This window comes from Pseudorca crassidens, chromosome 2, assembly GCF_039906515.1.
Source record: "Pseudorca crassidens isolate mPseCra1 chromosome 2, mPseCra1.hap1, whole genome shotgun sequence".
NCBI classification, from domain to species: Eukaryota; Metazoa; Chordata; class Mammalia; order Artiodactyla; family Delphinidae; genus Pseudorca; species Pseudorca crassidens.
In genome coordinates this window covers 126873629-126928159 of record NC_090297.1, presented here as the reverse complement: position 1 = coordinate 126928159, position 54531 = coordinate 126873629, and the positions used below count along the sequence as shown (strand labels likewise).

The 54531-nt window shown below is 39.8% G+C and overlaps 1 protein-coding gene across 1 annotated transcript; it reads right to left on the bottom strand.

Annotated features, from left to right (window-relative positions):
* Positions 1 to 12173: 12173 nt before the first annotated feature.
* On the bottom strand, positions 12174 to 42070 carry FMO1 (flavin containing dimethylaniline monoxygenase 1). The gene is given in 8 exon segments (XM_067728622.1): positions 12174 to 12927; positions 14508 to 14580; positions 15097 to 15452; positions 21930 to 22124; positions 25079 to 25235; positions 28474 to 28636; positions 31455 to 31643; positions 41936 to 42070. Coding segments are annotated over 8 exon segments (1608 nt in total). The 5' UTR covers positions 42068 to 42070; the 3' UTR covers positions 12174 to 12584.
* Between the last annotated feature and the right edge of the window lie 12461 nt (positions 42071 to 54531).

Genomic DNA, 54531 nt, shown 5'->3' with positions numbered 1-54531 from the left:
ACACACACACACACACACACACCTGTACACACACATCTGAAAGTAGTTTTCAAACATCAGGATGCCATCAGGATATTTCAGCACATATTTCACAAGAGTAAGGGCATTCTCCCTTTCTATACTAAGAAAGTCAGTATAAATTCAATAACATCATCCAACATACAGTCCAAATTTCTCCAATTGTCCCCAAAATGTTCTTATCTAGTGGTGTACTGGAGCTGGCTTGCAGAGTGAGAATATGCATCTCTTCCAAGTTCAGTGATAGCTTGGCATTACACACAGTAATGCTCTACACAATAGCTTGACATTGTTCATGGTGGGGGTATTTACATCATGGAAACAGGCAAACACTACAAATCTGTGATCTCCCCACACCCCCAGCCATTTTTTTTTTTTTTTTTTGTGGTACGCGGGCCTCTCACTGTTGTGGCCTCTCCCATTGCAGAGCACAGGCTCCGGACGCGCAGGCTCAGCGGCCATGGCTCACGGGCCCAGCCGCTCTGCAGCATGTGGGATCTTCCCGGACTGGGGCACGAACCCGTGTCCCCTGCACCGGCAGGCGGACTCTCAACCACTGTGCCACCAGGGAAGCCCTCCCCACCCATTTTTAAAACATTTATCTGTATACCAGTCATTTTAGGTTCAATGGCTTTATTGAGGTATAATTGATATACAAAAAATCTGCATATATTTAATGTATATAATCTAATGAGCTAGGACATATTCATACATCTGTGAAACCATCACCCCTCAAGGTAATAGACACATTCATTACCTCCAAAAGTTTCCTCATGCCCCTTTGTTTTTGGTAAGAATACTTGACATGAGATATACCCTCTTAATAAATTTTTAAAATGCACAAGATATTGTTAACTACTGGTACTACGTTGAACCGCAGATCTCTAGAATTTATTCATCTTGAATAACTGAAACTTTATATCCATTGAACAAGGACTCTCCCTTTCCCTCTCCCCCCAGTCTCTGGCAACCACCATTCTACTGTCTGCTTCTATGAGTTTAACAATTTTGAATACCTCATATAAATAGAATAATACAGATTTGTATTTTTGTGACTGTCTTATTTCACTTACAGTAATGTCTCTAGGTTCATCAATGTTGTCACCCATGGCAGGATTTCCTTTTTTTTTAAGGCTGAATGATATTTCATTGTATGTATATAACACATTTTCTTTATTCATTCATCATGGACATTTAGGTTGTTTCCATATCTTGGCTATTGTCAATAATGCTGTGATGAACCTGGTAGTGCAAATATCTTCTTGAGATCCTGATTCAATTCTTTTGTACAAATACCCAGAATTAGGATTGCTGGATGATATGGTAGTTCTAGTTTTAATTGAAAAAAAAATTTTATTTGCAGTATAGTTGATTTACAATGTTGTGTTAGTTTCAGGTGTACAGCAAAGTCAATCAGTTATATATATACATATATCCACTCTTTTTTTTAAAAGTTTCTTTTCCATATAGGCCATTACAGAGTATTGAGTAGAGTTCTCTGTGCTATATACAGCAGGTTCTTATTATATATATAGTAGTGTGTATATGTCAGTCCCAATCTCCCAATTTATCACTCCCCCCCATCCCCTGGTAACCATAGGTTTATTTTCTACATCCGTGACTCTACTTCTGTTTTGTAAGTAAGTTCATTTGTACCCTTTTTTTAGATTCCACATATAAGCGATATCATATTAGTTTTAATTTTTTGAGGAACCTCCATACTATTTTCTACAGCAGCTGTACTATTTTACATTCCCACCAACAGAGTAGAAGGGTTCTAATTTCTTCATATCCTCTCTAATATCTTTTATTTTGCTTTTGATAATAGCCATCTTAATAGGTGTGAGGTGATAATCTCATTGTGGTCTTGATTCACATTTCCTTCATAATTAGTGAAACTGAGTACTTTTTAGTATACCTGTTGGCCATTTGTATGTCTTCTTTAGAGAAATGTCCATTCAAGTTCTTTGCGCATTTTTAAATTGGGTTATTTGTTTTTTGCTATTGAGTTGTAGGAGTCCCTTTTGTATTTTGGTTGTTAACCCCTAATCAGATGTATGGTTTGCAAACATTTTCCCTTTCTGTAGGTTGCCTTTTCATTCTGTTGTTTCCTTTGCTGTGCAGAAGCCTTTTAGTTTGATGAAATCCCACTTGTCTATTTTTGTTTATGTTGCCTGTGCCTTTGGTGTCATATTCAAGAAATCATTGCTAAGAACAATGTCAAGGAACCTCCATACTGTTCTCCATAGTGGCTGTATCAATTTACATTCCCACCAACAGTGCAAGAGGGTTCCCTTTTCTCCACACCCTCTCCAGCATTTATTGTTTGTAGATTTTTTGATGATGACCATTCAGACTGGTGTGAGGTGATATCTCATTGTAGTTTTGATTTGCATTTCTCTAATGATAAGTGATGTTGAGCATCCTTTCATGTGTTTGTTGGCAATCTGTATATCTTCTTTGGAGAAATGTCTATTTAGGTCTTCTGCCCATTTTTGGATTGGGTTGTTTGTTTTTTTGATATTGAGCTGCATGAGCTGCTTAAAAAACTAAAAATAGAACTACCATACGACCCAGCAATCCCACGACTGGGCATATACTCTGAGAAAACCATAATTCAAAAAGAGTCATGTACCACAATGTTCATTACAGCTCTATTTACAATAGCCAGGACATGGAAGCAACCTAAGTGTCCATCAACAGATGAATGGATAAAGAAGATGTGGCACATATATACAATGGAATATTACTCAGCCATAGAAAGAAATGAAATTGAGTTATTTGTAGTGAGGTGGATGAACCTAGAGTCTGTCATACAGAGAGAAGTAAGTCAGAAAGAGAAAAACAAATACCTTATGCTAACACAAATATATGGAATCTAAAAAAAAAAAAAAAGGTTCTGAAGAACCTAGGGGCAGGACAGGAATAAAGACACAGACATAGAGAATGGACTTGAGGACACAGGGAGGGGGAAGGGTAAGGTGGGACGAAGTGAGAGAGTGGCATGGACATATATACACTACCAAATGTAAAATAGATAGCTAGTAGGAAGCAGCCGCATAGCACAGGGAGATCAGCTTGGTGCTTTGTGACCACCTAGAAGGGTGGGATAGGGAGGGTGGGAGGGAGGGAGGTGTAATAGGGAAGAGATATGGGGACATATGTATAGGTACAGGTGATTCACTTTGTTATAAAGCAGAAACTAACACACCATTGTAAAGCAATTATACTCTAATAAAGATGTTAAAAAAAATTAAGCTGATTTTAAGGAACCGATTTCAAGTTGCATTCTCCTAACAGGGCATTTTAAACATTATTTTCTTCCCTAATTTAACAAGGTTAGCATTAAAAGCAGGTGAAAAAAAAAAAGAACAATGTCAAAAAGCTTCTCCAATATGTTATTTCTTGGGAGTTTTATAGTTGCAGTTCTTAAATTTAAGACTTTAATATATTTTGAGTTGATTTTTTGGCATGGTATAAGAAAAGGGTCCAGTTTTATTACTTTGCATGTGGATATCTGATTTTCCCAACACCATTTGTTGAAGAGACTCTCTTTACCCTCTTGTGTGATCTTGGCAGTTTTGTCAAATATCAACTGACTGTATATGTGTGCGTTTATTTCTGGGCTGTCTATTCTGTTACATTGGTCTCTATGTCTGTCTTTATGCCAGTACCATACTGTTCTAAACACCATAGCTGTTTATTCGTTCTAACTTCGTTTTGTGTGTGGCGTCTTTAAGGTTTTCTATATGTAATTCATGTCATTTGCAAACAGATAATTTTACTTCTTCCTTTCTGATTTTAATACTTTCATTTCTTTTTGTAGCCTAATTACTCTGGCTAGAACTTTTAGTACTATATTGAATATAAGTAGCAAGAGTGAACATTCTTGTCTTCTTCCTCATCCTAGAGGAAAAACTTTCAGTTTTTCACAATTGAGTATGATGTTAGCTGTGGGCTTGCCATATATAACCTTTATTATGTTGAAGTAAATTCCATCTACATCTAGTTTGTTGAGAGTTTTAATCATGAAACTGTTGAATTTTGTCAGATGATTTTTCTGCATCTATTGAGATGATCATGTGATTTTTATCCTTTATTTTGTTAGTGTGGTGTATCACATTAATTGATTTGCATACATTGAACCACACGCCACTTTTTATGGTTATATTTCTCCTGATTAAAGAGCCAATTGAGGGACTTCCCTGGTGGTGCAGTGGTTAAGACTCTGCGCTTCCAATGCAGGGGGTCTGAGTTCGATCCCTGGTCAGGGAACTAGATCCCACATGAATGCTGCAACTAAAAGTTCGCATGCCTCAACTAAGGAGCCAGTGGACCACAACTAAGAAGCCCACATGTCACAACTAAGGAGCCCTCATGCTGCAACTAAGGAGCTGGTGAACCACAACTAAGGAGCCTGCAAGCCTCAACCTAGGAGCCCGCCTGCTGCAACTAAGACCCAGAGCAACTAACTAACTAACTAACTAACTAAATAAATAAACATTAAAAAAATAGCCAATCAAAGTTTATAAATTGCATTTAGCTGTTAGGTCTCTTTAGCTTGTCCTATTCTGTGATAGTTTTCCAGCCTCCAAAGGGTCCTGTTTTAAGAATGATCAACACTATTGAGTTTACTACTGCTGGAACTAGTGTCCTGAAATAGCCTTTTAATTAGGTTTCTTACTTGCATTTTCTCCCCTATAATCCATTCTCCAGAACTATCTTTCTAAATCATAAATCAGATCATGTTACTCTGATGTATAAAAGCGTTTGCTGAAAGAGATGTGTGGTTTGGGAGGGTTTTTAAAAAACAGGAATAGTAAGGCATTTTTATGTACTGTGGAGAATGACCCAGTAGAAAGGGAAAACTCAACAATTTGGGAGAGAAGTTGGTGGAAATCTGTCAAAGTTATCTGCTAATTGCTACTATTTTCTCATCTGAGAGAGAGGTGAGAAGGAAATGGTAGAGGTTTGTAGTGAGAAGGGATGATATAGAATAGTCATCTTGGAGATGAGATTGAGGTGTGAAGGAAGTAGAAAAATCTAGCAGGATTTGGGGGGCAGTAGGGTAAGCATGAGTTGAAGAGTGATCAGTTAGGGTGCTGAGCATTTTTCCTCTACTTAAGGTTAAGTGCTCAGGTGGAGTTTGAAGTAGGTGGAGAGTTGGATTTTGGCTAGAGTTGGAGTCCTGCCTTCCAAGTGTGAATGAATGGAGTTGAGAGTGTATGCAAATGTGATGTTATAAGATCATGAACTCTAAGCTGGGCAATGAGGGAGATGAGAAATAAAGGAAGGTGGGACAGTGAAAGATGATAGAGTGTTTGGATTGCAAGTCCCAGGAGTTTGAAGAGAATATTGCATTGGAAGAGTTATCTGGAAGAATATGATGATGTTGGTGGAGAGTAGGATGTTTGTAATTCAGATCGTGGAGAATTACACTTGTTGAGAATAACACAGTCAAGATCTGCACTGTCTAATGCAATAGCCACTAGCCATATGTAGCTTTTTAAAATTAGATTTAAATTACTTAATGTTAAATAAAGTTAAAAATTCATTTCTTCTTTGGCACTAGTCACATTTCAAGTGCTTGACAGCCACACGTGGCTAGTGACTACTGCATTGGAGACTGAAGATCGGATGTTTCCATGATGGCAGAAGGTTCTATGGGGCAGCACTGGTCTAGCATATGAACGTAGTAGTAGGTGGATGAGACAGGTGGAGGATAAGATTGTGTGAGAGAGAGAGGGCTAAGGAGCTGAGAGGACATGGCATGGAAGGATTGTATTGTTGATTTTGAAATCACTGAGAATTGGGTTTCCCTGGTGACGCAGTGGTTAAGAATCTGCCTGCCAATGCAGCGGACACAGGTTCGAGCCCTGGTCCGGGAAGATCCCACATGCTGTGGAGCAACTAAACCCTGCGCCGCCACTACTGAGAGCCTGCGAGCCACAACTACTGAAGCCTGCATACCTAGAGCCTGTGCTCCACAACAAGAGAAGCCACCACAATGAGAAGCCAGTGCACCGCAACAAAGAGTAGCCCCTGCTCGCCTCAACTAGAGAAAGCCTGTGTGCAGCAACGAAGACCCAATGCAGCCAAAAATAAATAAATAAAATTAAAAAATAAATAAAATCTATCTTAAAAAAAAAAGAAACCACTGAGAATTATGACAGGAGTAATGGGGAAGAGAGAGAAATTGAGTTAGAGGTCGATTCATGCCTTCTCCATGCAGCTCTGAGCCTCTCAGAGACAGCTGACCCCAACCCCAGCTCCATGTGTGGGTCTTTTGGTCAAAGGAGAATCCCAACCCCCTAGCACATGATTGCCTTAGAAGCAGGCTTTGATTCAATTTATATATGAGGACTTGAGACACGAGGGGAGATTCACTGGAGATTTTAAGATATTTCTATTAGCGTAAAAGGGAAGCTGATGTGACAGAGATGCCTAAATACAGTGGAATAAATAAGACAAAATTTTATTTCTCTGTCGTGCAACAATTTGACCACTCTAGGCTGGTAAGGAAGCTTTCTTGCCTGGGTCACTCATAGAACCTTGTTGCTTCTATCTTGTTACTCTGTTATCTCTGAGGACTTTGTCCTTTGCATGGTTGAAGCTGGGTTGCTGCCATGAACACGATACAACTTGCAGAAAGGAGAAAGTGAGGAAATCCAGAGTAAGCAATTTCCTTTTAAGTAAATGAAGGAGGAATTACACATATTATTTCCATTCACTTTCCATTCGCAAGAAAGTGATCACGTGGCCACACCAGCTGCAGGAAAGACTGGGAAAGGTTGTCCCTAGCTAGGTGGCCATGTGACCAGGAAGAAGGGGTAAACAGACTTTTTAAATACAGGTTGCTGTCTGCCATGATCTGCTTCTGGAAGAATTCTGGAAGTGATTCTTTGTCTACACGTTGTAGCCTAGAATTGCAACAACTATTCTCTTCACAAGCTGAGGATGATGTTGGTCCCAGCAGAAGGGCAAATCCAAGGGAACTGTGGAGAAATGGCACTGAAGCCACTGGATTAGGCAACCCCGAAGCCCATCTTACCACTGGACTCCCAGTTATATGAGCCACAATGTTTCCTTGTTATGCCAGTTAGTTGAGTCTCTGTTTCTTAAAGTTAGGATGTTTCACAAATTATTTAACCATTCCACTGCTAACACTATTTCCCTTTGTTGTTGTTGTAAGCAGTGCAATAAACAACTTTGTACACATAACTATGTCTATAGGATAGAGTCTAAGATGTATCCCTGCTGTGCCAGAGGATATGTGCATTTAACATTTTGGTGAACACCACCAAATTGCCCCAATCTGCGTTTAGTAACATTTTCCTTCTACAATCACCACCCTCCTTCTCTAATGTTCTGGAATGTCTCCCTTTGACTCCTTTTATGTCTTGATTTTGTAGAATAGCGTGTTGGTGACATGTGTTCTCCTCTGCTGACGTTGAGGCTTAGTTTCTTTCTCCATCCACATGTTGCCCTTGCTCCTTCTCTGTTTACTAACCTGGCCATAACTAATCACAGTCACACTCTTTATAAAGGCTGCTGGCACTTCCATGAAAACAGATGTCAGAAATAAAAACGTTGCATAGTTAAATAGTATAACTTTTACTCCGTAGGAAAATGTGCTCAATAGTCTTAGCCTATTGATACAAGCTAATTGTCTCATTATATTTTTCCTTTTGGCTTAGAGTTTTTAGGTCTATTTTAAAATCACTAATCAAATTTTTCTTAAGAGAACAAACTAAGTGTAGACTTAAAATAAAATCAAAATGTTCTGAAGTTAGAGACTGTTTGAAAATAATAATGTATCTTATCAAGGACAGGACAACCGTAAAGGGTGTTGTTTTTCTCGGTTGTCTACAGCTTACATGTGAAACTTTCTAAACTGGGAAGCAGTGATTGGGAGTGAGCCCTAGGACTGGGAGAATATAGAAGCTCTTAAGCTTATCTCCTCTTACAATGACCACTACAGGGAATGGGAAGACCCTCACATTATTCTGTGGGGGAGGATGGAGAAGTGAGGGGAGATGGGGCCAGGGGGACAAGTGGAACAGGAATCAGTGACCTAGACAGGAAATGAAATGGGCCTGAACTAGCCAGTGAGGAAGGGGGGAGGGTAAGAGACAGACAAGTCTGTGAGATTTAATAATAGTTACCTTTAGGTGAGTATTTACTGTACACTAGGTACTGGGCTAAATGCTTTACAGGCAGTTCCCCGTGATCCCTTCTCTGAACTAGAAACACACTTGATCGAATTGTTGACTGTTAGATGTGGGGTGTGAGGGTCAGAGCGTCAAGGTGACTTTTGTGTTTCAGTGGAAGACTGTGGATGAATAGTATTGTTATTCCTTGAGAGAGGTATTAAAAGATAATTTTCAAAGGAGGCAAAATCATGCCTCTTATACAAATATAAAGTGAACACAGTTTAAAGATTTTATTTAACTTGCTGTTAAAGAGGGAATTGGTAAGATGTTACCACTAGTTCAAAAGAAGCTCACATTTACAGATCAGGAATATTAAAATGAACATGGGAATGAAGGCAAAACTAATGTTTTTCACAGTGGGGAATGCCACTTAAACCTCTATTGGATATAATTTACATGTCTATAGACAAGAATTATTTTGCATTGCTATTAATTGTCTATAATTTACAGTTTCAAAATAGCTCTCAGAATCAAAATAAGATAACCCCGAAAGGAGTGCTCTCAACAATGCTTGTTTATTTATTTGACTGTGAAAGAAGGAAACAAATATTTATTAAGTACCATTTATTTTTAAACTGTGCAATGTTACATAATTACTTACTGAAACACAATTTTTCCCTGCAGAGGATAAGGAGGATGATATCAGGGACTGAGTAAGGGAGCTTTTGGGGAAGATAATGAGGTTAACTTTGTACATATTGCATTTGAGAAGCTCATGGCATATTCTGTTTGAAATGTCCATTGAGGCACTAGGTCTGTGGCTCAGAAAAAATAAGGCAAGCAATAAAATGTGCATCCTGCTTAGGTAATGATAGTAATAATAGCTGTCAGTTATTAAATACTTACTAGGAATTACGCTAAGTACTTTACGTGGATTACACTATTTAATCCTTATAACACCCTACGAGGTAGGATGTGTTATAATTTCTCTGCAGTAGAAAAGAAAACTGTAGCTTTGCAAAAGTACATAACGTGCTGAAGTTCACACAGCTAGTAAGTGGCAGAACTTCTGCACTGGTTTCAGTTCTCTATGCAACCCCCCCCAGGGGGGCATGTTGAAAGACCTGGAGTGTTGGACTGTAAAAAAAGTTAGGCCCAGTAGGTGGTACTATTTGTATACACTAAAAAGAATTTCTGAAAATGTAAAATTACTCTTAAGTTGAAATGCCTTAGAAGTCCTTCTGATTTAAAGGATGAGCAAATCGGCTCGGTGCTTTGTGACAGCCTGGAGGGGTGGGATAGGGAGGGTGGGAGGGAGGGAGACGCAAGAGGGAAGAGATATGGGAACATATGTATATGTATAACTGATTCACTTTGTTATAAAGCAGAAACTAACACACCATTGTAAAGCAATTATACCCCAATAAAGATGTTAAAAAAAAAATAAATAAATAAAGGATGAGCAAGAGGCCAAAGTGTGTAATAAGTTTTCTCTTTTGCTAGGTTTCTGGGACATAACTAAATTCATTTATCTTTATGAATGGGATAAAACTGTCTCCCAGTATGATTTATGGAATAATTCCAAGGTGAGGAATGAGAGCCCCTTTTTTCTATTGAATCTGTTCTACACTATGGCCAGAGAGTACATCTGGAATAGTCATGGTCAGAGAAGAGGGAGGGATAAACACGGAAAAAGATGCATGTGGAGATTCAGAAACTAGTGGTCTACATGATGGAAAAGAGTTTCAAAATCCCAGACAAAGCAGGAAAGATGTGTGTGGATAGAGAGGCAGGTCCATACACACTCATAGGGTGAGAAAGGGAGACACACGGATGCTTTCATGGAGCAATATCCTTGCAATATGACTTTCACGATATCACTGTTAAGACTTCTGAAACCATTTATTTGAACATTGGAAACCACAGGCTTAAATGGTGAAGTTAAGAGCCCTGGATGTATGTTCTGCAGATCTATGTCCTGACTCGGCCACTTATGAGCTCTTCTACCTTGGACTAATCAATTGATGTTTCCTTGCCTGTTTCTTATTTGTTAAATTTGTAGTACAGCCTTCCCCATGAAGACACAGCATGCTATAGCAAGAAACTCAGCTACCATCACTAGCATTTGGCAGAGATTTAAAGGCAGGCAGAGGAGTTTTTTTAAGAGTGAAAAAAGGGGAATGATTCACTCTTATTGGAGGTTGTTGGCATGGGGAAGGTGGAGGCGGGCTAATGAGAAGCAAGTCATCACATGTGACTGGTTTGGGGAGTATATTTGATTTTCTTTGTTGGTCCTGGGTTGGAGTGGGGACCACAGTTAGAGAAGCTGGCACTCATTGACCACGTGCTGGTCCTGAGTGTTCTAATCTGATTGCTGCAGAAGTTACGGGTCAGAGTTCTTTTGTTGTAGATGGTTTGGCCATAGTCTGTATATTTAGTCTCTTGGCACAATGTATTCAGTACTTGAGATTAGGTTCAGGCTCCAGCTTGAGTCCTCGTGGTTTGCCCCTGTGGCTGCCTGGGTAGTTTACCTTGCCATGTTTCACCCTGGGCACTGAACCTCCCCAGCCAGCTTCATGAGGAACGCTAAAGTGTCAACTCTGCTTCACGGGAGAGAAAAGCATTTCAAGAAGTCATTCAGATTATATTCAGTGGAGCAGTTTTTCCTTATGAGTTCCTACGTTAAGTGTTCTCCCAATTCCAGCATGTGTGTGGGCTTTCCCCCCACACTGTCGAGCAGTTCTTGGAGACCAGCAGGGTGTCCTACAGTTGAACTCAATTCTGATACTAACTACCCAGAGATGGCATCAGATTCCACAAGTTAAGGGCTCGGTCCTACAAGACTGCCTTCCCTCTCAATTCAGTTGTCAATTGTGAGCCCAGTTTGTCACCTGTGCTTCTGAGAACCAGCTATAGACCAGAAGTTCCAATGTTCCCCCTCCTTGGGTTCAATTAATTTGCTAAAAATAATCAGTAGCTTTGTGAACTAATTTGGCTCACAGAACTCAGAGAAGCATTTTATTTACTAGATTACTAGTTTATTATAAAAGGATGATATCACTCAGGAAGAGCCAGATGGAAGAGAAGCACAGGGCAAGGTAGGTGGGAAGGGAGTGGAGTTTCCATGTCCTTTCCAAGGGCACCATTCTTCCTGAGCCTTTATGTGTTCACCAACTGGGAAGCTCTCTGAACTCCATCCTTTCCTTCTGTTTTTACAGAAGTTTCATTACATAGACATGATTGATTAAATCATTGGCCATTGGTGATTGATTCAACAGACCTGAGTGGATGAGTCGTTACCTGCATCTCTACTTACCTATAGAGCTCACTCTCTCCTGATTCCATAGTTTTTGAATCCCCTCCATTATGCAAATCATGGACCTCTCTGTGAGGTGAAGTTTCCCATCAAAGCCCAGCAGTGAGGTGAAGTGAAGGCAAAACCTTTTCTGGCTGAGTCACATCCTCACATGTGCAACTGTGAGAGAGAATCCAGGGTTGGTGTAGTTTGGTCAAAAACTGCTTCTGACATGATGTTTGCTTTTGCTCTTCATTTTCTGTCTTTTCTTTCTTATTATCTCTCTATTAAAGACTTCTTAGCTGTGTCTTTTCTGTAATGAATTCCAGTTGGATTTCATTGACTCTTAGAAGAGGCAGCTGTTTGCCTCTTTAAGCAAAGTTGTAAAGGTGTATGTGAGCAGGAGGTGTTTTTCCTTTGGGTGCTGGAGGCCGGCTCCAAGAGCAGGTGGAGATGGGTGTTTTCTGTGGAGTAGATCTGACTGTGGTTGTTATTACGCCAGCTGGAGGCCCTGTTTTGTTGCAGAGTGCATTCTAGTGGAATGAGTACTCCCAGGCAAGTACATTCCTTTACAAACACTCCAACGAAGTCATCGAACCCTCCCATCCTTTTATGGCCCTTATTAATAGGCTCCTTATCCCCTTCTCTCTTTCCCCCAATTCTTAAAAAGAGAATAAAAGACCACTTGAAATAATTCTAGGCTGTTTCTTTCTTTTTATTTTTAATCAGCTGATCTCATAAGAGCACCATTTTAGTACAACCAAATCTTTTGTGAAATAGGGAGTTTTAGTTGAGATCTGTGAAACTAGAAAAGAGGTCTAAATGCTCAGAGTGCTGTCTGGGACAACTCTGTCTTCTAAAATGAAACTTGAACCTTCCAGCAGCCTTCAAATGCACAGAAACCTTGGTTATCTTCCTCTAGCATTAGAAGCAGGTGGAGTTGGGAGACACTCAGGAATACCAGCGGTGGCCCTCCAGCCAGCCAGGGAAGGGCAGGGGGTGGCCTTCACTACTCACATATGGTTTATAGCCATGAAGGCAATGCTGTTGCAATGGGGGAACCAAAGCACTGTCCATCTACGCGGTGCATTTGACAATCCATTTAGGTAATCTTTTATTTATAGGAAAATCAGGAAAATGGCCACAAGCAAAGCTAGAAAGCTGAAGAGTTTAAGTAAGCTTGCAAAGGGAGAAGGGGATTCTTGTACAACTCTAGTTTTTGTGACCTGGAATGTTTGGTCCCACAGGGTCATGATAGCATTTCTGGCTCCTTCCCATTTCCCTGGGCGGGTCAAACGGAACTGGTATGGTGTGCATGGGCCGAAGAAGATGGTCAAAGCCAGGCGTGGATCTGTCAGGAGCAGAGAGAACAGGTTGGGCTTTGCATCGATATAGGTCAGGAGTTCATCTATGCATGGGATATAATGGGATTGTAAAGCTTTGCAGTAACACAAGCCAAACCTTTATAAAAGGAAGATTGGGATAAAGGGGAAGACAAAAAGATTAAATAATGATAACCTTAGAGCAAGTAAAAGTGCCAGAAGTAAACAATGATGGTACAAAATTTGGACTGGCTTCTATATTCTTCCCTCCATGCCCATAGCTGTCTAATGGTCTTACAGTATTATTTAAATACAAGGTGGATTCCTTGAAAATATACTCTGTACATATGGTGCTCCAAATGCTGATAATGGATCTCATATTACTTTAGTTCTGTTGTCAAATGATTAGCAATTTCTAGAAAAAAAGATTTTATATGATTTTACTATTCCTAAATCTTTCTAGAACTCAATTATTGCTTGATTTGTATAATGTGAGAACCCACAAAAATCATAGGGTGGAATTCCCTGTAATGCTGGTATTAATCCCTAATATCATTGACTGACCTATGTGACAGAAGCTTTTACATCACATAGTTCTAATTAATGATTTATGTTATACTGGAATTCCATAATGGATATCAGGTCGTATCCCAGGTTGAGGATGAAGAAGAGACCCCTAAAGTGCTTTTGGTATTTAGCACTTTGACAAGGGTAGAACAACACTGAAATTTGGAAATACCTATGAATGAGAAAAGTGATGTTTCTTAAATGCAGTGATTTTAAAACTTTTTTATTCTGCTGCAGAGACGCTTTTTTTTTTTAAGTGAAAATTTATATCAAAGTCTGAAACAGATAAACGGTAAAACAGATAAAACCAGAGATGTTTTAGGATTAGGAGTCGGGAAGGGGCAAGTCTCCCTCTTCGCTGGCCATCTCCCTTCCATTATCCCTGGCCCTTGGTGGTAGCCAAAGAGCAGAGCACAAGTGGAGACCTCTCCTCTAGAGAAGGTGTCAACAAGCTTATTATGCAGAAGGTTCTAGATGGTAAATACTTAAGGCTTTGAGGGCCATATTAGGGTCTCTACCTCAACTATTCAACTCTGCTGTTGTAATGCGAAAGCAGCCTTAGACAATTTGTAAATTAATGAGTGTGGCTGTGTTCTAATAATACTTTACTTATGTCACCGTGATTTGAATTTCATATAATTTCCACATATCAAAAAATCTTATTTCCAATGATTTAAAATTGTAAATGAGAAAAATAGATGGTCGGTAGATTTGGCCTATAGCCCTATTTTGACTCCTGCACTAGAGTAGTCATCTGAATAAAAACAATAGAGCTGAACACAGATTTTTTGAAATGAATGAATGAGCAGAACTTTCTGGTGTCAGAGCGGATAAACACAACAGGTTGCCTGCTGATTATGGATAAAGGTATAGAATAGTATCTGGTAGATGAGGATTAATTATATTTTGGTTTAGAATCTAAACTCCATGTGGTGCTAGATGACCATGGTCTAAAGTGATAGTCTGGGACATTAAAACCTCAATTTCCCTTTCTCTTCTCTCTCCTTAAACAGGCCTAGTTTTTTTTTTTTTTTTTTTTCTTCTCTAAATCTCAGGTGCTTCTCTTTTCTCCAATGTAACTCTCACCTTTCTTTGCTATTGCTTTACCAGTTTTAGTTATGATTCAAAAAGAATGCATAGTACTTAACTTACCCACTGGGCTTGTTTTTTTTTCTTGCATTAACTTCCTCTATCATGACGCTCGATGGTGGTAATTTATTAACACCTGTAAAGCAAAACAAATAAAAAGTGAAATTTAACTTTAGGTTTCAGTGGTCACTTAGCAGGTAAAGATACTTTACCGCGGATCATATTTTATTTTTAGTACCCAGCTAGTCATCTGTTCTTCTGGCAGAAATACTAGCAGCCTAAGTGGATGGCTGTGGTGATAAAGCCATCAGCTGAAGAGATAAGTGTCAGAACATCTCACTACTCATTTGATGTGACAGACCCTCACAACTGGCTTGACTGGATTTTGTCATTCAATTGATTGAACTTTTAAGTTTTAATTGAACCAGTTGATTCAGGCAAAATAACAGGTAGACACAGCTGATACTTTTTGATCCATGATTTATCTTTTGTGCTGGTCACGACACAAATTCACTGTGATAGTGTAATTTGGTGAACAATAGATGACTTTGAGTTGTTTTAGATAGAACCTGGGGAAGGCCTCGAAATTTCCAGTATCCAAAATAATATGGCAAACTGAACATATACGTCCTGCTATTGCTCATGCACTTGCCTTTCAGGACCTGAACAGCCCATCGCGTTTGCATTTCCCCTGTGGTTATCATGGAACCCAAGGGTTTGATGAGGCCAATAACAGCCAGGGTTGGCTTTTGCAGATGTTCAGGGAAGATGTACTTGTACAGTGATGCTTGGCCATCTTCAACTTTCACCACAGTCTCATGGAGGAAGGGGAAAGCAAAGGTGTATCCAGTGGCAAAGACAATGATATCAATGGGCTCTTCCTTTGGGGTGTTGTTAAATACAACAGAGTTTTCCTTCACCTCCTTTACGCTTGGCTTGATGAGCACTTTCCCAGTGATGATACGGCCTGGGAGCTCATTACTTAGCACAGGCTCTCTTAGTTGTGTCCTAGACATAAACACGGATGGGGAAGAGACCTGCCAGGGACTAGTCAGCCAGCCCTCTCTCCTCCTTCCCTTCTTCTCATTCTGGGATTCACCCCTCCATTAGGCAGGAGGTGCCAGTCTTGGGAGAAGTTACCTCTGTGGGATCATGAATGACCAAGAAGGATGATGGGATATGCTTACCATTTACTAGAGTTTAGAAGCCTGAGGAGAAAGCGACCAGAGCTTTCTCTAGCTCCTGCTTCTCTTGTTGAATTTCAGCTTTCAGCTATCACTGTCACTTTAGAGAGAGCTGAATGCTGAAGGACCACAAGGGAGACTGGGGACTTCTATATCTGCTGAGAACTGCCGGAAACTCTCTCCTCCTAGGAAGCAACTATACAAGGGAAACATGCATGTGTTTAAAAGGAATAAGGGCAGAATTATCTTTTTCTGCCTATGCCTTTGGAATCACAAAACAAACACTTAGCAAGATGATTTTAAGTAAGCGAGCCATTTTTGGCTTATGGTGAATGCACAGAAAGAGACAATATGATAAAATGAAGGAGCTTTGGAGCAGGAGGTAGTAAGGGTGGCCTTGTGTCCAAATGTTTATACTTAGAGCTTGGGAAAGTCATTGGGTCCCTGTAGGCTTTCTTTTATGCAACTGTAAGATAGGGACACTAACATTTGCCATCCTTAGTTCATTGGGTGGGACGAAGAACATATGAAATAGTATATATTTAAGAACTTTGGAAATGATAAAGTATTAGCTAAATCTGAGAGAGAAGAGATTACAATTCCTCAGCCTCCTTTTATATATTCTAGGGTTTATGGGATTAAATAAAATTCTTTATAGCTGCCATTCAGGCTGTCATTCTAAAACTTATGGTAGGCGGAGATCACCTTCCTCCCCACAGATACACCAGAAATACATCTACGCGTGGAACAACTCCTACGGAGCACCTACTGAACGCTGGCAGAAGACCTCAGACCTCCCAAAAGGCAAGGAACCCCCCACGTACCTGGTTAGGGCAAAAGAAAAAACTAAACAGAGGCAAAAGGATAGGGACGGGTCCTGCACCAGCGGGAGAGAGCTGTGAAGGAGGAAAAGTGTCCACACACTAGGAAGCCCCTTCGCGGGTGGAGACTTCGGGAGGCGGAGTGGGGGAGCTTGGGAGCCGCGGAGGAGAGCACAGCAACAGGGGTGCGGAGGGCAAAGCGGACAGATTCCAGCGCAGAGGATCGGGCCGACCGGAACTCGCCAGCCGAGAGGCTTGTCTGCTCGCCCGCCGGGGCGGGCGGGACTGGGAGCTGAGGCTCCGGCTTTTGTCGGAGCGCCGGGAGAGGACTGAGGTTGGCGGCGTGAACACAGCCTGCAGGGCGTTAGTGCACCGCGGCTAGCCGGGAGAGAGTCCGGGGAAAAGTCTGGACCTGCCGAAGAGGCAAGAGACTTTTACGTCCCTCTTTGTTTCCTGGTGCACGAGGAGAGGGGATTAAGAACGCTGCTTGAGAGAGCTCCAGGGACGGGCGCGAGCCGCGGCTAAAAGTGCGGAGCCCAGAGACAGACATGAGACGCTAAGGCCGCTGCTGCCGCCACCAGGAGGCCTGTGTGCGAACACAGGTCACTATCCACACCCCCCTTCCGGGGAGCTTGTGCAGCCCGCCACTGCCAGGGTCCCGGGATCCAGGGACAACTCCCCCGGGAGAACGCACGGCGCGCCTCAGGCTGCAACGTCACCCCGGCCTCTGCCGCTGCAGGCCCGCCCCGCACTCCGTGACCCTCCCTACCCCCCGGCCTGAGTGAGCCAGAGCCTCCGAATCAGCGGCTCCTTTAACCCCGTCCTGTCTGAGCAAAGAACAGACGCCCTCCGGCGACCTACACGCACAGGCGGGGCCAAATCCAAAGCTGAGCCCCTGGGAGCTGTGAGAACAAAGAAGAGAAAGGGAAATCTCTCCCAGCAGCCTCAGAAGCAGCGGATTAAAGCTCCACAATCAACTTGATATACCCTGCATCTGTGGAATACATGAATAGACAACCAATCATCCCAAATTAAGGAGCCCTGTGGATGAAAGGCTCTTGGTGCTGCAGCCAGGAGTCAGTGCTGTGCCTCTGAGGTGGGAGATACAACTTCAGGACACTGGTCCACAAGAGGCCTCCCAGCTGCACATAATATCAAACAGCAAAAATCTCCGAGAGATCTCCATCTCAACGCCAGCACCCAGCTTCACTCAACGACCAGCAAGCTACAGTGCTGGACATCCTATGCCAAACAACTAGCAAGACAGGAACACAACCCCACCCATTAGCAGAGAGGCTGCCCAAAATCATAATAAGTCTACAGACACCCCAAAACACACCACCAGACGTGGACCTGCCCACCAGAAAGACAAGATCCAGCCTCATCCACCAGAACACAGGCACTAGTACCCTCCACCAGGAAGCCGACACAACCCACTGAACCAACCTTAGCCACTGGGGACAGACACAAAAAACAACAGGAACTACGAACCTTCAGCCTGCAAAAAAGGAGACCACAAACACAGTAAGATAAGCAAAATGAAAAGACAGAAAAACACACAGCAGATGAAGGAGCAAGATAAAAACCCACCACACCTAACAAATGAAGAGGAAATAGGCAGTCTACCTGAAAAAGAATTCAGAATAATGATAGTAAGGTTGATCCGAAATCTTGAGATAGAATGGACAACAGAATGGACAAAATGCAAGAATCAGTTAACAAGGACCTAGAAGAACTAAAGATGAAACAAGCAACGATGAACAACACAATAAATGAAATTAAAAGTACTCTAGATGGGATCAATAGCAGAATAACTGAGGCAGAAGAACGGATAAGTGACCTGGAAGATAAAATAGTGGAAATAACTACTGCAGAGCAGAATAAAGAAAAAAGAATGAAAAGAACTGAGGACAGTCTCAGAGACCTCTGGGACAACATTAAACGCACCAACATTCGAATTATAGGGGTTCCAGAAGAAGAAGAGAAAAAGAAAGGGACTGAGAAAATATTTGAAGCGATTATAGTTGAAAACTTCCCTAATATGGGAAAGGAAATAGTTAATCAAGTCCAGGAAGCACAGAGAGTCCCATACAGGATAAATCCAAGGAGAAATACGCCAAGACACATATTAATCAAACTGTCAAAAATTAAATACAAAGAAAACGTATTAAAAGCAGCAAGGGAAAAACAACAAATAACACACAAGGGAATCCCCATAAGGTTAACAGCTGATCTTTCAGCAGAAACTCTGCAAGCCAGAAGGGAGTGGCAGGACATATTGAAAGTGTTGAAGGAGAAAAACCTGCAACCAAGATTACTCTACCCAGCAAGGATCTCATTCAGATTTGATGGAGAAATTAAAACCTTTACAGACAAGCAAAAGCTGAGAGAGTTCAGCACCACCAAACCAGCTCTACAACAACTGCTAAAGGAACTTCTCTAGGCAAGAAACACAAAAGAAGGAAAAGACCTACAATAACAAACCCAAAACAATTAAGAAAATGGGAATGGGAACACACATATCGATAATTACCTTAAATGTAAATGGACTAAATGCTCCCACCAAAAGACACAGATTGGCTGAATGGATACAAAAACAAGACCCATATATTTGCTGTCTACAAGAGACCCACTTCAGATCTAGAGACACATACAGACTGAAAGTAAGGGGATGGAAAAAGGTATTTCATGCAAATGGAAACCAAAAGAAAGCTGGAGTAGCAATTCTCATATAAGTTATATATATATATATATATATATATATATGTAGTTTGCTTGAGTGCAGTGTTTTTTGTTTTCTGTACTGAATTCATTAGCATGGGTCGGTATAAAATTTAGCATAGGTCAATATGTAATTTGTAAACTAATAAGGTCTTAAAAGTGAGGAATTAAGTCTTTTAAATTTAATTATTTATTGTAAAGAGCAGAATAGCATACATAAACAGGTGCCTAAGGAAAACTTGTATTCTAATATGGAACTCTCATGAACACCTTTTTTTTTTCTTCTAACGGTATGATAGTAGGCCATTTGATTATTTTTATGGCTTTAACTTTACAACAATGAAATATTCGTAAATTTTAAAAAGTATTTTTCTTTATTTGATGCGGGTGGGATACTGGAGAAATGAAAGGTCAAACACCTATTGAGGAATCCATACTTGTCTATATATTGTGTACTTTTATTTCAAGAACTGATTTAAAATTCCTAAAAGGATGCTATAATAAGTTATTATGCCATTTTACAGACTGAATTAAGTGAATTTCAGGGAGGTATGAAACTTGCCTAAGGCTATCCAGCTACCAAGCGGTAGAAGTGAGAATTAAAACCAGGTATACCTATCGCCAAAAAAAAAAAAAAAAAAAAAAAAAAAAAGTAAAGGCATTAACCCTTTTTTGTCATATTATATCAAATGTCTCAATTTGCATTCGTGTCTGTATTGACTGTGCTTTTGCGTGTGTGGTAGGGGAGGCACTGGTATGAATTTTCTTTGCCATATATAAGTTTTAATATAATTAATATTAATGATATTATTTCATGTAGATACATCTTCCTTTACCTTTAGAATATCAATTTTTGGTGTACTGATAAAAAATTATTTCCCCATCTAAAGATTTTTTAAATATTTTCTATTTCCTATAATACTGGTATTTTTTATTCCAGATTTTAAACAATTAATCCATTATAAAATTATTATTGAGGATAATGCAAGTTTTATAGATTTTTTTTCAAATGGAGATCAGATTTTTCCTGATTTAAAAATATCCTTACGTTTAATACAGAAATAACTAAAGGCTTTACCTTGCATAATCATGGTGCAGTGTCACACTCAAGGAAATGTGGGAGTAAATCCATCCCTCTCTAGAACTGGACAGTGATTGGTGCAGAATGTTCAACTTGCAATCCGGAGTATCACTTCTTGAAAGCCCTTGTTGCTTTTTCCTCTTACTGGCCATCCTCCCAGCTGTACCATCTTTTCATTCTTGGCACAAGTTATAGAGTGATTTGCTAATAATTAATTTAACTATTTGTGTGTATAATCTGTATTATTTCCCATAAAATCATTTTGCTTATACAGCAATATAATACATTTTAAAGTAATGACATAAAACAAATACTAACATAATTCATTAATTTTCCCTTGATTACCACTAGATTAGGTTTCAAAATATTAAGAAATATTCAACATAATTGCCAACTCCTTTAATTATTTATTGGCAATATATTCCTTAATTTATTCAGAAAGGAATGGCCTTGATTATTGTAAGCTACTAATGTTGTTATTTATTATCAAGCAATATTGATTTTTTACTAGAATAAAAAATGTTGCAGAATATTCTTAATCTTAATTTTCTATAGGCGAAGAAAAATTCACCAATCTAATTCAGTTAATATCATTTTAATAAAGTGACAAATACTACCACAGGGATGAATGAATAAATGCTAAGATATGTTTTCTTACTTAAAATTATAATTAATTCTATTTATGTTTATCTTGTTAAATTTGTTATATGTTTAGAATGTGTTTATAATATATTTTGAATATATTTTGAACACTTTTAAAGGACGATCTCATTGTGAATAAAACAATGTAATTCCTTAAAAAAAATAAAAAATAAAAAAAATAAAACTTATGGTAGAAAAAGCTCTGGTGAAAAGAGTTAAACCCCTAAGAGGCCTGGAGTTAAGAAACAGAAGAGGGTAGGAATAAAAAAGGAAGGAAAAAATGCAGGGAGAGAGCAAGGTATATGAGAGAAGGATGAAGAGAACCAGAGGAATGAAGTACATGTAGTAGGAAGGGGGCTGCCTGCATATCACTTGTGGCTTGGGTACCACCTGATCCCTGCTGGTGCAGAGTGGAATCTGGAGGAAGATCAGACAGGATCTCCAGGCTGTGGTGCCACCCTGGTAATGGAATGTCATTGTACAGACGCAATGAATGAGAAAGTAAAACCGTTGGTTCTTGTTAATGGGATAAGTCATGGGTTGTAACTGAAAGGACAAGACTGAAACCAAGGTCATCTTGACAAGGAGAAGGCACTGCCCTTAGAGAGACATGGGGAAGGATTCAATTTTTCCAACACAGTGACACAGGCAAGTGTGTTGCTTTTGTCAGAAGAGTCATAGACAGATTGTTCCCTTTTGATTGCTGCAGCTGAGGTTTATGTAACTTGCCAAGGTCACAGAGCCCACTTAGTACTAGATGAGCTCCGGCAAGTGACTGAACTTCCCTAAGCCTTAGCACACCCACCATGAAAGGGAGATTATACTAGTTACTTTAAAGGGCTGTTGACAATTATGTATTACATAATTTCACTTACCAAGCAGTCAAAAACAGTTAGCTATTATGATTAAGTAATTTGTATGAAATTTTCCTTCACCTTCAGTCATGTTGTCACATTATTGCCTGGTTTGGATACGCCACTGGAAAGATCGAGGCCCCTTTCTCCCTAATAGCTCTCAGCAGACACTCCATATTTACCTGTCTTCTGGTATTAAGCCATAATTTTCACGATTGAACCAGCTGTTCATCCTTCTTGCTATCAACCAATTCACAACTGGAGTTGGGAGAGAATTTCTGAACATGGTCTGAAATCGCATCACGAGCACCATGTCCCATGGGTAGCCTGAGTCAAAGACCTGGCTGATCACCCACGCCCAGGGGTGTTCAGTAACTCTAGTAAATGGTAAGCATATCCCATCATCCTTCTTGGTCATTCATGATCCCACAGAGGTAACTTCTCCCAAGACTGGCACCTCCTGCCTAATGGAGGGGAGAGTCCCAGAATGAAAAGAAGGGAAGGAGGAGGGAGGGCTGGCTGACTGGTCCCTGGTGCTGAGGAACACCTGGAAGCAATCAAACAGGTCACCCGGTTTGACACAGTGAACAGGGCTGGCTCTGTCAGAGATTTGAGAAGTTTTGTGAATTGAAAGGCACCAAAAAGCCGGCCACCCTCAAAATACATCCCTGACAAGACACTTTTTGCTCCTCTAACCCCCACTTTAAAGTTATTCTTTTGAGGTAATGGTTTGAATATCTAGAGTATTCAAATGCCTTAGAACATATTATTGAGCACTTTTTATCTGTCAGGCTCAGTGCTAGACACCATGGTGAATTATGTATTGAGGCTGGCTGTAGTGAGCTTAGAATCTCATGTGAGAAGACAGTGAACAGGTGGTAACAACTTTGTATGCTAATAATTGTAAACGAGAACAGGGCATGGATGCAATTGAAAGTTGTCTGCAAAGGGTTTTGACACAAACCATTGTTAGAACTTATAGTAAAATTCAGTAATACAACTAGTTTTGGTGGGTTTGTTTGTTTGTTTTTGTTCTTTTGACAGATTATCTGGCTACTTGAGTTTACCTGCTGACTGAGTTCACTAAGCTAACAGTTGTTCTGGTACCTATACAATAAGGAGTTGTCTGTATAACTGTTTAAAAATAAAAAAAAATTAGTCAAAAATCTGTTGCTTTGCAGATACAAAACAACTGATTTAATACGTGGGTTTTCTCCCAACAAACTGGGGCATCCACAGCTGTGGGGTGACCACAGCTGCAGTGTTAGTGGTTTTTTTTTTTTTTTTTTGTGGTACGTGGGCCTCTCCCGTTGCAGAGCACAGGCTCCGGACGCGCAGGCTCAGTGGCCGTGGCTCACAGGCCTAGCCGCTCCGCGGCATGTGGGATCTTCCCGGACCGGGGCACGAACCCGTGTCCCCTGCATCGGCAGGCGGACTCTCAACCACTGCGCCACCAGGGAAGCCCCAGTGTTAGTGTTTTTATTATACATCTGTTTGACCTTATAACATGATGGAGCAGTATGGTGGCAAGAACTATGAGCACATCAGTGATTCTGACATTAGACATATTTGCACCTGCCTCTCTTTGTCATGATGCAGAATCGGATATGGCATTTCGGTAGATATGAATTATATCCTGAAGCAAGGGGAGTTTCTTTGTCGATATAAAAATGATGTGTGCCGAAGCATGTTTTCAGATTGAAGAAATTTCCAGTGGTTAGAGAAATAGAAATAGTAATATGTTACCCACATGTGGTGGTCATCATGGATAGGCCTGTGTTAATTTTTGCTTCAGAACCTCCTTTCCCTTCCTTTAGGATAACTCCACCAAATTGCTGTCTTTCCAAGTCAATCAATTAGTCAATCAATCAATCGAGTTCCTTTTTGAAAATTCCAGAAGGGAACACACTCCCAATTCTTTTTCTTCAGAGCTATTTCTACTCTTGCAATTATTGATCTAATGATTTATATTTATTTATTTGACATCTGTTTTCCCCATGAGTATATGCTCTGTGATAGAGGGTATCTTGTTTGATTGTTCTGTTTTCCAGTGTATCCCCCATGCCTGGCATAACATTCGGTATAGTGGAATTCAACAACTAATATTGATTTGTTGGCTGAATGGCTCTCAATGAGTTTATAGCATAGTTGGAAAGAAAATACATACCATAAAAGGTAATTAGCAATACTAAGAATTAAAAGTGCCGACCGAGGAGTGTAAATTACAATTATTACATAAATTCATACTAGTGAGAGATCATTTTGTCTTGGGTTGAGGTATCTGGGAATGTAAATTAAATTGTAATAAAAGAGAAAAGGGCACTGTAGAAGGGAGGGGTATGGTGTGAACAAAGAGGAAATTAGAGACTTGGGAACTGGAAAGGGCACAGAGTAGAGCTGTCAGCGTGCAGTTGATGATCATGTGGGAAAATAGTGTGGGATAAAGTTAAAGTGGAAGATTTGGACCAGATTATGGAGACCCCTATAATGCAGGGCTGATACATCTGCAAATTGTAATTTTTATTTTTTTAGGTAAGGGGGAGTTAGTTTTTTTTAACATGAGTGTCATAATGAGAGCAGTCTTTTCAGAGGATTTGCTTGTTGGTGCTTGGGGGTCTGGATGGATTGTCATGTGTGGGGGGATGGACTGGGGTAGGAGTGCGGGGACTCAGGGTAGAATTAGGAGCTGGGGCTTTGAATGGAAGAGACTAGGATTTAAGGACTGGCTCTACCACCTGCTGGTGGTATGCCTTTAGGCGGGTTATTTAACTTCTCTCAGTCTCAGTTTCTTCATCTGTAGTCAAGGATACTAGTACCTACTTTGTGGCTTGTTTTGATAATTGGTTGAGGTAATGCAGTGAAGCATTTAGTGCCATTTTTGGCACAGAGTAAGCAAGCCCAATAAATATTGACTATTTCCATAATTATTATTAGGAGGACAACACAATAGACTCAGTGGGAGGTGGTATGGACCTGATGAGGGTGGTGGCAATCAATAAGGAAAGGAAGGAGCAAATGGGAGATCTTAGCAAGAAAAATTGCCAGAATTTTCTGACCTATGGGACTGAGTAAGAAACAGATGTCCCCTGTAGCTCTTTTTGACTGGGAAAATGACAAAAATAGGAAGTCAGAGAAGTTGGATTTGGAAGACAAATGACACCTGGAATTCACAATAACATTTATGAACATTCAAGAAAAAAATACCTAAAAAAATCTGTTCAGTGTATGTGTGTGTGTTTTAGGATTTTTTTTTCCTTTCATCAGTTATCATGGTGTCAAATACTGTTTGCCTGAGGCATGTGTCTTAAGATAAAGCTCCTCATTAGGTAACATCAAGAATGATACCTTCTTTGCCACGTGGCTGGCCTCCATAGCAATGTCTGTGCCAGAATTCCCCATTCCAATCACAAGAACTCTCTTGTCTCTAAATATATCTGGATGTTTATACTCTCAGCTATGAAAATACTGGCCTTTAACAGTATTTATACCTATAGAAAAAAAAAGAAGTCAAATAGAAAATTTATAAGACTAGTGAATGAAACATACATGTTATTCAGTTAATAACATCCTTTTGACAGATGATTTAGGTTGTTTTCATAACATACTCAATTTTAAGAAAATCTGAAACATGAATACATAATTATACAAGGTACAGAAATCAATGGGTGATTATTTATTTAATGGAAGTACTTACTCCATCTCACTAGATAGGCCTCTAGTTTTACTTACTAGATGATTATTAAGTTAAAATATCATGGCACTATAAAAAATTTTCCCCCCAAACCATTGTGGAGTTCAAGGTTTTGGAGCATAAGCCACCCATTATCCTTGCTTTGCCCTGCAATAAACCTTTCTCTAATTAAAAAAAAATCATGGCATAAAGACTTATTAAGCTAAAGTGTAAGAAGTCATTACCTTTCAAAGTTTGACAGAAATCAATGGGACAGAAATATTCTATTTACTAATATTTGATCTATATAGAACTTTTCACAAGCAAAGAGCAAGAGCAGAGAAATTAAAGGGAACTATGAGTCAGTGCTTCCACTCTATTCAGCAAGCTTTCTTGGATACCTGTCACTGTGCTAGATGACATGGGAAATAAATAAAAATATGGTCCCTATTCGAAAAGATCCTTGTGGGTTCATCTTGGTGACTGACAGTAACTCAAGCTGGGTTTGCTGAGTCAGCCAGAGTTGGCTCAGAGAAAAAGGGATTCTGTTAGTTACACTGGGATTAGAGCTGCTGTTCCAGCTAGATATCTCAAACAGTTGACGCCAAATCTCATTGAAACATCAGATGTTTGGCGAGTTTTGGAAAATACTCAAGGTTGTGTAACACAATCAAAAGTAATACGTCTCGTACAAAGAAACTTTTTTTTTTAAGAAAACGCAGTAAGACATCTAGATTCTCAGGGGATGAGTATGGATGCTGTGCACATAGCCTCACCAAGGCCCAGTAGCTCTTTACTTCATCTTAAATCATTAGAAATCTAACATGAATCTCAGTTATAACCCAACCACAATCTAGATCATTTAGAATTTAACAATGACGCAACCAAGTTTAAATATTAACTCAGCACAGGGACCCAATCTGGATCCAAGAACTGCCAGGAAGGGAGAGCCGGACAAGTTTAATGAGAATAATAGAATTATCCCTGAATGTTAGATTATCTTAGATTCTCACTGGATCAGGCTGTTTTGGACCACAAATGGACAAAAATGAGACTCTGTAGCTGAGTCTTCTACCAGGTTAATACTTTCCCCACTTATATTACAGGAGAAGAGAGCAAGAACTTTTATTAGGTGAAGTGGTTGTGTTAGTAAATACAGCTGAATGTATATGGTATCTGAATTAATAAAATTAGTTACCTTGGGAAGTTATATATTTATTCCGGCTGTAATACCTATTATTTTTACTAAGACATTTTGGAACACCTTTTATGGAATTGCCTCCAGAACTCATGACAGGTACTTTTGAATAACTTCAATGAATTTAATTTTTGTAATGGTTAACAACTACCCTAGGGAGTATGTACAGACCAAGCAAGTCTGCTGTGGGGCAGAGAGGGAGATGGTGAGATTTGGAGGACTCCATTTCAAGTCTAAAGTCATGAAATTTTAGTGCTCAAAGGCTCCTTAACAATAATTTAGCCACGGATTTTAAGTGAGCAATTGGTAGTGGCTGGTAAGATGGATATCGAGAAGGACAGCAAGTATTGTAGAGTTCTTTTTGCTTGATTTGTGATGTATGCTATTGGGTAAGGTGGTCCAAACCCCTCAGTTTCTAGGAAAGAAAACCGAGGCTTAGAAAGGTTAAGTGGAAAGCCCAAGCTTATATAGCTTGTTAATTGTATAGCCTAGAATGTATACCTCCAGGGTCCCAAGCTCATCCTATTTAAACTGAGTACATTGACTCCATTGCTTTCAAGGTATGTTTTATCCTAATCTGACCTGACTTGAGTAACATCTGGGGGACAGATCCAGGATCATTGGAGGTACATGAGTTTGTTGTAAAATGAGTATTGCTGTCACTCCAGGTCATATGTAGATGTGATTCCTTCACTGGACTCCTATAAAACTCTTTTCAGTCTTTTCATGCAGGCTATGTGTTGTCTTATCCACCTCTGTATTCTTAGCATCTTGTGCAATGTACTGTAGGTGCCGAATGAATGCAGTGTACTCTCTATGTCATGAAATTTTCCGGATTCTTGGAGTGATCCTGTACCAGGTACTCCTTCCTGGGAGTCTGGAGTACCTTGCCTGCTCAGGGATTTTTCTCTGTAGGCAAGAAAAGGGTCGGGTGGTAAGAGTTCATTGTTGAATGTGTTCAAGCAGAGGCTGTTGAGTCTTTCTCAGGGACGGTGAAGAGTTTTCTGCACCAGGAAGAAGACTGAACTGCATTCCAATTCAATGATTATAGTCTATGGCAGTTTTCAGGACATGCTTTATCTTAACTGGACCTGACTTGAGTAACCTCTGGGGGCAGACAAAGGATCATCAGAGGTACGTGGGTTAACTGTGAACCAAGCCTTGGGGTCACTACAAGTCATATTTAGATGATTCAGAGAAAAATTTCCTAAAGTTTTAACTTTTTGAATCCTTTACTGCAGATGAAATAAACCAAACCATTGAATTTTCTATTCCGTCTGAGTTGTAATCCAATTGAAATTTGACACAGATTACCATGAATCATGTTACAAAAGCCAGATAAAGAAACTGAGACATAAAGATGTCTTAACTTGCCTTCTAAGGCTCATGCCCCTACTGACTATTAATCCAGTGCCATAAACCTCTGATCTAGGTAATTGCTATGACTCATAGAAACAAACAAAAATCAAGTTACTTTTTCCTTTATTCACTGATTGATCTCTGCGGCCTCTACACTCATCTTTGTCAATGCACCACTGCTGAGGCTCACAACTTGTCTAGGCCTCCCAAGTCTTAGAAGACTTTCTGAGTGCTGCCAGTCACTTAGGGAGGGACATTGAACTTTAGTGAAGCATAAAACTGCTTAGTAGTTATTCATTCTGCTCTTTGGTACTCATAAGTTGTTTGAAACAGATGAAAGCCAAAAACTGGCCAGATAGTGCTGGTTAGGGAAAAAACCCTCTTACCTCACAACTTAACTGTTTAATGGAGGAATCAATAGGAATTTATTTCCAGACCAATCCAGTGTAAGGATGGCTCCCATGAGACAAACTAAGGTCAGTTGCAGAAAAGCCTGTACCTGGAAAGGAGTCCAGTGGCAAATATGGGTTAGTAAGAAAACTAGTGCAGACCATGACAGCGTCAAAGATGGCTGACTCTTGCTTCCCTTCATGCAGAGTGACTACCTCCCATTGGCCGGTAACAGAAAAATCTGGGCGTTTTGTTACACTGAGGACTTTAGTCTGAAAAAAGAATCATAGACATGGTTAATAGTTTTCAAGGTTCCAGTAAGGGCCTGCTGGCTGACGTGCCAATTGACATTTCGAGTGTTCTAGAGAACAGATGAAACATAATTAATAAGCATAATCCTAGTAGAAATCAAATTGGACTATCAGATTGATCATAATTTCCCGGATGGAAGTATTCTAAGCTTCGAGTTGTAGAGGGGTATTTAAGAGAGGTGGTGTGGTCCAGAATTTTTAAGTGATTTCCTCAAATTCTCACAGTGAGTGATAGAACCAAGATTATGACTTAGGTCTTTCTATGTTTTAAAAATTTTTCTGTTATGTATAGTTCTCATACACAACAGTTCCTTTATAACAGCTCCTTTAATAGAAACACGGATAATATTGAATATATAATTGAAAATATAAATTTGGTCCCAAGTACCTTAGTTTATGAAAGGTCTTATAGACTATGATGTTGAAGTTTTCCCAGATCTAGAGAACTACTGAAAAGTGCTAACTTTATGGCTGAATTTGTTGGGAGTTGTCTAAATTTCAAATACAGTTGATTCTTGAACAATATGGGTTTGAACTGCGGAGGTCCACTTATATGTGGATTTTTAAAAATAGTAAATATTACAATACAACAGGATTTGTAATTGGTTGAATCTGTGGATGTGGAACTGTGGATACAGAGGCACCTGGGAAATGGAGGAAATGGGAATTTTCCACTGTACAGAGTTGGCGCCTCTAAACCCCTGTGTTGCTCCAGGGTCAACTGTGGTCTATTTTTGTTCTCATGGAGTACATGTATATCCATGGGTACTAGATTCTGATTCAGAAAATATATAAAAGAAATTTACAAGTCAAGTTTAAAAGCATAAATGAGCCACTGGCCAAGAGACTTTGCTGCCTTGCTTTCCTCTTCAGTTTTCAAAGAAGACAGACTTCTCAAGTCCCTCCTAACGGTTCACTGTCTGGTTTATAATATTTGAAGTGCTTCTTGGGTTCTACATTTGTATTAGCAATTGTCTTTTTAAAATATAAACTTTCAGTTAATTAAAAAAAACTTTCAAAATAAATTTATTTTTATCTTGAAAATAATGTGTTCATCATTGAAAATTTGGAATGTATAGAGAGGAAGGAAGAACAAAACCTCTTACAGACAGCTGCTTGTGTGTACTTTCTTAAGACTTTGGTGAACATCTAGTTTTTTAAAGTTATTTTAAAACAGGCTTGGGAAACAGGTAGTAAAGGAAATGCTTCAGATTCAGAAATTCTGATGCATTAAATATATTTTTTGTGGACTATATCCATTGACTATGGTAGTGTTTTATTTTTATTCTGTCCCTTGGAAAATGAGGAAGTGGGGTGAAATATTCTTTGGACAACTGGAGTACTTTTATTTTTCTCCAGTTTTATTGAGATATAACTGACATATAACACCATATAAGTTTAAAGTGTACAACCTAATGATTTGACATATGTGTATATTGTAAAATGATTACCACAATAAGTTTAGTTAACATTCATCACCCCACATAGTTATCATTTTATTTTTTGTGATAAGAACGTTTAAGATCTACTCTCTTAGCAACTTTCAAATATACAATACAGTACTGTTAACTATAGTTACTATAGTGTATATTACATCCCCAGAATTCATTTATCTTATAACTGGAAGTCTATTACTTTTGACTACCTTCACCCATTTCCCTTCCCCATCCCCCATCTACTTCGGGCAGCCATCAATCTGTTCTCTGTTTCTATGAGTTTGTTTGTTTGGTTTTTTTTGATTCTACATATAAGTGAGATCATACAGAATTTGTCTTTCTCTGTCTGACTTATTCCACTTAGCATAATGCCCTCAAGGTTCATCCATGTGTTTGCAAGAGACAGGATTTTCTTCTTTATTTACCATGGCTGAATAATTTTCCATTGTCCTATCTGTCTATCTATCTATCTATCCATCATCTATCACATTTTCTTTATCCATTTATCCATCAGTTGTTTCCATGGCTTGGCCATTGTAAATAATGCTGTAATAAACATGGAGGTGCAGATATCTCTTCGAGATAGTGACTTCATTTTGATCAGGAGTACTTTTAAGGTTGTGAATGTGAATCTTATATGGTACTTGTTTTGGTCAATCTTTCCATTCATGTTAATTTCTCTGTGTAATTCTCCAAGAATTCCTTACTATCCCCATCTCTGATAGGGAGGGTAATAGAAGGGAAACACATGGATTTTCATGTGTTTTTTGCAGAGGAAGGAAAAAAGGAAGAAAGAAAGAGGAGAAAGAGGATATATTTTTTTGCCTTTGTCCTTCTACCTACCTCCCGTCTCTGTCCTCTGAAATGGGAAGGGAGGTGGGTATGGCCAATGAGAAAATATCAAAGATTTTTCTATTCCCTAAGATACCTAGAAAAGATTTCCTTCAAATAGTGACATTCTCTTATGTATAGGCCAGTGCACCCATCATTCATATAAAGGAATAGTAAAAAGAGAGTACCCAGGAGCTGACAGGAAGTTCTCAATGGCCCTGTGTATAGGCATTTGGCCCAAACTGAAAATCTGTTTTGACAATTTTAAGGTCCATTTGGATACTTGGTTGTAAGCATTGCAAACTAAAAGTTTATACATACGAATCCTTAGACAAAGTATCTCCAGATTTACTTAGGGTGATTGTAAGTAAAAGGGGAAAAGGAATCCAGCCTGGTGTCAGCAATCTTGCCAGTTCATTATCTGATCTACAGAACCCAGGGTAGAGAGAGATAATAGAAAATAGGTAGGAAACACTTCCTGGCTACTAACTGATGTTTTGTGCCTTTCTTACCTTGAATTGAATGCATTTCAGAAGGTTGAACTGGTTTGCATACATTTTGAGATATTCCAGGAATACAGAATTTGGCACATAGTTTGGATAATCTTCTGGGAATGGAAAGTCTGGGTAACAAGACATCTCCTTGCAGCTGTTGGAAACCACAGACTTGTAGAGTCTGGCTCTGCCTTCTTCAACATGTTCCTGTACAAACAGTGCATGCACATGAGTGTGTATGCATGTGTGCATGTGCATGCACACACATGAAATGGATGTTAATTTTTAGACATTGAACCATACAATTTACATATGCTACCTGCTACTTTCTAATGGAATTTGCTATCCTTACTTGAAAGATGATGAATATTGGACCCCACTATGAATATCATAATCAGAATTACAATTTCATTTATTACATGCTAACAAACCTGGGATAAACTCACCTGTCCAGATTCACACAGCGTCACTGCAAAATACAGGAGAATATGGAAATACACCAGAGCCAGGAAGTAGTATCTAGATGATGAACGATTGCTTTGGTTTCATGAGGTATTGTTGAAAGGATTATGGAGAAAGGGGGTTCAGATTATGAAGGATTTTGTATCTGAAGTTAAGGAATTTGAATTTCATAGAAATTCATGGAAGTGATTCATATTAAATTTTGAAAAGATAATTCTGGTTCTACAAGAGATAACTTAGAGGGATCTGGAAAGGAAGGAAATGAGGCTAGTTAAGAACCTGAAACACAAATCCATGCGATTGCCAATGAGGGCCTGAGCAAAGGCAGTGGCAGTTGAAACTGAGAGAGATGGGATTTGTTAGGTAGCAGAAAGGTAGAATGCATAGGATTGTGAAATTGTTTGGATTTAAGGTTTGGGAGAGGAAGCAGGTCAAATGTTTCCAGATTGGACAACTGTGAGCATGGCAAAACACTAAACAATTTCCCACTCCAGTTTTGACTTGGGTAACTAGCAAATAGCAACATCTCAGACAACTACTACAAGGTTGAATAGTGGGCAGTTTTAATTATTCATTTAGGTATGTACATTGGCTCTGTCTTTTAGATGTATCATAAAGAATTGTTCTAATTTCAGTGGGAAAGTCCTTAGTATTTTAATATTGTTTACCATCTTGTACATGTATAGTTCTTTTTTCCTGTGAAACAAAAATTATTTTATTTGTGTGAACAAGTAGAAACGTGAACTTAAACCTCACATATGGAGAGGACTTACTTTGTTCCCTCAAAAGGTTTGAGTCTAGATCTGCATGAAATATGTAGTGATAACAGAAAATAAAATTATAAACATACCTTTGTAGTTTGAATTGATACCGATCTCATCAACTGATGAGTTCACCTTATCTTGCTTATTTGTGACTCCACATCTGACAGTCCCATTTATCCAGAATAAATCTAGAAAACTGGAATCTAAATGGCTTCTGAGAAAGATGACTATTTAAATCCTGATCTTTCATTCTGTAGGAAGATCTAAAGCAGTGCTACTCAAAGATGTAGGGACTTCCCTGGTGGCACAGTGGTTAAGACTCTGAGCTCCCCATGCAGGGGGCCCCTGTTTGATCCCTGGTCAGGGAACTAGATCCCACATGCATGCCACAACTACAACTAAGACTTCGCATGTCTCAACTAAGACCTGACACAACCAAATTAAAAAAAAAAATTAAAAAAAAAAAAGAAGCAAAGATGTAGTCAGCAGAGCCAGACCAATATGATCTTTTTGCTACCAGTCTATGACAATATAAATACAGAAGGTGAGAGTAAGCATCTAGAAACTTTTATAGCTATAATTTGACATTGCTCAGTATCCAGGCATGTGGACTCCTTTGTGATGAACGGGACATAGATCAGTCTTGGTTTTGTCTAATCACGTGATGAGTTGTGTGGGATTTGAACTGAGTACTAGTAATGCGGGTAAGACTACATTACAGTGTACGACATTTTTTTTAAATTAATTTAAAAAAATTTATTTATTTATTTATTTTTGGCTGTGTGGGTCTTCGTTGCTCTGTGTGGCCTTTCTCCATTTGTGGTGAGTGGGCTTCTCATTGTGGTGGTTTCTCTTGTTGCGGAGCATGGACTCTAGGTGCGTGGGCTTCAGTAGTTGTGGCACACGGGCTCAGTAGTTGTGGCTCGTGGGCTCTAGAGCACAGGGTCAGCAGTTGTGATGCACGGGCTTAGTTGCTCCGTGACATGTGGGATCTTCCCGGGCCAGGGCTCGAACCCGTGTCCCCTACATTGGCAGGCGGATTCTTAACCACTGTGCCACCAGGCAAGTCCCCAATGTGTAACATTTTAAGGTTAGTTTGAAAACTGTTTTCCAAAAGTGCATAAAAGCTATAATTATTTTATTTCATTGAAAGATAATTGATATTCGCTTATAATTTTACAGAATAAATGATCAGAACTGACTATTGATAAAGGACTGAAGTTAAATTTTAAAAATACAGCACTACTTGCTTCATTTTGGATAGCAGTTAAAAAAATGAATATCCTGAGCTTGCTGAGGTTTCTTTAAAATCTTTTCTTCCATTCCATTCTCATATTCTGTGAGCCTCATTTCTCTACTATGTGTGTTGTTAAGCAAAATTTAGAAACAGTTTAGATATATGTTATCTCTTGGGAGGAGTGCTCTCATCCATCCAGCCCAGATTAGATAAAATGACAAACAAGAAGCAAGCTTAATTATCACATTATAAACCTTAAGTATTAATAGGTACAATGTGTAGTGAAAGTGTGCCTACAGGTGTTTAATATTAACACCTACAGGTGTTAATATTTCACACATATGGTTTTGTTTAGCAAAAAGTTACAAGTGTAATAGTGATTCTCTATAGTAATTGCCTTGTGCACACTTTCAAAGAAGTTTGAATTTATGTCTTGAAATTTTTCTGTTTCATTTTCACCTTTCTAATTGTTCATTTTATTATATTTTACAAATATGATTGTCTATAATTTCTTGGAAATTAAAATAAACCTGATTCTTCTCCACAGTTTGAGAAGTACAGCTCTCTAGATTTGCGCTTCTAAATCTTGTTAAGAATTGCTCGGGGAATCTTATTAACATGTAGATGCTGACTTAGTAGGTCTGGGTGAGCCTGAGATTCTGTATTTCTCACAAGCACCCATGCAGATGCTGCTGGGTCACGGACCACGCTTTGAATAACAAGACTTTTGAGCTGTCTTGCCCAATAGGAATGTGATGCAGGCCACACACGCTCTTTAAAAATTTCCAATAGCCACATTAAAAAAGGTAAAAAGGAACAGATGGAATTAATTTTAATGGTATATTTTATTTTACTCAATATATCCAAAATTTTATAATTTCAATGTGTAATCAATATAAAAATTATTAATGAAGTATTAAAACTTTTTTCTCATATTAAGTCTTCTGAATCTAGTATATATTTTACACATCTGAATCCAAATGCTAAATTTTCACTTGAAAAAGTGGATTTACATACCCAAATTGTTAACAAATACACTTAAAAATTCTCCAATAACTGAACTGAGTATTGGTTTTAAAATTAAAATGAATTAAAACTAAATTAAATAAAAAATTCAGTTCCTTAGTCGTATCAACTGCATTCCACAGTTACATGTGGCTGGTGGCTACCTTATTGGACAACACAGATTTAGAACATCCTTAAACTTGAAGCCAGGTATTAGAACAAAATTTAGTGCTGGTTTGGTGTAGTTAAAAGCGATCAAGTTTCCTCTGGGTTATAGGAAAAAGAGAATGGGAATAACTCTAAAGAGCTGTAATATTGAGAAGTTGAGAGCAAACAGAAGGGGAAGAAACTATAGTAAAGGAGAAAAACATCAGTTATAAACATTCTGGGGTCAGTTTGTGTATGACCAAAGCTCCCTCACTTTTCTCTGGCATCTGAGAGCATCACATTGTAAATAATACTTTGTTAAAATCGCCAGTTTCTAGTTAACAACAATAAAAGACTAAATTTGGAATACATACTGTTAAAAGGGGGGTAGAGATGTGCATAATATAATTTTGTAAAGATTTCCATAAAAGTAGTTCAAAAAAATTTAAAACATTTTATAATGGCATGTTTAAAAATCAAAGAGGATAAGTCAGGGAACCATGGGGACCTTAAAACAAATGAACCCACAAACAAAAATAGAAAAGAAAAAAAACAACAACTCTGCTGCGCAAAATTTTGGAAAATAATTGTAAAGGCAGGAGGAAGAAAACCTTCCAGGAAACACTGAAGCCTAATGTGAAGTAATGTATCACAGATGCCAGCTGAGGAGAAACTGTAGCTTAGTATGGAAACCTGGCCTTTAGGATGGAATCCAACACCACTTTGCTCTGTCTCTCTTTCCTCCCACTGATTGTTTCTCCTGGTAAAATACAAGCTCTGGAGTGTTTCAGATATATACAGAGAGTAGGAGTCTGTGCCACTTCTGAATGGGGTTTGCAGGTCCTAAGCCCTCCCCTCCAGTGTTTGCCTCAGTGAACAAGCTGGCCCAGTGATTCTCAGGCCCTGCTGGGACCCCCGGCTGCAGGCACTCTTGGCATTGTCTCTGTGTGTGTGCCAGTTACCCTCTGTGTGGCACTCTTGCATGTGGAAGCACATTTTTCCTGAGAATTGATGGGGGCACTTAGGGGAAAGGTTTTTGTCTTGAAGGTAAAACTGAATGAGAGGGGAAGGGAGATGGATTGTACAGAGGGGAAAAATAATAAAGGCAAGAATGGAGGGGTTTCTGGCTTCCTGGTCCACTTGGTCCTGCAATACCATGGGAAAGACGTCATATTCACTAGAATACTTCATGGGATTCCATGGACAGTCAAGGATTTGCCTGCCCTTATTCCTGAGCTGTGGCACAGACTCTGGAAATGCATGGAGTATAGTTCTTGTCAGCACAGACCACGGAGTCAGACAGCCTGGGTTCATATTCAAGCTCTACATTTTTAGCTGGGTGACCTTGGGAATTTTCTTAACCTCTCTGTCTCAGTTCCCTCTTCTATAAATAGGAATAACAATACTACATAACCCCTAGGATAAAATGAAATGATAGTTCTAATGCATTCAGAATAGTGCCTGGTAAGCTCTCAAAAAATGTTAACTGTTATTTGTAATATTCTTCTTCTAAAATTACCGTGGAAATTTACTTTCTCAAGCTTTGTGTCTTCCAGAGAGGATTATAGGCAACGGGAAGAAACCTTTGTCAGGTCAGAGGTTTCTCCTTTCTCATTTAAAAAATAGATATAAAATGATAATAAAAGTCACTCCTATATAGATACATAGAGACATGCTCTCAATGCACGACATTCACAGCTCTTGTTCTTTTTTTTTTTTTAACATCTTTATTGGGGTATAATTGCTTTACAATGATGTGTTAGTTTCTGCTTTATAAAAAAGTGAATCAGTTATACATATACATATGTTCCCATATGTCTTCCCTCTTGCATCTCCCTCCCTCCTACCCTCCCTATCCCACCCCTCCAGGCTGTCACAAAGCACCGAGCCAATATCCCTGTGCCATGCGGCTGCTTCCCACTAGCTATCTACCTTACTACGTTTGTTAGTGTGTGTATATGTCCATGACTCTCTCTCGCCCTGTCACAGCTCACCCTTCCCCCTCCCCATAACCTCAAGTCCGTTCTCTAGCAGGTCTGCGTCTTTATTCCTGCCTTACCCCTAGGTTCTTCATGACATTTTTTTTTCTTAAATTCCATATATATGTGTTAGCATACGGTATTTGTCTTTTTCTTTCTGACTTACTTCACTCTGTATGACAGACTCTAGGTCTATCCACCTCATTACAAATAGCTCAATTTCATTTCTTTTTATGACTGAGTAATATTCCATTGTATATATGTGCCACATCTTCTTTATCCATTCATCCGATGATGGGCACTTAGGTTGTTTCCATCTCTGGGCTATTGTAAATAGAGCTGCAATGAATATTTTGGTACATGACTCTTTTTGAATTTTGGTTTTCTCAGGGTATATGCCCAGTAGTGGAATTGCTGGGTCATATGGTAGTTCTATTTGTAGTTTTTTAAGGAACCTCCATACTGTTCTCCATAGTGGCTGAACCAATTCACATTCCCACCAGCAGTGCAAGAGTGTTCCCTTTTCTCCACACCCTCTCCAGCATTTATTGTTTCTAGATTTTTTGATGATGCACAGCTCTTGTTCTTTGTTTTTTGGCTGCGTTGGGTCTTCGTTGCTGTGTGCAGGCTTTCTCTAGTTGTGGCGAGTGGGGGCTACTTTTCATCGCGGTGCACGGGCTTCTCATTGTGGTGGCTTCCCTTATTGTGGAGCCCGGGCTCTAGGCACGTGGGCTTCAGTAGTTGCAGCACGCAGGGCTTAGTAGTTGTGGCGCACGGACTTTGTTTCTCTGTGGCATGTGGGATCTTCCTGGACCAGGGCTCGAACCCATGTCCCCTGCATTGGCAGGTGGATTCTTAACCACTGTGCCAACAGGGAAGTTCAGCTCTTGTTCTTAAGAACAATTATTTCCTTCTTTTCTTCTCCTTTGAACAGCCGGAACACATTTTACTTTGTCACTTCCTCTCCCTTTGGAGAGTCAGACTGTCTACAATCTGTCCAGAGTCTGTAGATCTGTTTTCAGATCTATAGCACAGGGGAGCTGTGGAAACCTCAGAGGAGATTTGAGGAACCCCCAAGAGGTTAGGGGCCTGTCAGATGTATCCCCTCCAAGATAATATGAATTCAATAAATGTTTGTTTAATATATGAATAAAAGGAAACCTACTAAGATTACTGAACTTTTAGAAATAAGACTTTTAAGAAGAAGTAAAATGGTACCCAATTAACAAATCATTTCAGCCCCTGTAAGAATCAGGCTTAACGTGCCTAAAGAAGAAATAGCTGATGAAGAATTCCTTAGTGATTTAAGGGGGTGAAGTATTACACTTCATCATTGCCCTCACTGAATCTAAACATATGTGGTGTATGAGGCGCATAGTAGGTGCTCAATAAATGTGGAATAAGTGAAAGGTTACATGTGCAGAAGAAAAGACCTCGATGCGCGTAAGGAAGCACGTCATTCCAGGGAGGGTTATTGTTACAGAGATGTGATGGGTGAAGCAGAATGTGTTTCTATCAGCGTAGTATAATTACTTCTAGAGGATGTCAGTGTGGTTCTACATTAAGGCTATTTCTCAAGGCTCCTTCCTATACTAAAATTCTCTAAGAGTAATATTAGTTATGAGTGACAGAACAATTCCTGACATTTTATTTCTTCAAGTATTCCTCTACAATCGAGATAATCAGCCAATATCATTACTGTTTGTTCTAAGCCTCCCTTTCCTCTCAAGAGCCTGAGAGAGTTGGTTGTGGAACAGATGTTCCACACTAACCTCCTGCTGCCACTTGAGTTGGTGGTCACAGGTGGGTTCTTTATCAATGTATCCCTTTTCTTTTTAAACGATGCCAACCCCTCCCCCACCCCAATGAAGGATGGACTTTCTTTTCCATTGCAACCTTTGTCTGCTTCCTCTCAGTTTAAGACTGTGGTCTGGAAGAGGCCAGAGATATGCCCATGTGAGTATCGAATTAAGTGCAGTAGTTTATAATCTCTGTAATGTTGGGGGAACCTCTCTATTTGTAAATGGAAACCTTCTCCGTATGTGTTTTATTGGGTTTCTGCAGTTTGCCTGTCTATTTTTGCATTATGGCCCCTTTCACCCAGAACAGGCACTAAGGATCCCCCTTGTACATTTTCTGGTAAGCACAGCCCTTGCCCGAGTAGACTCTGTAATTCTGCAGGTTTTGAATGAGCCACTTGCTTTGACTGCAAAGACACCTCTAACAGTCTTTCATGGTGTGTGTGTGCATGCGTGCATGTGTGTGTGTTTGTGTGTGTGTATCTGCTGGGGTAGAAGGGGGAAGGGATGTCTCTAGAAAGACCCAGGAGAGTCATAGCATTTTAGATCTGGGAGTCCCCTTTAAGGTCACTTAGTTTAGAGATTTTCAATCAGGCTTTAGAGGAATCTCAAGGCAGTACAGAGGTGCCTTAAAGAGCCTGCTGTGTCAAGAGAGGGCTGCTGAATGAAGGTGGCGATGGTTTTTCCTGCCTCCCAGGACCTAGTAATTTAGCTCTTATCTATTTTTTAGACTGACTCTGCGTTCTTACTTTACAGATGAGGTAATGGGGACTGAAACAAGTTGTTAACTGGGTACCATTTTACTTAGGCTACTGCTGGGTCACCCTCTTTCTCGTCCTTTTGATGTCCTATCACATGCCTCACAAGGGCCTCTATTTTTCTTTTTCCTTCCCCTTCTGTCTCTGAGAAAAGTGTGCCTCTCCACTTTTCCGAGGCAAATCCTTCCACTTGGGCCTGCAATTCCACTTCTTCCTTTTTTTGCCAGGATCTTGTCGCAATTTGGGCTTACACATTCAATCATTTCCTATCATCCAGATATTTTCTCTTTACCTGTAAACATATATGGGTCTTCCTATCATGCAAACAAAACAAACACAACAACAGAAAGACATCTTAACTCTGCTCATCATCCATTGCTTTCTAAATTGAGTACGAATCCCTTGCCCAAACATTCAGCCACTGTCCTCCCCTTTCATTATTTCTCTTACAAGTACCACACACACCAATAAGCTCTTTTTATTTTCCAAGCATGCCCAGTACTTTTTCTTTACGGTTTCCTCCCTGGCATCTCCCACTCAATCTCATTTGCCTGTTGAAATCCTTCAAAGTCCACCACACACCATCTCCTCCATGAAGCCTTTCTTGGCTTCCCTCACGTGAATGTAACCCTGACCTCACTTAAATACCCATAGCATCGTTTCTGACTTACAAGATCCTGCCCTTTTCCCATCAGACTGACAGCTCCCTGAGGCAGGATGACTGTTTCTCATTTTTGTGTCCGTCACAGCTCTTTGTGCATAGGTGTTTGACCTGCCCAATCACACAGCCAGTTGGGCACAGCTGTATCTAGAACTCATTTCTCTTGATTCTTACATTAATAGTTTTTGTGTGTGTGTGTGTTAATAATTGGGTATCTGTGATTTATATTAGGAGCATTTTTGTCTGGTATGCCAAGGTCTCTGGGCTTACTTTTTGCTTTGATTGAGATTACTTTAACCAAGTAACTCTACTCTGGCAGTTTTATCCTGGAAGCTAACCCTCAACCCCAATGGAGTAGTAGTACTTATCTGGAATACTGTGTTAAGAAGGAGTCTGAGGCTCATTAGGGGAAGGGTATAGTGTTTGATTAGCAATGTTTTCAATGGGCATGAGAGGCTAGAGTTATGGCATTTGTGTCAGGTTTCTGCTCCCCTTTCGGAATGTATGTGGTTTGAATCATGGGAACAGATGTTCTCTTTTCCCTAGGCCCCTTGGGGAGGTCTCTGTGCATTGACGGTCACATTTGGTGGTTGGACACATTTCAAGATATGCAGTTCTTCTTTATGTGAGCCAAGCTGGTCTATGCTGGGACTAAACTAGGAACCTTGGCCTCTCTGGAGCTTTGCTCACTGAATTAGAAAATAATTACTTTAGTCCTGTTCCAAGTTCTACCCTTCTATAATAAGGGAATGCTAAGTGTTGCTTTCTCTCAGTCTCTTAGGACTCTGAGGCCAGGATATCTGACACCTTGCTCCTTTTCATTCTTCCTGACTGCTTTCTCCTTAGCACAGTTAAAGCTCACGGGATATGTTCCTGCTCTCCTGAGAAGAAGGGAAAATAGGAGGTTTGGGGAGATCTGATGCCAATGACTCCCTGGCTGAGCCGTGGAGCTCACAGGGTTTCAGTGGCCTCCAGCAGGGCCCCTGTAGTTTCCCTGGACCCCAGGCCAGTCAAGGGTGGTCTTTATAGTTGCCTTTCCTCCTACCTCACCCCTTTTTCCTCTCCAATGCATACTGTAGTCCTGAGAATATTATTATTTTTTTTGCTCAGGCAACAAAAAAGTCTCCAGACTCCTCACATCCTTCACTTCTGATTGTTCTTGACATGGATTGGAATTGCCTGGACAACAAGACCTTGAGTATAGGACTCATCCTACACTGAGTCTTGTGTCGCTTTACTTCAGATAGAGCAGAGCTGGAAAAAGAAGCATGTATAAGCAGCTCAGTCTTTCAGGCAGAGGCAGAAATTCCTGTGCTGTGTTTATACCATTGCCCCCAACACTTGAGTCTCTTGCTTCTGACCCCCAGGTTCTGCTCCTGCCCTGCTTGTCCTGAGTTTTCCTGGCTTGTTCCAGCCACTCCATCCTCTTCTACCCTTCGTAGGCATCTTTATTCCTCTTGGCCCCGGATGAAGTTTGCAAGGTGGCTGATGCACCTCCCACCCAATTTCAGGCTATTCCCTGCTTCTTTTTTTAAATCATTTTCAATGGCCCTTTCTGTCCCCCTGTTCAGCAGATGTTTCTGGCGCCTATGGGCGCCAGCCCTCGTGGAAGAAATTTAATCTCTTTTTGCGCCAGTCCAGCCCTTTTCCAACGGACACACAACAAAGCTGTCGAAGCCCCACTTACGGTGAATCTCCACAGCCCCCCAAGGTCGTCGCTCCTCTCGAAGCAGGTGGGCTCTAGTCCTTCTTCCGGACAGCGCTTGATGGAGGCCAGGCCACTGACCCCAGCTCCCACAGTTGCAACTCGCTTGGCCATGCTCTCCCGCGTGGGGACAATGAAGCAGAACCTTTTATTCACAAGTGAAAGCCCCACCCCATCCTTGGCTGCTCTAGCAAATCAGGAAAAAGAATTTGAATTCCATTCGAATCCTCTGTAGCTGGTTTCTGGTGTTGTGAATGTGAGTGTGTTGTGAATGTGAGAAGAGAAGTGTTCAGGTCACTGGTTTAACCCTGTGCTTGGTATGTTCCCACCCCCTCACTCGGAGCTGGTTCTAAATTATAGTACGACTGTTGTCAAGACTGTAGCTTTTGGCAGAGTGGCTGAAATTGGATCCTTTAGTGGGTGGAGTTTTGCATTCGGGACTGTGCTGCTACCTCTAGCCTCCCTCCACTCCCTGTAGAGTGGAACAGAGCAGCAGACCAGGAAATGATCACCTTGTCAAACATGGTGTTTCATAAACATATGAAGCTGAAGCTCAGATTGGTGTAGTGTTGTGACACAAGGCCTCACAGCAGCTGGTGGAGCGGAGTTGGGATGAGGAACGAAGACACCACGACCACCACAGGTGCTGCTGCAGCACTGCCCGGGCCAGTCCCAGCCCCTAGCATCCTGCCAGGGCTCCGGCTGTGCTGTCCATCCTTCTGCCTGCTGCCAGTGCTTGGTCACCAGTGGAAGAGAGAGGGTGTGTGGTGGAAACGTAGGCATGGAGAATCATCCCTCCTCTCTCCATCGGATCCTGATTCACTTCTAGGAAGCCATTGTGTCATCATTGGCACACGTGGAGGATTGTCTGCTCCTGGCCATGAGTTAACATGAATTTGTGAGAATGCTGAGAGGCAATAGAGTGTATTGGTTAAGCGACCAGACTCTGGACCAGATTCCCTAGGTTAAAGCTCAGTTCTGTCAGTTACCTCTCTGTGATCTTGGGCAAGTTATTTAACTCCTCTGTGCATTATAAAAATGGAGAAAATAGTAGGAGTTTCCTTGCAGTGTTTTGTGAGAATCAAGTGAATCAACACATGACAGTTGGCTTAGCAGTGCTCCTGGCACTTAGAAAATGCTCAATAAATAGAAGCTATTGTTAACTATAAAAACATTTCCCCAAATTGGCTTCCTCTTCTGCCTTTCCCATCAATGAGCCTCTGATCTTTTAATTCCTGTAGCACTTAGGTCAATATGTACACCTTTAACAGTATACCATGTGATTTTAGGTGTTGTTCTCAAACATTTTTTTGTGAAAAATTTTCTCTCCCCAAGTTAGTAAGTTTTTAAACCACATGGGTCACAGAGTAAATGCAAAAGCTACCCCAAAGACATTTTTTCCCTGAACATTTGCATTTTCTTGTTTCACAGATGAGCTGTCTCCACAAAACTGAATATACATCTTTTGATTTTCAGGATTGGGAAACAGAGAAGTAGTTCGACTATAGAGACTTCATCTGCTTTGTTCTCTGCTGTGGCCCCAGTGTCTAGGGCTGCACTTGGAACGTAATGTAACTGATGCTCAACACCCATAAATATTTCTTGAATGAAATGAAAAGGTCCATTTTTTTCAGGTGTCATGTAAAGGTGTTATAGAGTCAGGTGCTTCCCTGTGGCAACTGGATCTTACTAGGGAAAAGCTAGTAGCCTCCCTTTGCGAGAAGTCATGCTCTGGATCCTGGTAGAATTGCCTTGGGCTCCTTTGTAAAAGAGGATATCTGTACTGACTCTTACTCCAAAGGCCTGATGCAGTACCGTATATATTTATTTGCCTTTAAACATTTGAAGAATCATCATGGACAGAAAGATTAGAATTATGGCCAATCATGGAATCGAAGATGTTATATTCAGGCAAATTTTAGGTCAATTTAAGTACTTTCCAGCATTTCAAGCTCTGATATTTACAGGCAGAGTCTGTATGATGATTTTTTTGGAGATTTTGTAAGTAGGAAATTAACAGGTTATATAGAAAGGGGAATCAAATGCCCTGTAGGGTCTTATCAAACCATATTCTATGATTCATCTTCTGGTTAATTAGCCTTCAAACACCTAATGAAGGGCTTCTATGTTGCTAAGCCCTAGGCAAGGTAACAAGGGAACAAAAGATGAATTAGGCATGATGCCTTCTTTATGGTAGCTATCATTTGAGTGGGGAAGTAAGATTTGAAAATAGATAACAATATTCTGTGTCAAGTGCTAACACAGAGATATGTCTCATGTACACTTTGCAGTAAGAGCATGAAGAAAGAGGTGCTAATTCTGACATTGGGATGGTAGGAAGGCAACACAGAGGTATACTATTTGCTCCAGGTTTTTTTTTTTTTTAAATCACTCATTTTATTTATTTATTTATTTATTTTAAATTAATTAATTAATTATTTTATTTTTGGCTGCATTGGGTCTTTGTTGCTGCGTGTGGGCTTTCTCTAGTTGTGGCGAGAGGTGGCTGCTCTTTTTTTTTTAAAACATCTTTATTGGAGTATAATTGCTTACAATGGTGTGTTAGTTTCTGCTGTATAACAAAGTGAATCAGTTATACATATACACATATCCCCATATCTCTTCCCTCTTGCGTCTCCCTCCCTCCCACCCTCCCTATCCCACCCCTCTAGGTGGTCACAAAGAACCGAGCTGATCTCCCTGTGCTGTGCAGCTGCTTCCCACTAGCTATCTATTTTACGTTTGGTAGTGTATATATGTCCATGCCACTGTCTCACTTTGTCCCAGCTTAGCCTTCCCTCTCCCCGTATCCTCAAGTCCATTCTCTAGTAGGTCTGCGTCTTTATATCCGTCCTACCCCTAGGTTCTTCATGACCACTTTTTTTTTTTTATAGATTCCATATATATGTGTTAGTATACGGTATTTGTTTTTCTCTTTCTGACTTACTTCACTCTGTATGACAGACTCTAGGTCCATCCACCTCACTGCAAATAACTCAATTTTGTTTCTTTTTATGGTTGAGTAATATTCCATTGTATGTATGTGCCACATCTTCTTTATCCATTCATCTGTCGAGGGACACTTAGGTTGTTTCCATGTCCTGGTTATTGTAAACAGAGCTGCAGTGAACATTGTGGTACATGACTCTTTTTGAATTATGGTTTTCTCAGGGTATATGCCCAGTAGTGGGATTGCTGGGTCGTATGGTAGTTCTATTTTTAGTTTTTTAAGGAACCTCCGTACTGTTCTCCATAGTGGCTGTATCAATTTACATTCCCACCAACAGTGCAAGAGGGTTCCCTTTTCTCCACACCCTCTACAGCATTTATTGTTTGTAGATTTTTTGATGATGGCCATTCTGACCAGTGTTAGATCATATCTCATTGTAGTTTTTTTTTTTTTTCTCATTGTAGTTTTGATTTGCATTTCTCTAATGATTAATGATGTTGAGCATTTTTTCATGTGTTTGTTGGCAATCTGTATATCTTCTTTGGAGAAATGTCTGTTTAGGTCTTCTGCCCATTTTTGGATTGGGTTGTTTGTTTTTTTGATATTGAGCTGCATGAGCTGCTTGTAAATTTTGGAGATTAATCCTTTGTCAGTTGCTTCATATGCAAATATTTTCTCCCATTCTGAGGTTGTCTTTCATCTTGTTTATGGTTTCCTTTGCTGTGCGAAAGCTTTTAAGTTTCATTAGGTTCCGTTTGTTTATTTTTGTTTTTATTTCCATTTCTCTAGGAGGTGGGTCAAAAAGGATCCTGCTGTGATTTATGTCATAGAGTGTTCTGGCCAGGCAGATTCTTAACCACTGCACCACCAGGGAAGTCCTTTGCTCCAGGTTTTGAAGGATGAAAAGAACTCCAGTGGGCAGAGGAGTGGTGGAAGTGCACTGGAAAGGGAGGAAACTGAGAGGGCCCTTATAAGAGCCAGAGATGGTCCATAGAGGCATCATGACAGCTTGACTCCACAGAGGGCTTGCTATTCTTTTGTCTCCTACAGAAAATAGCATGTTCCCCACACGAGGGGACTGCATTACAGTGTTGATTCACTGGATCGTATGACCTACGTGTTTCCCCACAATAGGTCATTTTCTTTGACTTGTCTCTCATTTTCTCATAGCTCCTAGCGTCATGCTTGGACTGTGCTAGCAATTGCATAAATATTTGGCAGAGGATTGATTTCCTGTTAGGTAAAATGAATTAATTAATCACCTTGTGTCTTTTTAATTAAAAAAAATAATTGAGCAAATATCTTCTGGGAGCTAATATCCTGGGTCAGAGGGTCCTTCCTCAAAATGACTTTCTATCAAATGTACAACAAATAGAAATTCTCTCCCCAGGTCACCACTGTTACTCAGTGTGGGCCGGATGCAGCCAGCCTTCTCTGAGAAGTAAACATCCCTGAGGCTTTTCATGGGACAGTGGGGTGGCTGCGAGTCAGAGACCTGAGTTTGAAGTTCAGTGTTGGCTAATTGCCAGAAGTATGATGTTACACAAGTAATTTGTTTGTGTCTCAGTTTCCTTCTCTCTAAAATGAAGCTAGCAGTAGAACCTGTTGTAAGAATCAACTAATGTATAAAAAGCATTTAACACAGTGCTTGGGACATTCTCATCTCCAAATAGATGTTGCTATGTTATTTTTACATCTTCATGAGATTTTTCTTTAATCTGATATTTTTGTGGCTATCTGCCTTGACAATTTTGGGTTTATTTACTTGGACTCAGAGTCATCGGGGCAACTAGACATGTATAGCTAAAGGTTGTCTTCTAGCAAGTGAAGGAAATGAGTAGGGAAATGTAAGAATGATGGTGAAAGGGAAAGAGAGAAGAAGAAAAAAGGAGAAAAATACGTTTCAAAGTCACGCTTAAGGACTTTTTCTTTATTTCTTTAAGTTTTTGCTTCAGATCTATTTGGTGTGTCACCATAGTCTCATTTGAATTGTTCCCATGTTTGGAAAAGCAAACATTAGAATACATGAGCACGTATACACTCAAATACTGCCTTCAATGCTGATAAAAATTAATGCTTCCAATCACTCATTCAAGTATTGATAATTATATGAAACCAAAATGATTAAAAAATTAATAAGTGCTTTTTAGAAAAAGTATTGTCTGCTTTTATTATTTCCTTTAACTAAAAATCATTTCCAGTCAGTGACTGCTGTACTTCAGACAGAGTGATTGAAAACATAGTAGGAACTTTTATTAGGGTGAAAAGTACACTAATGCCACTGATTATTGGAGTGCTATTTCACATGCTAATGCAAAACTAATATTAAAAATGCTATTGCTCCTTATGTGAATATTCAAAAAAAATTTGGCCATTCCTTTGTTGGAGGTTTTAAAAGCAGTGTAACATCATCATCATCACCATCATCATCATTATTTCAATGAAGAAAGCCTCCTCAAAGCTGACTAAATATGAAAGAAATAAGTAATAAAAATAAAAAATATGACTAAATTGGTAAAGTGTCACTGGATGAAAGTGAGTTTATAAAAAACATCAAGCAAAATAACTTAAGCAACACAGAATTACTAAATGAGTTGAGAAATCACTGTCAGTTGCATCACGTTACCGATTTTTAACCATGGGGTTACAAACTACTGTTCTTTTCCTGGGCATTTTATATTGCTGCCTCTACTTCAAAGAAGTAAGATGCAAATATATACTGTACTGAAGTCAGACTGAGTGCCCACTTTGGTTTATTAGGATAATACAAGGGGTTAGAACATGAGGCTAGGGCTGTCATTCCCAAAATTGTGTGTAGAGGAACTGAGTTATTTTAAAAATTTGAGGAAAGCACAGTAATACTCCATGTCTGTTGAACACCAAACAAAGCATTCACTGGGCGTAGTTCACAATTTTTATATCAGATAAGGCTGTGTTCTATTTGATGATGCTACATGTTTGCAAAGCTGGATTTTTGACCATTTCAATGTTAAAAAGCGAGTAGTGCACAAAAATTGGTTGAGGTAGAACAGGAAATGAAGTGACGATGTGCGATCTGATTCTAAGAGTTGAGCAGTGCAGTGCATAGCAGGCATATACACCTCATTATTAAGTAATTGTGGTTATTCAAGAATGAAATAAAAATACTATTTTCCTTTCAATTTGTGTATTATTTTTTCAAACAACTACAAGGTTATTTGAAAAAGAGCAAAAATACAAATACAGAGAACAGAAATACGTAAGTTGTTTGGACCTGACTACTTAATAAAAGGAACTACAGCTTGGAGGCCCCGAGAAAAAATTACTCATACTCTGAAGATTCCCTTGAACCTGGGAAGTTTGGGAACCTCTGGGTTATAGCGTTTCCTTCTGAGTATATTTTTAATTGGTCAGGACACCTTATCTATTGGTGTCAGGAAATGCAAATTATCCTATATCTAGTCCAGCAGTGTATCGATTAACCAGTGCTTCCTGACTGTTTCTAGTGTGACTCATCTATGTATTTCAAAGGAAACCATCTTCACTGATGTGCTGTCAGGCTTGTATCCAGTCCTTTATTTGTACATTACCCACCCCTCTCTCTTCCTTTTTCTTTCTCTCTCTCTGTCTCTCTGTCCTATGTTCTCTGTGTCTCCCTTTCTCTGTCTCTCCCCCCACCCCCCCCCCACACACTTTCTTAGCACACGGATACTGGCACGGACTGCACAATGATACAATATCCTGAAGTGGGCTGTGCATTTCAGGAGTGATCAGAGATAGTAGATTTAGTTGAATGCAGTTAGGGGTGAATGAGGGTGCCCACTTAGCCCTTGGGAACAAAGGAGCACAAACTGGTAAGAAACTCGGGTTAGAGCAGGGCCATGCTCTGGGATTTCAATCCTCCAGCAGCCGTTCCCCACCTCCTCAAGCCTATTCCTAAACACACCACCTGATAAGAAAAATTCTGCCCGGCTCTGAATTCACCGTACCAGTTACAAGGCCATAGATATTCCCTAGGCTGGAGGGGAAACTAGGAAATAACAAAGGACAGACTTAGTTTCTTCATCTGTAAATCAGATGGCATTCAACTGGATATCTACAAGAGATTTTTGAAACCCTTAAAGTTTATAATCTTGTGAATTCAGCTGTGAGCAGAATTAGCAAAAAGAACTGACAGCAGTACGAGAATCAAGACATTTTGTCATAATGCGTAGAATGGAGCACTTTTAACAACAGGAAAGAAGACAACATGCCAACACAAAGTAGTCACATCTGAAAGTGTGGATTGCCTCTCTCTCCCAGCTTGTGTCAAATGCCATCATTTGGTAGACAAACCCCCAAAGCATTGTCAGTCACCATGTCAGAAGCTATTAGTGGAAGCACTTAAGAAAAATGACTGATTTCCCTTTGCATTAGGAATCTAAGTTTCCCTTTTGATTAACCACTTAGTAGTCTGACCAGCAATGTACTTACCAGTGTACACAGAAGACTTGATAATATCTGACTTTACTGTCCCGTTACAAGTACTCAAGCATTTACCGCTCTCTTTGTACTTTGGGGCAGGGAGTGGCTTTATAGCTCCTCCACAGACTGAGAGAGTGGCACACTGGTGAGGTGATTCTGTCCTGAAGCATAATAACAAAACAGGAAAAATCTGGCCCCCACCTCCCTAATCCAAAGGAATCAGAGATTATATCTTGTTATTTACTTTATGTACTTGAAATTCCTGGTGCCAAGTCCTGGCCACAGTTAGGACTCGAGCTTGCAGAAATCTAAATGGATAATCCTGAGCCAGTGTTGGCCTAGGAGTCCCCAGTATACCGGATGAACCCTGTCTAGGAGATAAGGAATGTTATGCAGAATTTGGAACCTAAGGTTAGCCATTGTTTATATTTTAACTTGATTAATTGCAACAGTGACATGCTAAGAGAAACACTGGTGGTATGTACTTTAGACTTACTCTTCTCCCTGCAAAACAGAAATTATTTTAAGGAGTCACAGCAGCATCTTCATTATTCATAGATTTCATTCTTCAAAGGGGAGGGAATAAATACAATAAAGCAATCATGACAACAACTGCTACACCAAAGATGCACTTTTAAGTGTTTTGATCCATTTCTCATTTAGAGACAATCATTATTATTTTAAAATCATATATCACCTACATTATTAAATTCAATTTTTTCTGTTTATTTTTATTCTTATTGTTTTTTAAAATTAATTTTTATTGGAGTATAGTTGATTTACAATGTTGTGTTAGTTTCTGCTGTACAGCAAAGTGAATCAGTTATACATGTACATATATCAACTCCTTTTAAGATTCTTTTCCCATATAGGTCATTACAGAGTATTCAGTAGAGTTCCTTGTGCTATACAGTAGATCCCCATTAGTTATCTATTTTACATATAGTAGCATATACATATCAATCCCAATCTCCCAATTTTTAAAGCCTTCCTGAGCACAGATGATTGCCCAGGCACTTGGGAAATATGACAAATATATGGGAGGAGCATAGCCTTTGGAGTCACAAGACCTGGGTTTAAGTAATGTTTTCGCCAGTTACTTTTAATCTTGGGAAAATTATGTAACTTTTTTAAGCTTTAATTTCCTCAATTTAAGATAAGCATAAGAACACTTGCCTCAGATGATTGTGGTAGGGACTAGATGAGATAATCTATGTAGAGCGTCTTGTACGTAGTACACACTCTGCAAGTGGCTGCGATGGCGATGATGGTGATGGTGATGACGATGATGAGGATGATGATGGTGATGCCATTGCCGGAACAGATAAGCTGTCTTGATTATTGATTCATAATACTGAAATGACTCCCACAGGTACAGAGAGTAAACTCCAAGACAGATTGGTAAGACCCAAGCAGGGGAAAGGTTCTGGAAGGATAAATCTTTTTTTTTTTTTCTCCTGAATTTGGACATAGTATCACTACACCCTTTGGCCCTACATGCAGAGGGCCTTCTGTATCACTGTGTCTGTTGCTTGCTCATTAGGCTCACCCTTTGCCTTATTTCCGGTTTATTAAAGACTTGGCACAGAGACAGCATTGTTTGTTCTGTTGAGCTCAGCTGCCTTCCTGTAGCTATGAAGATGATAGTATTTGGATGATTTCAAAGCTTAATTTTTACCCAGAAATTAAGCCTTCAAGACTACTATTAGTTCAAGTGTGTTTTTAAAAATCAAAATATGTTTGACATTGAGTCATGGATACCTTGATGGCCAGGGCCACAATTCGTGTCCCAAACCGCAGTACTTAGGCACTTACACTGATTTGTACATGCACCCTTGGAGCACACCAAGGAGGTCCCAGGGCCTTGCCAGGCATGCTGCTAACATAAGTGGAAACAAAAACTGTATAGTGTTTGCTGAGCATAAACATGATCATGTATCATAGCATCTCATTTTCTATGATTAGCAAGAAACTTATAGTAATTAAAAATGAGAAGACTGGCCTTCAGTGGCACCTTCACTTTCTGCTATTTTTAGGGTTTATTGTCAATTGTACTTGAGGCCCTGGAATGGGGAAAGCTCTCCAGGCCCCTTTTTGAAGTGAACCTAGACCCTGAGAAATAAAATTGATAGACAATGATGCCCTTTAGGGAGTAATTTGGACTTTCTGTCCTTTGAGCACAGGGTCCCTTCTTGGTCCCTTAGTGGTTTCTTGGGAACACGTGACTAGTTCTGGTCAGTGAACTGTGAGCCAAAGTAACAGGTGTCTTTTCTGGGCTCAGAGGAGTTAATTGCCAGTGTGAGATCCCATAGCACTTTATTTTCCTTCAGTGTGTTAACCAGCAACTTTCAGCATGGCTGTTCCATTAGCCTGGATGCCTGAGTAACTATGATGAGCAGAGCCTAGCTGCCAATGGATGCATAGCATGAAAGAGAAATAATTTTTGTCTTATTTCAAGGTCTTGAGATTTGAGAATTAGTTGTTAATGCATCATACCTATCTTGTAATGACTGTTGCACTAGAGGGGTGTTTCTTGTTCCTTCATTGTATTTCTAAATCATCTTTTTATTTTTAATGAAATTGTTTATTTTTATTTATTTTTTAAATTTTACTGGGTTGAGTTCCTTTTTTAAAAAATAAATTTATTTATTATTGGCTGCATTGGGTCTTCGTTGCTGCACACGGGCTTTCTCTAGTTGCGGTGAGCAGCGGCTACTCTGTTGTAGTGCGCAGGCTTCTCATTGCGGTGGCTTCTCTTGTTGTGGAGCACGGGCTCTAGGCATATGGACTTCAGTAGCTGTGGCTTTCAGGGTCTAGAGTGCAGGATCAGTAGTTGTGGCGCATGGGCTTAGTTGCTCCGTGGCATGTGGGATCTTCCCTGACCAGGGCTCGAACCTGTGTCCTGTGCATTGGCAGGTGGATTCTTAACCACTGTGCCACCAGAGAAGTCCCTTTAAATCATCTTCTGAAGTCTTACCTCTCTTCCTTTCTTCCCCTGCTCTGATTCATATTTACAGCCATAGAATCTTAAAGTTGAAAGAGCATAGAATTTACTTCGTTTTAGTCACAGTTGTAAACTGGCCTACCCAGTGCAATTTTTTTCTTTCTCCCTCTAAAAAAAGTTAAAACAACCACAACTCCTTTCCCTTCAACACCACCCCCCTCCACCCAGAGCATCAAGAAGCTCCCTATGCCATTCTCAATAGATTTTTTAAAAAATATACATCGTCTAAAGTGGGTTAATTCCCTAAGTCTCTTGCATGTTGAGGTTGTTCTTTTTCTTTTTGTGAGAATACACCTGCAGAATAGTAGCACTGAAAGGAGAGGTAGAAATAGTACCATTCCTACTTAAGGCCAATCATTTTGCTTGAAATGGGTCTTTTCTCTGTCAACAGTGGTGAATCAGTGACTCAAACCTCTACCATCTAAGGACTAGAGCAAATAGCATAGACTTTAAGTTCCCTTAAATGTCTTTGTAGCTTGATGAGAATTTTGTGGGAAAATCTGCAACAGTGACTTAGAAACTGTCATATTACTTAAGGTGCTATTTTTTTTTTTTTCGGTACGCGAGCCTCTCACTGTTGTGGCCTCTCCCGTTGCGGAGCACAGGCTCCGGACGTGCAGGCTCAGCGGCCATGGCTCACGGGCCCAGCCACTCCGCGACATGTGGGATCCTCCCGGACTGGGGCACGAACCCGCGTCCCCTGCATCGGCAGGCGGACTCTCAACCACTGCACCACCAGGGAAGCCCTAAGGTGCTATTTTGTAACCGCCTAAGGAGTTTGTAATTAATGGGCAATACTTACATGGTGACATATCTAGAATAGCAGTGGTGGGGTGAAGCAGGAAGAACACTAGCAAGAAGTCAGGTTTCCTTAGTATTTGTCTCTGCAGAGTGGGATAATCATCCTTGTTTTGCCTAAAACACGAGGTTGTGGTGAGGATTAGGTGAGATAATAATTGTGGAAGTGCTTTGTAAATACTACAGAACTCAATCTAAATCTTAAAAGTTTGCATCTGTTTTTTCTTGCTTATCTTGGTATTCCTAGAAATAGCATGGTCTTCTCTATATCTGCATTGGCCTCTGTGCTGTTGTTGTCTCAAAGCAATATAAGTGCAGGGCTTGGCTCCTTCTCTATTCCACAAAATGTCCACCTTCAACTCAGTGTTTTTTGTGTTCAGTAACTTTACTGAGGAATCACAAGGAGAGTTTGCATTGCACCCTACCCAGCATTCTGCGATTCTGCTGGCTCTATTCTTTGTTTTTGTTCTTATTTTCTTTCCTTCCATCCTCTTTTAAATAACTTGAACCTTTTCTCCTGAAGAACCCTATTCTGCCCAAAACTCAAGTCTCTCTTTTTTTCCCCCTTGGCACTTGTGAGAATATTTTTTTCAAACAAATGTGGTTCCCATTCTTATTTAGATACCTTAATACCTAAATTAATATATTTAGTAATGTAGTCATTCATACAACTTTTTATTATTGTATTAGACACAAACATATTAAAACCATTTTTGAACCTTCTTTGACAACTTGTATTTCAACACCTTCTTAGTTCTCCTGGTGATTAGCTCCATTTTTGGTGTGTAGAGAGGGAATAAAATTGATTAACATGATATTTTACCTTGGCTCTAAGACAGACATTGGAAAATGAAGAAATAATAAATGATTTTTTAAAAAATTGATTCATCATCCTGCACACCATCATTTAGCACAGGCTGCAGAGTCAGACATTTCTGGCAGTAAAACCCAGCTGGGCTTACTTATAAGCCACATAACTTGGGAAAGTCATTTTACCACTCTGTCTCAATTTCCTGATGCATAAAATGGGTTATGAGGATTAAATATGATGAAATAAAATCAAATTCTTTATAATATCTAGAACATAATAGACGATCAGTAAATAATGACTTTTTACTATTTTATCCAGTTTCCTTAGGTTGCTAGACTTGAAATAATTCAACATTAAGAGATATTGATGACCTTAGAGAATCAGTTACTTTCTACTGGCCAGTAGCCCAAAGTATAGAAATGTCTAACAATAAAACTCTGTTTAATGGTTATAATTGAAATTCCTCTCCCAGAATATGTAGCAGATGTAGATGGACATCTAGGTGTAAAAATACAAGTTTTAGATACTTCTCATCCACCAGGTAAAGCAGCCAATCCTTACTGCAGTTTGTT